Raw genomic sequence first — 72089 nt, 5'->3', positions numbered from 1 at the left:
GGATAATTTTTGCCAACTACCTACTGAAAAAACTCTAAGATTAGTTATCATCTAATTATTACAATAACTTGAATACTTTACTAGGAATGTTTCAGGGAAATAAATTTATTCTTATTATATTAATTGATAAAAACTAGTTATTTTCTTAAAATGTGTGCATTAATATTAAATGATGTATAATATGAGATGAAAGGAGTGACTTCCACACAGCAATAAATAGCTTACTTTCCTGCATCATAGATTTTATTCTTCTGTTCATGAAAAAAAAATGGAATCTCAAAGTGTTCCAAGTCATAGAACGCATATGTTGAAAACAAAAATACAAGTTGAAGCCATTAATATCATGAGTTCGAAAACTTAAAAGAAATAGACTACCACATTTTGTACCACTAGTCTATATAGTGTAAAATTTGAACAAAAGGGTTTATATTTCTTAACGTATATATTAAACCAAACCCAAAATTAGACCAACGAGCCAAACACAAATACCAGGCTACAACAAATCCCTATACATTTATGTACTAACACTATTCTTTGGAGTTTGGACTTGGTAAAATGAGAGAGGAAACAAAAGCATGGTAAAGACTTACTAAATAAATGGAAGTGAAACTTAAGCGTCCACATCATAAATCATAATGAAAATAAAAATAGTTGCAAAAGGAATAAAATGATGGAGTTAAGATAGAGACTAAGCATAAGAAGAGGACCACTGAAACACTTAGATCATAAAGATCCAAATCAAGGGTCAAAGAATTAGCAGCAAGGTCATTGGAGGGATAAGGTAATACCTGAGGTGAGCACATGGGTGTCCATGTTTGATGTGAAGTGAGAATGGGAGACAAAGATTAAACATATAGGGTCCTTGTGTGTTTCACATTAGTCCCTTGTTAAATGAATCGCATATATGACATAAAGTTAAAGAGAAACATTCAAACAATTACTTTTATCCCAAAACAACTCAATTAAGTTCACGTATAGTGTGAGTATATGAAGGTATTAATATTCAATTCTTATCTTTGGGCTACTATTTTATGCAATTTTTTTATACTTTTAGAGAGGTATATAAAATAAAAAATGAAGACCATTATCAATCTTTGAGAAAGAGAGAGAGAGAGAGAGAGTAATCATATATAGAGTTGTTAGATTTTTGTAACTTTTTTGCATAGAATTTTTATCTAAAATAAACATTTTTATTGAATAAGGATACTTTGTACTTTTGAAGCATATCAACATTTTTTCCATGTCTTTGTTCAAATAACCTTTACTTGAGCCATTGTTCTTATGTCCCCCACTCTATGTTTTTGGCACATGCATTGTTGTTGCAATACCGTTCTTAAAATGTCGACAAAAGCTGTAGCCTAGCAGTAAAGCTCATTCTTATGCTGTCATGGTTTAATAATCTAACAATTAAATAGAGCTATGGTAAAGATTAATTCTTAACTCATGCTTGATCGCTTAAGATTAAATTTGAAGAAATATTTGTTTTAACTTTTTGAATAAAATATTATTATCTCAAAACAAATTCAACCGAATAAATATTAAGCCAAACAATTTAAATCATGTTAAATTGGGAAACAATTGTAGTATACTTTTTAAAAAGAGTTTGATACTGTTTGAAAAAAATTAACAGAGATAGATTTTGTTAATATGATTCATATAAACCAGAGTATAAATACATATTTGTTTCAGTTTGTTTAGAAATAATAATAATTATTTATTTTCATCAATATAATATTTTTTTTAAAAAGTAAGCAATTATCTTTTATAAACATGATCGTTGCCAAGTATGTATTACATTGTTATTATGATTACATTAAAAAATGGTTAAATTAAAAATTTGGCCTAATATTTAACACTTTCTTCAATTTAGTATTTAAAAATTGTACAATTTGGTCCAAGTAAACATTTACAAATTAGACCTTGTTGTTTGAAATCTTTTAATGATGTTAATTAGTATTGATAATGTATCTTGATAAGAGTTTGAATTTATACCCTTGGTCAATGACTAGACACTTCATGAATCACCTTTATCTTCAACCTATTAAAACCCTAGTAGATGTTATCAACAAAGATTATACAATAATAGATAGAGGTTATATAATAACATTGGTTATCAATAGTATTGCAACACAATGAGCCATAATGAAAGATATAATCTTAATATAGGTATTGAAGTAAGTCATTTGAGCACAAATTATATTTTGATATATTTTATAACTTATATTTATATATTTAAATTTTATTTTATAAATATTTAAACTAATTATGTTATTAATTATTGCAGTTTAGTTGAAAGTTGTTATTAGTGTATTATGAAGATATTCTGGATAAAAATTAGATATTTTTAGTCCTTGACAGTACTATGTGAAGTTGAGTTTAAATTTTGAATTTAAAATTTAAACTTAAATATGAAGATTTGGAGCAATTCTGATTATGGATAAAATTGATTTGAAAAGATAAAACTCAACTGACTAGAAACTCAAGACATAACCTATATAAAAAGACCTTTTGCTCCACACATGAGACACTTCAACTTCTCTACACACATTCTTAGTTTTAACTAAACTCATTTTTTAGAGTTATTAGAGACCATTGGCAAGGATAACGAGCTTCCTCTTGGAGTCCAAGCAAGTGATTGAGTGCCCTTTGAAGATCGATAACTCTCTTCATCTTTTACCTTTCTGAATTTCTTTTGTTTGAGTTTTCCTTTGTAGTTATGAGTTTATTTATCACGTTCTTCGTGGTTTATTTTGTTATGAATAATTAAACTCTTAGTTAGGGCTATGAAGGATTTTACTACAAACTTTATGTGATTTTTACTTTAATGTTGGTATTGATTTTTCTTTAATGTTTGGTTTTTATTCTATTTGATTATATTGTGTATGTTAAGATTTGATCACCCTTAGCATATCATAGTTAGTTACATTGTAGGCAATCGTACCACGTGTAATTAACGAGACTATAGGATAAAACGAGACAATGGGCTATGTTAATCACACTTAATTATTTTCTTTTAACCATTATTAAATTAACAAACTCATAAGGTCTTTGTACTTTCTCGACCAATTACCTTGCATGATCATTGGGAGTATTTGCTCAAGAAAAAAAATATTGACATTAAATAATTATTGAGCGTTAATAGAACTAATTATGAGTGATTGACAAATATTTGAATACCAATATCATGATTAAATTAATTAGAACACAAAAAAGTGTAATAGGTGAACCCATAAGTCTTAAACCCATCTCATTTGATCTCTCTTATATATTGTATTACTGTTCTTTTAATTTATTGATAACATTAAGCTATGTTTTTATTTTGTTATAATCCTATTACGTTTAAATAATCGAATCAAGCTATTCTTAGTACTTAAAAATAATATATGTAGGACGATAACTTGAGAATTTTTTTCGAAAACTCTTTATTACTTTTTGATGGGTGCATTTGCTCATGACTAAGAACTACTACATATGATTACGGAGTTAAAATACGAATATACACGTCATGGTTAGACGTTTTCTAAGAAGTTCAAACTATAAGATAAGAATATATATATATATATATATATATATATATATATATTCATAGCACATATTCTTCAAAATTGATGCTGAAGTATTAATTTAAAAATAATTTTTCTATTGTTATAAGCAGTATAAAGTTTTTTTTTTCAATAGTCAAATAAACCTATGTCACAGCATACAAGAGAATTGATTGAACGACAACAAACAAATGTTGGTTGCCGATTGAAGGAACAAAATTTGGATCTACAAGTTGTTTATCAGTTTGGTTGACAATAATATATGCATTACTTATTATCATTATGCTTATTTAGGGAGTGAATATGCCACAAAAATTGTTGAAAGAATAGTTGATGATGAGTTTAATGTATTAGCAAGTAAGAGTAGTTATTGTGGAGAAGGGAAAGTTTACTTGAGTTGAAATGTAATATTTGATATTTATATAACTACTAATTAATGTGATTAATGAATGAATGAATTATTTATTTATTATTACATATTAGTGTGGTTGTTTTGTATTTATTTTTTTTTAACTGAAATGAAGACAATGAAAAATAACAAAAAGTTTCTCATTACTAAAATTAGTTGTCCAACACGATACACCAAGTGATTTGAAGTTGGATTTTTGAGTTATCCAATAGCAAACTAAAACAAGCAATAAATTTTTAAATATCCAAAAGTAAAAAATAATAAACTACAATGAAGTGGTCCCAAAAAATAGAGCATTACATGTGGAACAAAATACTATAATTAAAATATTTTTGTTTCTAAAATAAAAATAAAAAAAGCATTCTTAGTAATGTGGTCCATTGCATTATCAATTATTTTCTTGTTGCATGAAGTGAGACTCTTAACTTGGCAGCAAGTTTTGGACAACCTTTCCCTTTTATTGTACATTTGCTCTCTTTATCTTTAACTTGGGTTTTAAAGGAATTTGTGGAATAGAAACAATAGTAAATATAACAGATGCATCATTTAGTGTAAAAGTTGTTGATACACTTTTCTTTACTCCTTGACTTATGGTAGAGTTGAATGCCATATTTTTTTTTACTCCTAATTGTTGATCTGTGGGTAGAGATGGCATTGTGACATTTTGACGAGCCTTCCTATTATGATGATATATGACATACTTGCTATAGGTTATCGAAGTGTTTTTCCTCTTCAACTTATTGGATTTTAGGAGTTCGTCTTTCTCCCTTTTGCGCACTTTTCTTGGTTTATCAATTGGAGCTCTAACGGTTGAAGGTAAAATTAAGAGTAATTCAATTTCTTATCACATTTGTTATCCATTTATAAGATCAATTTGTGTGAGTCATGTGCATCTTTTAATACCTCATTTAATTTTTTTTTCATTCTTTTAACCTATGCTTCAATATACATTACCTTTGTTGTTGCTAGCATCTTGTCTCTTAGCATAGTTCTATCTTTATAGTATTTTTTTTTCATGTTGGCATAAACATGTCTAATACAAGTTTTATGTTAAAAAAATTAAAAAAAATGTATAACAGTCATATTAAATAAAAAACAAGTCATATTCTTTGATAGAAATAATGTTCATACCTTTTATTGATCTGAAATGAAAACTCATTTCCTCTCATGACCAATATCATTAAACAATTTTTTAAGAAACCACGTAAAAATCTTTGTTCTTACTTTCCATAATAGCAACAACAAGTGAAAAATATTAATCATTAGGGTCACTTCCTATTGTCACCAACGTAGTTCTATTAAAATGAATTTTTAAGAAATATCTATCAAGACCTATAATGGGTTACATACAATAATGTCATGCTTCACTGATTCCAAGCACATGTATATTCTTTGAAAAATTAGTTGTGTTGAACTTGGCATATCAATTAGCAACAATCTGCTTAACATAAGATTAAACCTCTTAATTATTAGAGCATAGTCCCATAACTTGTTGTATTGTGCAACAAAATTGTCCCACAATTTTTCTGTGGCTAACCTTCTAGTCTAATATACCTTTGAAATCAAAACATCTACACAATAATATTGCCTAATGATTTGAATTACTCTATTTACTATTATTTAATTATTGCTCTTCATTGTGTCAACCATTTTGTCATCTAACCATTTGCGCATAGTCATATTGTCAAATAAGTCTTCCCCACATATATGTTTATCTACCAAAGTCTTCAACCTATAGGTTAGTGAACCACTTACTTTTGACATAAATGTAGTTCATTCATAACCTTTCCTTCACACAATCCTACATTTGACCTTAACATATTTTACAAATTTTAGCGCCTAACAATTAAGTAAAGACCATTCTCTAATTTCTTCTTTAAGCTGTGCAATGAAATTGAACTCCATGTTAAGCTTGAATCTGAATTCTTTACTCATCTCATTATTAAAATGATGATACTATGCTTTCTTTGACCCTTCACAAACTTTATTGTCACTATCCAATTCATCAATACTATATTATGAGTCTAACTCCTCCACTTCATTATTATTGTTGCCTTCATGTTCATCTCTTATTTTTTGGACATTAATATACTTTAACCAACCACTATCATCAAATTCTTTCTCATTATCCTAAATTTCATCATCATCTTCCCCACCTTTATCTTCACTTTCTTCTCTCTCTCCTATTAAGATCACACCCTTTGTTTTATTTACCTTGTATACTATATAAACATTTACTTCTTCAGCGCATATGCTAATGGCAGTTTCTGCAATCTTCACTGTACTTGCATCATCCCAAACTTTCATCAATCCTTTCTCTAATCTAATATTAGGTATTTGATAATAGACTTGCATAATTCCTTTATATCCTAACTTCTTCAAAATCTTAGTTATATCTTGTATTGACCATTCTTTAAGATTATAATTTGTTATTGTAATATAATATAACCAAGGGCCATCATATTTAGTTGGCTTAGTTAGCAAATATCCATCATGATGCAAAAACACAGTAAATCCAATTGGAAGCTTTCTTGAACAAATTATTTGTGTAAGAAATTTCTTTAAAAATACTACAACACTCGTTACATACTTGTATGGATATAATTTCATTCTCAAACTAACAAACCCTAACAATAAATATCAAAGTTAGAAAGACATTATTCATCATTACCTACCATTTCACATATGGATCAAAATATGATTACAAATGTTCATAGTGTTAATTATTAAATGTATTTGACAATGAACCCATAACTAAAAATATTGAATGCTGCAAATTGATGTCTTCACCTGTTTTCAAATTTCTAATGAATACAATGCAAATAACCAAGAGCTCTATTATGGTGAAGAAAATAGAGAAATTTTAGTTCATGCAACTTTCCTTGCTTTATTATTATATATTGTCTTTAAATGCCATCATGCTATTGTCAAGTAATATCATCTATAACAATTAACACTGTTGAAAGATTTTAAATGAAAATGACAAATAATATGTAAATGTTTGTTTATATAGAGATCAAATTGTATACTTTTTTAAGTATAGAGGCCAAATTAAAAAGTTTGTTAAGTATAAAAACTAAATTTATAATTTAACTTTAAAAATTTATACATCTTAATTACTTAAAACTAAATATCTTATTTTAAAGAGGATATATTACGGTATCTTGCGAGTTTAAATAATTTAAAATTTATCCTCATTTATGATTTATATTAAAAAAAATTACACATCGATCACATAATTTTCTATTAAAACTAAATGTATGGAACACATTTTTTATTTTTAAAATATTAAACATTTTTATTTAGTAAATTTTATTTTGATTTATTAACATATAATGAGAGGACTCCCGTTAACCAAACCTTAATAGACTTCAATTATTATTCCTTAGGGCCTCCACGAAATAATAGTAGTCTCACCTAACTAACATTATTAATGGATGCAAATGATAACTTGCTTTTTGAAGACAAATATCATCATATCATTGACAGTCATGTCTCACCCATAATCTTCATTTTTCAGTTCCATTTCATGGCAGTATATGTAGGAATTGACACTATTAATAAAAAAATAAAAAAATAGAGGGAAACCATAGCCTTGTAATATGGTATACTACAGGTTGGGCCATTATTGTCTTGGCATGACCAGGCACAGCCGAAACTTAGCATTCCAATCAAACCTCAAAAGTTAGCTATGAGTTGATGTCACTTCATATGATTCATGTACATGGTGCACCCATTTAAGTCACATTCATTTTCATCAGGGTGCATGTCCTCCTAATTAACCCAGCCATGTTGCTATATATGCTGGTTGGTCAGGTTCACATCATCACCAATGGTCCATATTAATTTTCTTCTGCCTTTATATTTCCGTTGTCCTTTCAAATAGATATGTCCAACCCAGTTCAACTGGTCCCCCCCACTTCCTATGTGTGTGATGCTTAGGTTAATCCCCCCTATATCTATATCTTTCTTTTCATATATACAGGCAATAGTGTTGGAGCTATTTTATATAAGTTGGTAGCCCAAGTTTCAAAATCAGAACTACATCTGCATGGAAATTATGTTCCCTTTTGTTTTCTTTATATATAAATAACATATTTTATGAGTGAGATTTGAAGTCATTGAGTCCTAAACTTTCTTATTATTAAAGTGAAGCACTGACTGGAATTAGACCGAAAAACTTACTGTTATCACCAAGCAAGATTGCAGGACTGAATTATAGTTTGGTGAATGAAATGACTACTTGATGTTATTAGTAATAGCATGTTTACTATATTAATGGTATAAGACCCTGTCGTAATAGACTATTGTAATGTAAATTATTGCGATTCGTTGTGATCAGCAGCTACAATGAACTCTATATGCGAGTTTAATTAGTTTTTCTAATTAATAAAAAAAATTGTTTGATAATAGTAAATTATTTTATTTGAGAAACATGAGCTTAACCTATTCAAATATTGTCCATGAAATTTTTCTACCGATCCATGTGATAGCTCGTACGTGGTTAAACCGCAATTAATAAAACAAATACTTGGCATGTTTGATTTCATGGGTTTGATTCTCTTTTCTCTTTATTTTTAATCTTTATGTGGTCACCTACCAAGTAACCCATACAAAAGTTCATATAATAATTGCTAAAATATATTTTATACAAAAATTTGTATAGCAAGTATATTCGTAGGAAAAATGATATAAATAATGTTAACTATGCTTTGAGAAATAATTAATGATATAGCAAGTCCATTGAGTTGTGAGCTAATAAAAAAATTGATGTTTATGCATATTAATTTGAATTAATTTATTTTGAAAAAAATATTATTTTTTAATTTATTTTGAAGAAATATATATTCTTAAAATTTTTTGAAATAATTTTTAAAAATTGATTCTTTAGAAAAAAAACGTTTCCAATGATGTATAAAAATCTGTGTAAAAAGATAAATAAATAGCACTATTTTATTGCAACTGAAGTTTTTTTACACTGAAATGTTGACCATTGATTTCTTCAATTTTTTTCTCTCAAAATACCACTATCATTGTACTTAAAGTTTAACAGTGGAAACTAGAATACATTTTGAATGTAACACATTAACTGCTTTCAAATATTTTTATTTATTATGTTTGAAATTACAGTTTTATTCATTCAATGAGCGATTTATTGTTAAATATGTTTTCTTACTCTTAACCATAAATATAATAAAAAATTGCAGTCCCACAAAAGTAATTAAGAACTTTATGTTCAGGGAACCTACGACATCTCTAAAAGAGATGCAGGGTTTCATCCTTTCAGTCCTCTCTATTATTTTCCCTTTTCGGATTGAACAAAAAAACCCTTGGACCGGGGTCCTACAAAGTTTATTTATTTATGGACTCTTTTTTCTGTAGGGTGAACCTATGTATAATTAACCAAAAAATGCAAAAAAAAAAAAAAAAGATGAAGTATTCTCATAATGTTATTATATTCAGTAAATAATTTTTTATTAATTTTATAATATAAAATTTGATATAATAGCATATAGATTTTTAACTAATTAGTTGTAATATGATCTGAAAGTATAACTAATAATATTATAGAATTTCCTTCTCCATAGTTTGCTTTTCCATAAGTATGATTTGGGTGCTCTATTAACTGGAAATTTCTTCACTTATACCTGATTAGTGCATAAGCAGAAAATAAAAAGCTTCTCGAAGGAGTACTCAAAAGTACTTTCTTAAAGTGTACGTATGTGGGTGTTGGATCATATAAAATATTGCTTCATAGTCCGACCTTATTAAGATGGCATGGTAGCTAGTGGAATAATTGGGTCTAGAAAATGCTATTCAATGTTATAGTTTCGATAGGTCAACAATTGAATAAATGTTTCAATACAAAATACAGAAAATTTTAAAAAATTTCTAATTAGACCAACCTTCATACTTCAGATGCTTCCATTTTGCTGATTTATTGGGCACATTGTTCTATAATTAGTTGAAATTGAACTTTTAAAATTATATATATATATATATATATATATATATATATAATATAAGGATAAGATCCATTAACATTGGAAGTAAGTCTTTTAAATTTTTTTTTTCTAATAAATAAGGTGAGAGATTCAACAAAACAAAACTCAATTTACAGCTTTAAGGTTAATAGATCCTATCTCATATTCATATATATATTATAAAAGAAAATGATAGTATTTTTTTTTACTAACATATATTTTTAATTTTTAAAAAGAGAAAATTCTTTTTAAAAATGCAAATAAACATGTTTTAAATTTCTGCTTAATTTTTCATTAATTACTTCTCTTCTCTTTAAAAAGTAGTCAAGATAGGAATCTCGATCTTTTAAGACTTGTATTTCAATTGTGAAGAATCTCAACTTTAGAGTTGCTTAAAAAATACAAGCTTAAGAATTCTCAACCATTAAATTAAAATTCATTTGGTGAAATTAAATTTTTAGTCATGAAAGATCGATATCTATCTAAACAGAGTCATAAGAATATAGTAGTTTTCTATTTTCGAGGACATTGAACAAACATTTTTTTCATTCAACAAACTTTATTTTTAGCTAAATGCACAAATAAAATAATAAAGGGAAAAATGCATTATAATAAAAATAAAATTATTTGTTATATTAAAATATATAATTATTTCATATTTATTATTAAAATATTCGAAAATATTAAAAATATTAAATAATCTATAACTAAAATTCTCAAAACAACTTTTCCTAAAACAGTTCTTAAAAAACTCATAACACTTGTTTTCACGCTATATTCACTTCATGCATCATGATTCTATTACCATAAAAATTAAATAAACACGTTATCTATTGATTAGAGTTTTTATTATTGAATTGTGTATTATGGTTTATGATTTTTATTATTAGTTAGATGTAAAAACTATTATATACTAATGAAGTATGATAAAATGTGGACTAAAGTATAAGCAAGTAAATAAAAAAGAAAATAAAATGTTGAGTGTGAAGATCTCATACGTAGGAAAAAAAACAAAAACAAAACAAAGAACAGAAATTAATGAAGGTATAAATGAAGTATTGGATCAACTTTCTATATTCTTCACAAAGCAAAATGTCAACTCAGTTATTTCTTATATATATAAAAAAAATCATCCAATCAAAGATTGAAGTGATGACACGTACCTTTTCAGAAGAATAATATACTCTCTTAGAATAATTGCAGCAAAATAGATAATTTCTTAGTAATAAAAGAAATGTGTTTCTTTTTGAAATAACATATAAAAGACTCATTGTGATTTATCATTTTTATATTTTAAACGTATCTATATTATTTAGCCATAAACATGTGGCCTAAGTGTATAAATGATCATCAACAATCTAATTAAACATTTTTTTTTGCTTTATTCAAAATTTTCTTCTTTCGACTTATTTGAAATTTATCCAAATTTTCTATTGCACATTTTTACCTTTTTACATATTTAAGGAAAGAAACGTTAAAATGATTAGTACATAACGTGTGACGTACTGAAAAAGAAAAAGTACATAACGTGTAAATATTAAATCGAAGAATTTCAGTACGAAGTCCACTTTTCTCTGCTCTCCACCACATAAATGGTCCTACCCTCTACTTTCTTCTCCTTCACTAATCCTTTTTCATCAGCAATGGTCAAGAAATTTATAATCATGACCCTCCAATCAAGGTGGAATTCACGGTTGCAAGAAATATATATATTTTTGTTCACGTCAATTTTATAATTGATTTTAATTAAACATTTCAGAATATATATATATATATATATATATTACACTTTTATATTTTAATAGAAAAATTTATTTTTAATTACTTACAATTAACCCCAAAAATTAATACTAACATTTTCTTCCGATTTTTTTTTAATGTATGCTACCCTGATCGCACGGATTTCGTTGAGTAACTTTTTTTTTAAACAAAATTGAACTTTTGACCAGTGGTTGAATTCCATGTCTACAAGCAATCGTACTTAGAAATAGTTTTGACATACTTTTTACATTTCGCCGAATAATAAATTAATATGTAAAATAAAACAGATATGTATTTATTAGTAATTTAAGAGATTATATTACAGAATATTTTAATTTAAATTAAATATAAATATTTTCGTTTTTCTATTTTTTAATTTCAAAACAGTTAAATTGTAATTATTCATGTATAATATAAATTGTAGGCATTGTCACACCGATTCACAACAATACATTACTTTATTAAATATATCTTTTAAGACGTGATAAGAAAGATCAACTACAGAACAACCTATAAATGTATATCTTGTTCATATGGATCTAGGGGTTTATTTGATAGACAACATAAAATAACTTCTTTTATCTTAATATTAAATAATACCTTACGTTATCATAATAAGAATTAAATATAAAAATATAAAGTATTCCTACTGTTATCCTAATTTATTTTAAAATAATCCTTGTATTCCATTATTGTTTATCTTATATATCAATCAAGCCCATAATTTCTTTGATAACTAATTAAAATAACTTAGGTCAATTAACAAAATTTTTATGCATGTATATCGTTTGTTTCTTTAAAAACTTTTCATAAAATATGTAAGTAGATGTGTTTGGATTAAAATTTATAAATCATAATTTATTTTATTATAAAAGTATTTTCTTTTTCACTTCTACTCAAATAAAATTATGTTTTCATATTTAAAATTATGTTTAATATTTTTTATTGTATTCACAAACAAGTATTAATAAATTAATAAATAATTAAATTTTATTTAAAATTATAATATTTAATATATTAAATAATTTTTATTTTTTTATTTATTTTATCTAGACAATAAGTATCTTTTATAATGAAAATAATCCTCTTTGTATTTAATGTAATTATATTTTTCAGAACTTAAACTCAAAATTATTAATTAATTCGTTAAGTCAAATTAATTTCATATCAATTTATTCTCAAAACAATTTTATATCAATTTATTCACATTTTTATTATTTAATTTTATCATTTCAAACTCTTTAATTTTTATAAAAACTTACTTATATGTGAATGCTTATTATGTATTACTAAATACACGTCAAAAATACTAAATTAAGTTTATATACATACATAGGATCCAATTTTTCAAACACTTCTCTTTGGTGTAAACTAAATTGCCCATCCCAAATCTTAAAAGTTGATACATACTGATTTAATCTAGTGTTGCTATACGTACCTGGTTTTCTTTTTATTTTTATAGCTATCAACTTTGATCAAAGAAAGGGATGTGCGGAAATTAAATAATGTAAATTTTTGTAATAATTAAAAAAATTATTAAAAACTTTTACCCCTCAAATTAAGTAAGAAACTCTCATTTATGGTCTTTTTGGGTAATTTTGATGTTTTCCACAATGAACCAGCAATCTAATGTACAAGTAATAATACGAAGAGGAATCATATATAAAGTTGTAGTTATATGTAAGCACAATAGAAAATTGAACATATAAGCATTATTTTTATAATTATATTATTTTATATTTTCCCTTTTATTTAAAAAAATATTTTTCTCTCTTCTAAAATATTGATATGAATGATATTTTGATGCATTTCAAAACATATAATGACATGTTTGAATTGACATAAATATATTTCAACGTTAAAAGTTATTATTTTTATATTAAAATGTAGTTTAATGTGATTTTATCAATTTTTAAATATACCCTGTCTATTAATGATGTGAATAATTGTGAATTTTGATTAAAGTTTTTTTTTTCCATTTCTTTAAAGCTTATGAATGAATTTTTTTAAGGGTCTTTTTTTAAAAAACTTTTAAGATGGAAAATAACTAAATTTAAATATAATATTATTAACTTTAAAGATTTAGAGGATGAAATGATATTTTAAATGCTTATATGTTAAATACTATCAGGTTATTTCACTTGAAATCTTCGTTTTGTGTTTTTAAATTTGATAATGGCTAAAGATTTGAAACAATGCTAAAAGTCATGAGAAGAGAAAATTAACTTTAGGAGACTTGTTACATTCAACCAAATTAAATTATAATATTAATCTCTTAAAATAAGAGAGTAGTAATCTTTAAAATGAAAGGAAGGAAAGTATATTTTAAGTTAGTTTGAAAAAAAAAATTTATATTGGTTGATTTTGCAACCATTTTAAAAATAGATTATTTAATAATTTTGTAGTTTTCTTTAAAGAAAGAGATGATAATTAATTATTACGAATTTGTTGCTGATCAATGGTTAAGATGTAGACAAAAATACGAGAGCCCTAATGAAACTCTTCTTAATTAGCATAGATCAGCAGTCAATATTGATGGAGAAAGAAAGAGAATGGTAAAAAAAAAAAAAGCCAAGAAATAGAGCTATAACAAAAACATGACTTTACTTAAACATGCTCGTCTTAAACTATATTATTTTTATTAATACGGTTATGATATGAATACAATATAGGTAGATTTTGAGAAAGTGGCATGACATAATACATAATTAAATATACTTATATTTGAGGTAGACATGAACATTTTTTATGTTCTCTACAATGATATCATGTTCGTGCTCTGTATTTAGGTATATATTATGATCATGATTTGAGAAGATGATGATGATTAGGATCCCACTGTGTATTTCCACACCTTTTTCCTATGGAAGCGTGTGGGTCTAGAGCAATATTTTAGTAACGCACAGTTTCTGCGAAAGATAGGGTAAGCCACACGCACTTCATGTTAAGTCAAAACAAAAACCAAACTAGTTCATTCTCATACTCATCCATCGGTATCATTAAATAGGTAACATGAAATTCATCTTCGTCGTTGAAAACGAAAAATAGAAGTATTTTTAAAATTTGGGTCTTCTCCATACCTTAAAAAGAAACAACTATTTATCATGTCAAATGGGTATTTCTCCTATTTTAAATTTAAAAAACTTTAATCTAACATAAAAGAAATTATCTAACTTAAAAATATTGAATATGACAAATATTTTTTTTTAAGAAGGGTACTCGTTTTCCTTATCATTCCACCTAAAATAACATCACTTAATGACACTTATCCAAATTAAAAGCGCATTAGATTTATTTACCCAAAAAAAAAGTGTACTAGATTTTCGCAGGCATACATTATTCCTGTCCACCAACCTCTTACCCCTTAACCGACATCTTCTCCCATTGGTCTTTCTCGTCACCCCACATCACAGCCGGTAATGTTATCACCATCAAACACCTCCAATATATATGTCACAACCCTCACTAGCTTTACCACAATGCAACCTTCCTTCTTCATTCGTCGTCTTCTTTTTCTTCTTCCCTTAAGACATTCTCTTTCTTAAAACGCGATTTTCTCTCTCTAGAAAAATCCAAGTTCAGCATCCATGGGTTTTCCCGTAGGGTACCCGGAAGTGATTGTCCCGCGCGTGTTTCTCCACCTCGTGACCCTCTTGGCCTTTCTCCGCTCCCTTGTCTCCTCCCTCTTCCGCCTCCTTCGACTCTCCGACCTCCTCGACACCGACGTCGCCGCAGCCTCATGGCCGGAGACCCACGCGCCGCGGCCTCACGCGCCCACACTCTCGGCGCTGCTCATCAGGGAGTTCCTCCCCGTGGCGACGTACGGCGTCGTGGCCGGAGATTCCCCGGCGGCGGCGTGCGCGGTGTGTCTGAGTGAGTTTTGGGCGGAGGAAGAAATAAGATGTATGGCGAATTGCAAGCACATTTTCCACCGAGCGTGTGTGGACCGTTGGATCGATCACGATCAGAAAACGTGTCCTCTTTGTAGAACTCCGTTTGTGCCTCATCATAAGGTCCATGACTATAACCAACGCCTTTGGGCTGCTTCTGGTGTTTCTCACTTCTACGAAGATGATTACACTGCTTCCTTCTGATTTCTTTTTTCCTTTCTTTTTTTTTAAAATTTTTTTCCTCATATATATAAATATATATCTTTTTTGAGGGAGAATTTATGGTGGTGGGGATAGTGTAGTCAATGAAATGTATATAATTAATTAAAGCAAAAAATTTATCAATAAAAATTGAGGATTTTTTGGATTGATGTACAATTTTTTTTTCTACTTTAATTTTTTTTTTGTGTTTTATGCCTTTCGTATTTTGCTATACTTGGAAATGGAAAATGAGGATGTGAGGGAGTTGTTTTGAATTGTACCATTTCTTTCTGACTTGTTTCTATTATTATTGGGTTCGCTTTACCAACGGGATGCGATGGATTTCTCTGGCGACCCTCCTTGATTCGTGATTTGTTATTCTGAAATTTGGATAATGTTTTATTCAGTAATTGGAAGGATTTAACAATGAAGTGGATTAAATCTTTTTAATTTGTTTTTTATGAAGATACTCGATAGCGAGGTTCTTGTTGTAGTGTTAGTGATACTGGCGAAAATAATATTTTAGTCTTCCTAAATCCTACCCCGGGCTTTAACATTTTAAGTATTTTTTATATATATATTTTTAGTATAACGAGTATTTTAAATGATATTTTAAGGACATTTATTAAGTTTATAACTATACGTATAGACAACTGTTAATCATTGTAGCTTTTTTAAATAGCACGAGTCAAATATATATTCTAGTTAATTACTTATATACTTTTTTTGGGTCAAATTTTCTATTATGGATAGTTGTGATGTTGTTACTGATCATGACAACATCTTCTCCTTCTAAAATTTTGCTCTCTTTGATGCTTACATAACGTTGGTTTTGAGGGATCAGATCTAGCGATTATTCGCTGTAGTTGTAGATAGCTATTTGATATGTAGTTTAGTTGTGATAATAAAAATAATTGATTGATATTAATTGTAATAAAGATAATAATCATGATAATAGGAATAACTATTAAGTATCTTTTAATAAAGATGAGTTAAATGGTTTATTTTACAGTTAAAAATAAAAACTAAAGCTTTGTTTTACGATGTTATCACTTTTAAATTTTGAAAACTTATAAAAAAAAAAAAAAAACTAGTTTCTAGTTTTATAATTATTAATTTTAATTATTTCGTCTTTAAATTTTAACACTAAAATTTAATTTTAAAATTATTGAACTCACTTTTTACTCTCAATACAAATGAACGAGTGAGACCACTGTCAAGAGATGACTTTGATATTTGTGGTAATAAAAACAATATTAATAGAAGTTATAAACATAGTAGTAGTAATTGTGTAATAATAATAATGAATAGACTAATGAGTTCTTTTCTTTTTTTTTTTACTATAAATACTGAAAAAATACATACTAAGGTGGTCCAAAAATAAATATTAATATAGTATAAATAGATTTGTATCTTGAACTCTTGATGCGTGTAATCTAGTAAGTCAAAGAAAGAAAGTAACAAAGCGAGAAATTTAAGGTGAACGAAGATTGGAGAACCACTTTTTTTTAAGAACGGCAATGATTGAAAATGGGACAAAAACATTTTATATATATTCTTATTTCTCTCTTCTTTAACCACTTTCTTTTTGTTTTTCGTCGGTCAAAATGTATCAGAAATGTAATGAATTCACACTATACGGTGGGTGACGTGTGCATCATCCAACTTCAACAATGGTGACTGTATACGTGCAGCCTGCAGGCATTGACTTGTAGGTCAACTATTGACCATTCTTCGTCTAATTGCAAATCCTTTTGCTTTCACATACCAACCTCATAACCCATGTTTTGGCTATTAAACTAACATTAATGAATTGGTTCAGGATTTGACATGTGAGTATGAAGTGCGACCTATCATGGATTAATCTTCTCTCGAAATTAATTTTGTTTGAATCAGATATATTTTTTAATTGTTTATTATATTCAAACTCAAGATTATAAATTAAGTTACTTGTTACTTATGAATTAATTATACAGTAAACTTTTATTTAACTATCATAGCATGGAGAGATGGGAAATGAATGAAGTGAAACGTAGGAACCATGAAACAATTGAATGTTTTAATATGTTTAAAATCTTTTAAAACCATATAACCGTGAAATGAACATAGGGTTGATTTTTAAAGAAACAATTATAAATTTTCTGATAATATATTTTTATGATTTTTTATTTTTAAATAAAAATAATTGCATATACTTGTGTTTTAAGATATGAAATATATTTCATTTAACACGTATTTTGCAATATCATTAACTATTAAAAAATATAATAAAAGAATATAACAACATATTTTTTAATTAAAAAAGTTGAATTGTTTCTTATTTTAATTTTCTCTCTTAAAAAGCTCAAACAATGAGATTAGTTTTACCCATTAAAGCAAAAGATCTTTTGTATTTTTTTTTATTTCTTTTATTTTTCTCCTTCCAATTTTATTTCTCATCCCAAACAAACATACTAATAATGTTAATTTTAGAGATATTAATTCAAGCCTCAAATGTCTTAAAATGAATGATAAGATGCAATTGCTTTTATTAAATTAATCTGACGCCTAACATTGGCCTTTTTCATGTTAAAATTAGTGACTTGGATATCTTCTAATCTCAATAGTGTTGTTAAAATAAGTTTATTTAACTTATTACAAATTAAATTTATAGATAAAATAAGTTAACCTAATTTAGTTTTATAGGAAATAAAAAAATTTAACTCAACCCTACTCACTGAGGAGATGGATTGTTAAAATAAGTTAATTTAATTTCTTTGAATGAATTTTTTACGAGGTAATTTAAAAATAAAATAATGTAAGCTCATTTATTTTTGTGATAAATAAAAAAAAATGTGAACTCAACCCTACTCACTAACGAGATGGATTGTCTTACTAAATATAAAAAAATAAAAAATTCAAAACTATTTAAAAAAATACGATTTAAAAAAATATCTTTATTACTTGATAAAAAGGTAACATAATATAATAAAATTTTTAAAAAATAAAAAATAACCCTGCAGCTTAGGCTATAAGGTTTTTATGTAAAATTAATTTTAATGTAAACAAAATAGGTATATATTCTTTAGCTATAAGGTTTGTTACTATATTGTTTACCTTCAAATAATTCTTGCTAACAAGTTATATGGCTTGTGTGATATAAGTTCCGTTTCTTGTCGGGTCGATTAATGCATGTGAGTCTCTAGGGTATATAAAATAACCTAAAAAGAGTTATCACAATAAATGTTTAATTTTTTAAAATATAGACGGTATTATATTCACTTTTGGTGCCAACCCTAATTTTCTAAACGTTAGCTAGCGAAAGGTGTTTTTTTACGACTTTGAATTTTGTTGTCACTAATGGTAAACACATAATTTTGTTTAGATATTTATTTATTTATTTTATATTGTAAAAAAAAATTATTCTTGAGAAAACAAGAAAAAAAGGAAAAAATATTCTACAAATCTTAACAAGATTTTTCCTTTTTTTTGTATTTTGGTTGTTTAACAATATTTTCAGAATGGAGCCAGTTTAATGGGCTACACGATCAACCATTCTAAGCCCAATTTTGGCTTTTGGGTGCTTCAGCATGAAAAAAAGGGCTCCCTCTATGATCCGATTAAATGAAAAGGGCTTGAGTTGTAATTATTTGGTTTCAGATTGCTGCATTTATATATGAACATACTTTGTTTTAAGTATTATAATATGCATGACTCTTTAAGACATGTTGTGAGGCTTGACACTATTATAGCTTGATAAATATAGTTTAGGGAATGGCATTGTGGTGCCAAGGAAACTTTATACATTTTTCTTTCCACTCTATTGTCACTAATGCTTTTTTTCACCCCCCACATACAACACTCTATCTTAGGTGTGATCATTGTGCAATTTTGAAAGAAAATCGTTTCTTCAATATACATTTCCTCTTTATACTGCGTGATGTTGAATCTATATATTATATAAAATCAGTAAATAGGAGATTGAAAACATAAATTAGAATAGAGAAGTGAATTTTCTGATATGGGTGCTTAAATGAAGGAGAAGAAATTGCTCTATATTTTATTACTATGAACAATATGAAATATATGCAAAAAGATGGATAAAAAAAAGTTATCTAAAAAGTTAGCACATAAAAGAGAGGATGTGAATCTCCACAAAATAAAGATTGATCCTCCTTTCTACCTAACCATACAACAAATTCTTCCTTAAAATAAGGATTAACGTACATTGTTATCTAACAAGTACATCAACAACAACTAAAGGTAAAAATAAAACAAATAAAAATTATCTAATAAGATCTTAAAGTATTTAGAAAAATCTTAATTTCTAACATTATCTTATATAAATTTGTTTAGGAGAAAATGCAAGATCCCGGACATTATTCATTTCATCTTTATATTAAGTGAAAGCAAGAGTCCAAACTTAATTAAGTCCCTCAAAATATTTCCCCTTGACAATTTTCAGATGTACAATTATTGCATGAATAAGTGCATGGAAAAGGATCAACGAGGATCGGAAGTTGATATAGAAACTTGTGAATCTTAATATTATTTATACAATATAAATCATATTTTTCCTTAGCAATCTTTTCTATAACAACATAAAGTAGAATCACGTAATAGTATTGTTCAAAGGAAAATGTTCAAGATGTTTTGCAGAAGAAAGTTTATTTTGACTAACCTATATATGTCTATATAATATTAAATCTATCCAACTTGTGGACAAATATCAATATTTTGTGAAAAAAATAATCCTTATCTTCTTTTACTTTTTCACTTTTTCTCTTTTACATTACATGATTTACGAAGTCCGTCTCACCTAATAAAAAAAAATGTAATTATTGTTATAAAATTGCAAACTTCTTTATGCTATTCTGCACTGGGGTTGTTTCCGAGTGTTATTTATACAAACAAATTTTTACAACAAATTCTATGAACTCACTTTTCTCTCTTTCCATTCTTTCCATCACGTTATTTATCTTATTTTATCCTCTTTTTTTTCTTATCTCTCTTTTATTTATAATTTTATTGTATACCTAAACTGCTCTTTTATTTTGCAGTACATAAGAATAGAATTTTGATTGCACTAGTTATATGGTATGGTGAAATTTTGCTCTAGCAAGGCCTTCCGGGGAAATGGAAGCATACCTAAACTCAAGCAAATTTTATTGCAATTTCTTGTTGTACTAAGTACTGTCTCTTCAACCCGATCCAGTTTCTAAAAAAATTAGTGAGTCTATGCCCATTATGTTCCTTAGATCAGACTTCATAATAAAGTAGAACACAACCTCGTTTGACTTCTTAATAAACACCACATGTGAACCTAAATGTCAGAAATACCATTGTTGACCTTGAAAATTCCATGTTCTGACATTATTCTTCAAGAATTAAGGAAATTATGAAGCCCAATATTGGTAAACTAAACTTTAAATTCCCTTGTTTTGAAGTTTGAGCTCACTAGTCACTACCAACCCACCACACTCTTTCTTACCTTTGCTTGAATATTAAGTAACTCTCTCACTGATCTTAAACATTGTATCACATAAAACATGAAAGAAAAAGTGAAGGAAAACTACTAACTCTCAAATACCAAATACCACCCTCTCCAAAAGAGAATCTTGAAATGTCAATCACAAGAGGAATATGTCAAATAGTTGCAGTTTCATTGCTTTTGGGATCATTGCATGTGTATTCCTTGGAATGTGAAGATGATCGCTGCAAAACTGGGTTGTGCAACAGCAATGGTGCTTGCATTTGCAACCTCCCTAATTCTTCCACCATCTTAGAGGGTGATCGATCTTTTCTCGGGTAAAAAACACATCAAATCTCGAAACTTAATTCAACTATTCATTCTTCCAACCATTCATACTCGGTTTCTAAAAGCAATAAATGTCATTTCTCAATTCTCATTATTTTCATCATTTCTTAAAAACATTTTTCTCTTTTTAAAAATGAAAGATAATACAAATTGTATTATATTTTATTTTTAAAAAGAGAAAACTGTTTTTAATACAAACAAACTCTTACTTTTTGAAAAATAAATGATTTTTTTTCCAATTTTGCTTTCCATAATCATATTATATATCATGTCCTGAATCCTATATTAGTATTAGTGTTTTTAATTCAAGGATCTTGCTAACTAGACTCTTAAGAACATTGGTTAAAGAATTAATAACTACAAAGTTTTTTTAAAAATCATGACGGAATTGCACTGGAAATCACAAGGGAATAAGTAACAATTTTCCATTTTTGATTCCTTATCCAGTGTTCTAAAGGGACTTGACAGCATTCTCTGTTATTCAATATTGTTTTCGTCAACTTTCTGAATGAGATTGTGTCTTGAGGCTATAGGGGTAAGTTTTGTGATGAAGAAATGATCATGTGTGATGGGACAAACTCCTTCTGGTGTGAAAATGGGGCAAATTGCGAGGAGATTGTTCAAGGAGAAAAGTACTACTGCAAATGTCGCCGCGGATTTGCTGGAGAACATTGTGAGCAGTCTGGAGCACCCTGTGGTCAGACTTTCTGTTTCCATAATGCTGAATGCTTGGCTGAAGCAGGTGATGTTTGTCAGTGTCCACTTGAATGGAAAGGCAGTGCTGATTGCTCTCTTCCAACCACATCAGCAGGTTCTCTCCTTTTTTCCTTTCACAAGTCACAACACAGTTTTGATGCTGTTGAGATGAGGATTATATGATATATGCCTAAACTCTTAACTTCTTGTTTTTCTAAAAGCATGTTTAACCATTTGAAATAACTTGAATAGTAACTCTTGCAAGTCTTGCCAAAGCATTCCTTTATTTATTTGGATCCAGTAATTTATTTTATTTATACACTCATACAAACATGCAAGAGTTTTTAAATTATGTTTATGGCATTGAACAAAAGTACACTTTGGCTTTGAACAATCTTAACCACATAAACTCATGATTATAAGTATTTGAGCTAAATTGCATTTTGAAAGAACGAGGCACAAAACCACTGAAATAGAGAACTTGTAGACTTACCAATGAGATTCTACGCAGATTTTTACTCAAATTCAACTGGCACCGAATTGCCCAAAGTAAGCAGCAGCAGTGACAGCAATGTGAGTATGATACAAGTTTTCGTCAGATCAAATTGTTCTTAAATAAATCATGGCATTAGACTTATAAATACTTTTTCTGGCAGAGTGAAATTCATATAAAATTCATTAATAGCTTGTTTGGTTTAGCTTAAATCTAAAGAAATAACCGTTTATTTTTCAAAAAGTTGAAAAAATGTGATTATTTCTCCAAAATAAGCAAAACCAAACATGCACTGTTAATATTTTCCATTGTCCTTATCCCATTTTGCAATTTGATGACCATGTGGCATTGTCAAGTACAGAGAACACTGGTTGTCTTGGCAGTTTCTTCAGTGGGAGCAGCTGCTGCTGGTGCCATTTATGGAAAGAAACTATTCAGCAAGAAAAAGAAAGATGCAATTAAGTTCCAGCAATTATCTGAAATGCAGGATATTTTAGATGATGATGAAGATGATGAAAGCCACAACATTGTACCTGAGAGGGTGCATGGTGATATCTCACACATTTAGTTGGCAAATCCTTTTCAGCATATGAACATTTTAGGATTCGTAGCCCAAGTAGTGTTTTTTTGTCTAGTTTTCATAAGGTCTCATTCGGACTAGAGTTTTATTTTGTAATATTGAGTACTAACTATTATATGATTGTGCTTAATGAAAAAATGGCATACAAGCACATTAGCTGCCGTGGATCTTAGACCAGAAAAGGCAGGGTTTAAATTGTCTTGTCCTAAAGATCGTTAATTGACACTTTCCATTCGAGGAAATTTGGTTCAAATTACAATCTGAAATAAAATAAAGACGAACATTAGTAAGAGAAAATATTAACATTCAAAGTCCAAAGAAGTGGAGTGAATCTGTATGAAAGGAGATTGAAAAGAAAAATTTGCTACCTAGTGACATTTTGGTAAACATATACAGATAATTATCTGAATTAAGTATCCTTAAATTCATCTAAAGTTTTATTTGGTAAACATCCCTTTTCATGGAGATTGTTTGACGTTCAGAAATTGAGTAATTACGATGAGTAAAATTATTTGTATTTTAGGTTTATACAATAAATTTTTTTGGGGTTAAACTTCTATGGTATTTCTACCATTATTCATAAGAAAAAAATTAGACTCACAAGGCTATTACAAATTCATTTATCTTTAATAAATGCTTTGTGGTTGGAAGTAAAATTTTTTAGCCGGAATTGTAAAGTTTAGGGGCAAACTATTTACCTTAAAAGACAAACGGAGGAAGGTTGTAGAAATTGTTATTGCCATGTATCACAATTAACATCTTTTTGGAGTGAAATTATCAAATATTCTTAACATAAACTCATCAAAGGAATATAACTGGGGAGAATAAATTTGACACATTTGCTTTTTTTCTATTAAGATTTCTTGTCTAAAGATTTTTTATGTTACTGCATATAAATAAAAAGAATTATGAAAACAAACGATGTTGCTATATAAGTCGAAAAAAATTGCATGAATTTGATCAGAATTTCATAGTTTGACAGAATAAAAAAGAATCCTTTAATAATAATAAAAACATTAAAGTCATATATTTCATGTATATTTTTCTTGTTTATATATATTTTAGTTTAAAATTTAAACATATACAAACTATGTTCACTATTTCTTTGACACAAAGTTCGGGGTCATGAATCTTTATCACAATTTTTTTATAAATTATTTGATCTATGTGAAAAACTCATTGTATGTGGCTCTTTGCTACTTTAATTTATTAAATTTCCTTCCTTACATTGATTATAAGCATTTTTCTAATAACAAAAGTTGAGACGGAGGGAAAGAAAGTAATATAAAAATTTATATTAAGTGAAAAAAAACAAAATAACATAAGAAATATGAATATGATAACTTCAAGTATCATCCTTATTTTAAATTATCAAAATCGTTTTTTTTTTTTGGCTGTTATGTTTTCATCTCAAAAGGTGGAATAAGGTAAAAATACATCATAAAAATGGATTCTAACTTTTAATAAGTCTAACTAATCAAGTGTTGACATTAAGGAAGCTCTTTTTTTTTTAAAGATTACAAAGGAAAACAAATCATGTGTTGGGCATCCGAGTTACTGCATATGACTAAAGTATCATTTCATTTTTTGAAGTTCTTCCTCTTTTGGTCTTAAAAAAAATAATGATGGTTTTAGGTTTAATTTCAGTAAATTTTTATAAAAGAACAAAATTAATATAAAAAATAATAATAAGTTAAGTTTAAAGAAACTTCTACATAAATTATTATAAAAATAATATAAAATAAAAATTATTTTTACAAATTAACAATTATATATAATATTTAAATTTTATAAAAGTAAATTAACTTCTAAAAGTAAAAAAATATAAGTTATTTTTAACTTATGAGAGAATTTTTTTTCATTTTATAAGTTATTTTCTAACTCTAATAAATATTAATTATTGAGAAATTAATCTAAATTAAGCATAAAATTTTTTATAAGTTAAAAATAATATTTTTTTTCAAGTTTTAGAGAATTCAAATAAAAAATTTAAAAAATAGAAAAATATAATTTAAATTTTATTTAGTAAAAGATTTTGATTTATTTTATTAAATTTTTTACTCTTTTAAGTATTTATTAAGAAGTTTATTCAAAATTTATAAATTTTATAAGTAATTTAAATATTAAAAACTATAAAACATTTAAAATTATAAAAATATTTCAAAAATTTAAATTATTAAAATTAAAAATGGCATATTTTATTTTTTAAAAATTATTAGAAAATTAATTATTTGTAATAAAAAATGTTATAAAATAATTTATTTGTAATTTTGTTCTCTCTCTAATATGTTGATATATTTTTTTGTGTTTGACATGAGAAAATTGTTTTTGTTCCCAATATTCCAAACCACGAAGATTAATGGTCCAATGCCTTGTAAGCAAGTCAACCGAACAAGAGTCAACACAGTCCTAAGCAAGTAAAAAGCATCATCGTATCATAGATTTTGTGTCAATTATGAGATAATACTCTAGTATTTAACTACTGAACTCATAATTCTCACTTTCTCTCTCTCTCTCTCTAAGTTGTCTTAACCGCATCTTCACTGACAAAGATTTCCTATTATTATTTGATTAATCCTCTAATACCCATTTGCGTCACTCACTCTTCACCATCTCCATGATCTGAGAATCGCCTCAAAATCACAATAACAGTGATAGAAAAATGGCTTTCAATTTGATTTCCTGGCTTCATCCCATTTCGGTTCTCAGTGTTTTGGTACTCTTTTTTTATTCCTTTGGCCTTTTCTCTGCAAATGATGAAGTGGGCACAGTTGAAGGTGAAACCTTTACTGTTTCAAGCTTCAGCTACCCTGAGACTAGGCTCAGGCCCTTTGATTTGCGCTATATCAGAGGTGTGTTATCCAATTTATTGAGAATAATCTCTCTCTCTCTCTCTATATATATATCTATCTATCTCTATGTCTTCCTTTGATCTCGTCTTGTTGAGTCTCCAGGATTATACAATTGGTCTGTTATATATATATATATATATAGGGTAAGGTGAGAATTAAGAATTAAACCAACCCTCTTAAGGGAAATCTAGGATAGAGGCAACAACGTAACGCTATTTTTTTTTATCATGGAGTTGGTTTTATTAACTTTGTGTGAGTAATATGCTCTCTGTTAATCGTTCTGATTGAAATTGCAAAGTGCATAAACAGATCATATGGCAATGTTTTATCAGTGTAGCCTTATAACATAACACTGGAGGAACCATAATCTTATTTGATTGGCTGTTTGTCATTTGTCCTCTAATTTGTGATCCTTTGAATTTGTTGCATTTAACTACTATCCTTATATGAGCAAGACATGGATAATAATAATCAGCTTTCGTGCCATTTACTTTTGCTAAGTTTCAGGTGGATTCAGTGGTGAAATAGTATTAGTGAAGAAGCTAATTGTTATGCTTTGGTGATTCAATTAGTTATATGGTCATGTTCTGTTGTTTTGAGAAACTATTGAAGATTTTATTTTGAAAATAAAAAAACCCTTTTTTCTGATATTTACGGACTTAATAACTTATGGATGATCTTACTTGTCTCTTCATGTTTTCCATTGCTCCAGTTGACTTGCCGCCATGGTTTTCTGCAATGTCTGTAGCATTGAACTCTGATGTAGACCTTGTAAGTATACCCATATTTCTTTGCAGATAGGATCACCTTAGAATGATAGCATTTATATGATGGCTTTTGCCTTTGAATTATTTCATAGTCTTCTATCTTGATATCTCTTGTTTATGTAACTTTTAAATTGTCACTGTTGGTGGTGCAACACAAGAAGTCCACGTCAGTGATGTCATCTTTTGTTTTAATTGGCTCCTGGTTTATTTACTTTCCTCATTTGTTCATACTTCATATATACATTGTTTTCAGGATGTCTCAAAAATTGAGAGAGTTCCAATGAGCACATTGCCGATAATATGCTTTAGAGATGGAAGTCCTCCACTGCCGGATGCCTTAAACACCTCTCTTAAAGATTCAGCCATCTCAGGTAGGGGACCATCTTAATAAATTAAACTGAAGTTAATTATACTGTCTTTTAAAATTGAAGTTCAAGAACATAAATTCTGTCTTAAATTTTTCTCTAGGAAATATTTATAAATCATTTTATGAAGTAAAATAAAAAGTGCATTTTAGTATATTCTATAATCTATTAACACGATTGAACTGTTGGAGCTCCACCAAATTCCCAGTATTTATTAAATTGGTGTCAAAATTTTTAAAGGAGCAGGTTCTTGTCTTGATTCACCTTAGAATGATAGCATCTATGTGATAAAAAGAAACAATCACATTTGGAGCTCTACTGTGATTGTTTCTTTGGTTATCAACATATCATGTAATAGACGATACAGAACTCATGAATGTGCAATGTTTCTTCATTGCCCATTGTTATACTCTGTTTTGAATCACATTGACACTACAAATTCATGGATTCAAACCTTATATCCCTTTCCTTCCCTTCCTTTTGTATGTTATGGACAACTCATTAAAAAACTGACAACTAGACAAGAAGGTATTGCCATTTAAGGGAAATATTTTTCCCACTGAATTGTCATTATTCAACAGGGACAAGAAAGGGAGACAGAAGGTTTTAGTTCCCGATTCACTTGTTCTCCCCCTCATTCTCTATCTCCTCTCTTGACATGAAAGAAGAGACAATTTGTTTTGAATTTATAGTGCCTTTGTCTTATTATGATTGCTCTTTATTCCCTATTTCTTTTAGGGATAAATGGTCTAGATGTGGAGCAGTGCTTTCCTATGCAGAAAAATATTACCATGAAACTGTCAAACAATCAGGTATTGTTATAGTTCTTTTTATTTGAAGCAGTATTTTTCATTTGTTTTTACTGGTATGCGCTTCCTTCTTGTGCAGTCTCTCCTTATGCTTACATAGAAATACCTGACTTAATATTGAAATTCCTTTTGTCAAGGATCAACTCCCTTAAAAGCTTAACCTGCTAGGTGAACACACAAAATTAGTTTTATATCTTTGACATGCCCCTCATGCTAGATCCCATTGGACTTGAAGTGAAGACAATGTACAGACCCACTCTTCCTTTTGCTAAAGTTGAAATTTAATTATGATGAATAGGAGCAACTCAACTAAAACTTCAGACCACTTGGTCATATTGGCTTTGATATCATGGAAGCTTTGGGCCTAACTTTTTTCAACATTTATTTGAAGTCTTAAAAGCTAGTCTAAAGTTAGATTTAAAAATAATACCTTCAGAAGTAGAACTAAAATTGTTTCATAATTTTATGATATTTTTTGTTTAAAAGTGACTTTTTCAAAAATGGAAATAAATTGAAAAAAGAAAGACTAAAAACTTGTCCCTATCTTCATCTAAAGGGGGGAGACCATATTGCACGGATAGGGGGATGGGAGAGACACAATAGAAGATTTGTGATGGAGTAGTGACATGGTTTTTGTTGGTAGAGCAGTTTGCATGACTTATGAGCTTCGGTTTGACAGCTCACATGCACCATTGTGCATGATGTTGCCAGTGTCATGGTCTGACGTGAAGTAGTCCAACATAATGGATTTGGCTATTTGGTAATGTCATGGTCTGATGTGCAGAGCGTGCAGTAGTTGTTTGACGCAGTGGCTTCTGTAGAGGAGCAGAAAGTTCTTCCAATTAACTTCTGTAGAAGCTCCTTGTATTTTCTCTTTTTTTTTTTTTTCTTCATTTGGAGAATTTACTTATATTTTTTGAACTTCTATGAAGAGAAGCCTTAAAAAGGATAGGCCAAAGACTACCCATGTCAAGGACCAACCCTCCTAAATGTCTAAGTATTAGATGATGACACAAGATTAGTTTTTCTTTTTCATCCAAAACCTGTATTACTAGTGGAGAAGGGTTAGTTCACAAGTGATTTTTCTTTTGTTCTTTTTATGATATCTTAGACAGTAAACATAACAGATTATTGTTCAGATATCTCCAGGTGTTTGGTATATTGGTCTTTTCAATGGCATTGGACCTACAAGGACACAATCAAAGATGGTAAGGTTTATTATGCAAATATTACTTTTATCCAATAGAAATTTGAAATTTAAAGTACGTTTCATTACTTATTGGAAGAGTTTGTTATCCTTTATGTGTTGTATTTTAAATACATTCCTATGCTGAAGGGGAGCTATTATGTTGGTGCAGTTACGACCTTTTTACATTAATGTGCATAACTAAATAGAATTGTTCTTTTTGAATCCTGATTTTGGTGATTTGTCATTACTTTTACCCTTCCATTCTAAATTTTTTTGACAACTTTTATAGTTCTAATAAATAATATTGTGATTGAAATCTTCTAAAATAATAATATTATTAATAAATACACAATTCAGTCCATGATTGAAGTTTTCTGCAAATGATACTAAATGTTAGCTAACTGTTTGGCCAAAAAAAATTGTCAATTTTTTTTGGTTGTCATTATAATAGAATTTTCTGCCAATAACTTCTTTTCTTCTAATGAATCTTCTTTGGGATAGGATAATTTCCATGCTTCAATGTTGATGTATACTCATGATTTTTTCGTAAGGGGGTTTCTTAGATACACAGAGGACTTGGCAACCAAATTTAATTATGTCATTCAGATGAAAGATTTTTCAGTAAACCTTGTGTAACTCATCATTTCTATATAGTAATCTACTTTATTTATTTTAATGCTAATGGAAAAATTCAGATTTCAAAAACATAAAAAATGGGTTTTAAAGCAAAGAGAGTAGATTACTATATGTAAAAGTGGAGAAGTACACTGGCTGTACAGTATTTCAATCTAGGATATGAGATTGGATACAATCTGTAATATCCTTGACAGTTCCATTTGACTCATTCTATCTCTCGCAGGAAGGTCTTGATGCAGTAGCCATATATTGATGAACAAACACTCACTTCTCTGTCTCTGCAGATTATTCGAGGTCCATCGTACTCTTTCATTGCCAATGTAAGTGTGGAAGCGTGCACAATCTCAATAAGGAGGGGGGATTTCTGTAACAGTACAGTTTATCCACTTTCATGCACAGCATCTAATATCAATAATGCTTTGGAGGCTACTGTGAACAAGTCAACGTTGGAAAATCCAATGACCTGCAAAAGTAATTTTGAAACTCTGTGTGTTCATGAAGGTGTACCAACCTTCTTCTCCTTGGAGATAATGAATGTGGCAGAAGAATTTACCATTACTGCAACAAATGTCAGATTCAATGTTACATCATCAAATAACATTTCTGGTGCAAATGATTTTAGTTTAGTTTGTTTTGTTCGCCATGGTGCAATGCCTTCAGCAACTTTACATGATTATTCTGTTGATTTAAATAAAAAACCCCTTGTTATTCATTCACCATTAATTGGTCGTTGGTACCTTAGTATAGTTCTAGTCAATCTTACAAAGACTCATGATAACAATGTAAGAGTTTGCTATTCAGTGGAATCTCAAGTGCTTCAGTGCCTACCTGGGAAAGCTGGACCAAATTGTACGATGGATAGCTACTTGCTTCAGGTATTATTCTTTGCACAATGTGTCTCTGCCTCTATTGTCTTTTCATGCTGTCACCTTAAGTGCTTTCTTTATAAATATGATAATGGACTCTAAATTGTGTTGGTCTTATATTCCTTGGACTAACCAAACTCCATTTAAGGTTTACTAATTTTATTGGTAGAATCAGGATATGATCAAATGTCATATCTCATGCAGTACAAATGTAAAAAAAATAAAAATATTAATATCAACTTTCTGTTAGCAAATTATCGCTCTGATAACATCTAATATATACGATCATCGAGATGAATGTAGCATGCAGGAATAGGAATGTGTTTATCACTGTCACAGTGAAAGCATTATTATACATGTGCTGCTTGTCCCTTAGCAGTTTGCTTATTGGCTTCTAAATCTTTACAGGTGCCTGAGATTTAAAATCTTTTATGCCTTATGCTGAAAAAATGGGCTTTTGTTAAGGATACTAATATTGCTCAGAAATTAAATTATAGATGTTTTTAACTAAGGAAGTGCTATCCAACAGGATACTGAAATAGTATTTCTCTTAGTTTGTTGACGTTGAGTTTTAGTTTAAGAACACTTATTGGTAGAATCAGTTCTATATCTTGATGCTTGAAAATATTTACACTGGAATAAATTATTGACAAGATGAGAATGATTGCCTGCAGACATTTCTAAGAAAAGGTTCAACCCCTTTTGAATCATATTATTTACCAGTTGGTGGAGGAGCATCTTATGATTCTGCCAATTTCCCTCTCGAGTCACTTATAAGAAACTCATCATACATTGGAGAACCTGATAACATTTGGACTTACTTTCTTTTGGATATTCCTCGTGGTGCAGCTGGAGGAAATCTTCACATACAGCTATCATCAGATGTGAAGATCAGTTATGAAGTTTATGCTAGATTTGGTGGATTACCATCACTTGATATCTGGGACTATTATTATGCTAACAAGACAAATAGAAGTGACCCATCTATGTTTTTCACGCTATATGATTCAAGTGATGAGAAGGTTAATTTTTATATTATGTATGCTAGAGAAGGAACTTGGGGTTTTGGTGTAAGACATCTTAATACCAGCAGTGATTCTGCAAAAGGGCAAACTATCATGTCTCTTTCACTTGAACGATGCCCAAAACGATGTTCTTCTCATGGAGAATGCAAATTTTCTTTTGATGCCAGTGAATTGACATCATACAGGTCTATCTTATGCTCTTAGCTTGTTCTTAATTTATCAGTTGTGTTTATCATTTTTTTTCTTTAAGCCCTTGAAAATTCTTGGTAATGATTGGCTCATTAAAAAAAAATCAGATGCCATATTGTGGAGTTTCCAGATTGCATGTTTTGCATTTGTTCCTCAATTTATCAAGGAATTTACCATTTTAAATGTTTACCTTTTGGTCTCAGCTTCTGCTCTTGTGATCGAAACCATGGGGGCTTTGACTGTAGCATTGAAATTGTAACACATCAAGGTGACAGTTCACTTTTTATATCCATAAAGTTGGTTCACTTTTCCTATTTGGTGTGCAAATTTCATAATCCAGTTATTGAAAATTTGAATAGGGCATGTCCGGCAATCAATTTTTCTTATTATATCAAATGCTGCAGCCATACTTCCTGCCTATTGGGCTCTTCGGCAGAAGGTGGTTCCTTCCCTTTACAATTGTTACTCTTGGTAACTCTTATTATCTCATTAAATAGATTTTTTTTGTTGACATAGAACCCATAATTTCCCTTTTTCCATGGTACAAAACCCATAAATAATTTCCTTTATGCAGGCATTAGCAGAATGGGTTTTATACACATCCAGTGGAATTTCAAGTGGACTATATCATGCATGTGATGTAGGTACCTGGTGTGCATTGAACTATAATGTCTTACAGGTTAAAACTCTGCCTCCAGGATTCCCTTTTACTCTTTCTGATAATATATAAAGAGAAATTTTTGGAACTAGAAAATGTTATGCCACTGGCATAGGTATTCCAAACTTAAATAAACCTCTGTAATTTGACTATCTAATGGAATTTGTGTCCTAATGCAATGAAATATGCGATGGAAGCATAAGCCTTGGCATCAATCATATTTAACATGTATATTACATGCTTAGATGAGAAGCAAAAGTTTGATTTCCTCAAGGATAGTGTGACCATAAATACACTGACAAAAAATGGTTATATTTATTCTTTTGACAATTTACAATGGCTTTACATATCAATGTTTCAGTTCATGGACTTCTGGCTCTCTTTCGTGGCTGTGATTAGCACTTTTCTTTATCTAGCTACCATTGATGAAGTGTTTAAGAGAGCAATCCACACAGCTATTGCTATCCTTACTGCCCTTATGGCTGCTACAAAAGCAACCAGGTAACATGAACTAGTAGACTGACAATTTACACACACACACACACCCCATTAAAGGTTGAAGTTTTTTCATATTTATCTTTGCTGAGTTATCCAGGTCTTCCAATGTTGTTCTTGTGATTGTGATTGGTGCTCTTGGTCTCCTTATTGGATGGTTGATAGAGATCTCAACAAAATATAGGTCCCTTTCCTTTCCAATAGGAGTCTCTCTTAATATCTCTCACTGGTATGTTCTCTGTTCTTTGATAGTAAATTTGTTTTGAGTACACTGTAATATTGGTTTACTGGAAACATAGTTGCAATTAGTGTCACAATGCGTTATTTTCATTTTTTCTTATTTTTCATGCAGTCACTGCCTATTCATGATTTTCCATTGTAATACTTGGTGAAGATATTACCATTTTAGGAATATCAATTGAAAGAGTGATTAACGATGTCTCTCATCCAAAATCTTTACTCCTCCTCAGTTTGTTTTCATGTTGTGCTTTGGATCATCGATATCTGTTTCAGGGCTCATATTTGTGCAATTGTTTTTATGTAAATTGCCAACATGATAATAGAGCATTTATGTCATGATGTTACTGTTGGATCAAGTCCCACTAGATCCATTTCTTAAAGAGTACTTCGGTATAATTCCTGAGGTCCATTATTTCCTTATATTCAGTTCATGGTCAGGATCCAGTGCATGAATAATATGGAACTGATTGGAAGAAAGGGAAGAGAACTCAACATACGGTAGTCCTTAATAGGACAATTCAGCTTGACAACCAAGCAATCTTAAATTACTAAAAAGATCCCCAGGTAATTTAAAAAACACAAATAACTCCAAAATACTGAATATCTCTGTTAGAGATGCAATAAAGCCGTTCAGTTGCCTTCCTTTCCAGTTGAAGCTTTTTAAGGGAATTTGTTCTTGACATGGTATCGAAGTCTTTATGACAAAGTGATAGAGTTTAACCCTTTCCATCCCTATTCTTCTAAATAAGAGCTGACTTTCAACACATGATAAAAATGGGATTGTGTAATATTCATGCTTCAAGCCCAAAGGGCTCTTGTGTGACAGACCATTTTAGGGATGTAATGTAATAAAGCGATTCATGAGTTTTCATCTAAGAACCTAAACTTTTACTAGAGAAGGTCCTTGACCTTACCCAATATGAAGATCCCAATTAGCACAAATAGATCCCATAATTCCTAATCCTCATCATATTTTTATTCTTATGCCAAAGTCCATCACATAGGCTACCGGTTGTCTTGGAGATTGGTGCTTAAAGATCTGAAAAGTAGGTAATTATTCCTTGGAAGTAGCTTTTTTTCTTTTAAGGAACATGGAAGATGATCATAAGGGTTGAAGATGATTCTTTAACAGATTCCTCCATGACCATCTTAAATCTCATTTGGGTTAATCCTATTAGTTATCTTGGAGGTGGTAATATTCATATACTGTATTCATTGCTTGATCACAGATTTATACTTTTATGTTAAACTTGCATGTGCTTGAAGATTAACTCATGATTGCTGATGAAGTTGTGTCTAAATGTAACAAAATCAGGGTTACTGATGATTTCTCCCTGCAGTTTCCAAACTGTAAAGAGGTGGCTCTATAATGTTGTCAAGACACTTCTGAGACGGTACCGCTGGCCTTTTGCCTTGGTTGGTTTTGCTGCATTGGCCATGGCAGCAATAAGCTGGACACTTGAAACCAGTGAAACCTACTGGTTTTGGCATAGGTATTACAATACTACTACTACTCTTCTATTCTCTTTGTTTTTTTCTCTCTCTTTCTGTTCTCTATATCTCATGTTTGCTCTCTCTGAAATGTTTACAGCTTTTGGCACATTACAATATACACATCTTCCTTCTTCTTCCTTTGTTCTAAAGTAAATAATGTGGATAGTGACAATCAGCTTTCTACAAATGGAAACTATGAAATGACTCGTCAGGATTCACTTCCAAGAAGTGGTTAGGAAAAAAAATTGAATAAGTGGGTGTAAAAAGGGGAGGGAGTTTGATTGGATTTTAATATTTTTTGTTTGAGGTGAGTTCATGTGAAGGTGCACAATAATGTGAAGCTACCTTTATTGAATAGGAGGAATAGATATGGCTCCTGACTTGAGTAAGATATCATCCTAGCAGTGAATTCTGAGGCCAATAACAATGATCAAGCAAAGCTTTCTCTTGTAAATTCTTTTCAGCTTAATGTTTGTTTCTTCCATTCTTTATAGGGTACTTTTGCTAAGATTGTCTCTAGGATAAAATAATCAATCTATGGATTACTTTTTGACATAAGGTAAAAGGGGTTTTGTTTATGTAATTATGATTTAGAAGATAACTTTACCTTTGAACTGTATCATATTAAGGGATCTTCTGGTATAAAAGCTCAATATTAAATATTTTTTTTCATATAATTTGATATATTAAATTTATAATTATTTAATAATTACTTTCATTTGTAAGTTATCTAAAACGATTTTTGTTCGTTTATGTGCTATTAATATATTGGGAATATTACACACAAGGTTAGAGTAAGTATAGCGGTAATTATGACATAGAGAGAAAATAAACTTTAAGATGCAATTGTTTTTACAATACTACTTAGAAGAAATGTCAGGACACACTATTTAAAACGCTCTTACTTATTAGTTAGTTTAAATTTATTAAAACTTACAAAAATATGAAAGAGAGAGAGTAAAAAAGAAAGAGTCTTATATAATTTTTTTATGTTTTTAAAGGAACTAAGAATATGTTAGAAAATATATATTAAAGAGTGTATTGCTAATATCTCTTGGTGTTAATTATCAAATTTTAAGAAAAGAAAAATATTAACAACATACTTTGTAAAGTATTCTTACGAAATATGAGTAAAATCATTAAATTAAGAGTAAGGCTTATATTTTTTATAATTTTTAATAAATTTTAATAAATAATTAAAAATGTATTAAATAATATTAAAGATAGTTTCTTTAACACTTTTTCAGAATAGAAAAGTGATATCGCAGGGTGAGAAAAGTTAAGATATCATACAGATAACAAAAATATTTTAATATGACAAAACATATATCTAGATAAATAAAATAAGTTCTCTCAAAATATCATACATTTTTCCTATAAGACTAAATACACACAATCAAGGAAAACAAATTAGTTTACACTAAGTCTTCTAGTCCTATATTCTTAAAGGACAAGTTTCACAGAAATATGGAGTCTACCAACCACCATATGCAAGTGTGAATTCTCAACTTTTGACCTTATCAAATGCTCAAATTGCTTGATCGGTATATATAAGGTCGATTAGGATCAGTGAACATTGTCCCAACTTACATTCTTTGATTCAAGTGTTTTCTCCTGAGATGTATGAGGCAATCTTTTTATAAACCTTGTGGATGATCCAAAGGATCTCAGCACATTTCTTCATATTAGGCCTGCTTTGTCTACAAGGAGCTAAACTTTGTAAGGCTAGTTCAAGTATATATCTTTTCTAGGGGCATATAATTTGGTGCAGTGATTTCTAGTTTTGGAATTTGGATCCAAAACTTAGATGGCATCTCCCTCATCAAACTTCTTCATAGCCTGCAATTACAGCATAAAGGCTACATTAGAGAATCAATCTATCTTCCCTGCTATACTTTTGAACAAAATGGATTAGAAAGGTGCCATCATGATTCATGAAGAGGATGAGCTAAACTTTTTAACATTAATCGATTATACTAGAAGATATTATTTTCCATAATATATGATGGAAAGTATGGAAGAAGGTAGAATGAAGGAAGAGAACACACCCATTTATACCACCGAAGGGATTTTCAATGATTCCTTGATTAAGTTTAATAAAAGCACATTGAAGACTTTTAATACTTTCCCCTTCAGCACGTAGAGCTTAAGCTTGAACAACCAAAAATATTTAATTTTCAGCAATTTGAAAGCCATAATTAAAATCATTGACACTTCTTGTGGGTCCTCATTTTCCACTTCAAAACTACAATCAGTGTTCATCCAATTAGTTTTTCCTTTGAAAAAGCTCCCTTGAACAAGCAGGTACACATGGATCAACCCATTGGAAGTATAAAATATAAGTCGCCTAGAACCCCCAAGCATGGCAAAAGTCACACAATAGAAAATAAAAGCACTACAACGAATGAAAATCCTAAATTCCCTTTACTTTGTAATTTGGGCCCCTCCAAAATCTTCGTCCAGAATTTGAGCTCAGGTGGATAAATTGAATTCAGGCGAGCACTATCACGTCACACAAGCTCTATTAGAGTTGTGTATGCCACCTACAAGAATATCTATAACAACGTCTTTAATTATGCTATATTAATTACCACTTAAATTATTTTTACTTTAATTATATTATAGTAATTACCAGTTAAATTATTTTTTACTTATATATATATAGAATTTATTGACATTATATGTAAGTTTAAAAGACTTAAACTAAATTTTAATCGTATAAATCAAATAATCTAACGATTAAAAAATTATTTAAAAAAAAAAAAATAACTTTTTAACCGTTAGATTATTTGATTTATACGATTAAGATTTAGTGTAAATTTTCTAGTATTATATATATATATATATATATATATATAAATTATAATAGTATAAATTTATAAAAAAATTATTTAATTTAAGTATTTCATTTAACTTATATCTAATTATTAGTAAAGTAATAAATTATAATATAATAAAGTTTTTAAATTTATACTAATACGATATATAAAAGCCTAATTAAAATACTAAATTCTTGAATTTCTTAGAAATCAAATCTCTTCCAGGGTTTTATGCTGTAAAGTCTACCACATTCAGAAAAGTTTCTCATATCTATGCTCAAATGTTATGATTGTGACTAAATTAAATGTGAGCACCATAAACGGAGTGCTCCCAATATCAATTGATAAACTTTCTTTCTCACAGATATTATGACTCTATTAATACACCTACTATACTAATAAAAGCGTTAAGAGTACCTTTATAATTCAACTTCTGGTCCATTAACTTGAGGTAGATACAATGATCCTGTTAATTTTAAATGTCAATCACTAAACCTTAGATAGAAGCTTCGATAAGAGCTTTACTTTCAGAATGCATGGAATCCAAACCACTGCACAGGAAGGTCTAGTTGATAGTCTTTAACAAATATTTCTACGTGATATCCTCTCTGATTTTTTTTTATTATCTTTATAATAATTATGTCTCATTTATTTTATTTTATTTCACATCAATATGTTGATATAGGTTATATATGGACCCGCGTTCCATACCCCATGCAACACAGCTTTATAAAATGTATTTAAGTGTTTATACTACAAATTTAACAACAAAATTTATTAAAATAGGAGGAAAAAAGAGTTATTGAGAGTCATAAGACATTTTTATAAGTTCTATCAAACTGATCCATGATCTAATAATTAAGAAACAATTATGCTTGAACAGGAGAAAACATTTATTTGACTTAAAAATAATTAATGAGAAGTTCGTCATCGTCATTTGTTTTTATCTAAGGTGTAATTAAGAAAAACGTTTGTAGTTAGAAAATAGACCAACCAAATCCACAGGGAGTTGAGCAACTTTCTTATTAGGTTATCCTCACAAAACAAAAGCTACTTACTAAAATAATTGTTTAAATTAGTATAAGTGAAGACAAAGTTATTAAATTATGTCAAACTTGTTTACATTTTGCAACTCCCTAAGTCATGTTTGAGTTGTAATTACGACATAACTCAGCAATGTGTTCTCCAAGGAAATTCTGTAATTGAATTCGATTAATTTAAATTAAACATATTCTTGTAAACAGATAAATGAAATTAAAATAATCCTTCATTGCAAATTAATTCCTTTTAAGATAAAATTTCCAGCATTAATTATTTTAAAACTAAATTCAACTGAAATTATAACGAAACGGATCCTTAACCTGTGTTGGGAACAAAATTTAAAACAGATTTTGCAAGCACTATTTGCTATATTATGCATTCACAAATGTTTTTTTTTTTTCCTATGAGGTTTACAAAATGAAGAAGGTATATATAGTATTGTGTATTGACATCAGACAATTAAAGGAAAAAATGTTCAAAACGATAGTATGAAATGAATACCCATATTCAAATTCAATCAATTCTATTAAAGGCTGAAGCAGTGTTAATTAAGTTAGCAATTTTTTGGGATATTTTGAAAAATTTTCTTTGGTCATTTTTTTTAGTATGAAAGATGTTGAGCAGGCCAGCTAGTATATTAAAAGAATAATAGAAGTTCAGTTAAATATTTCAAATTTATATTATCATAAAGAAAATTCTCCAACTCTGATCATTTTTGGTAATCTATATATTACTTTAAGGGACTTTTTTTAATTGAATAAATATAAATTATTAGACAAGGTAGATTACAATAATGATAAAATATTTATTTTAAACATTTAACATGATTGTATTTATTAAAATTTGACCTCAAAATTAATATGAATAAACTATTTAACATGTGTTTATAATTTGTCAATGTGTTAGTATTTAAATATCTATATAAGTTTCATTTTAATATTACATACAAAATGCAAAACGATTGATAAAACAAAAAGAGATTTGAATTAAACAACAAACTTTTTAGTAACATAAAATCAAGAAAAAGAAGTTATTCTATTCGTTTGAATTCAACACCACTTGTTGTAGTCTTCACCTTGTTCAGCAGCCCTGACCCAAAAGATAAGCTAGAAACAGTTTGAATTGACTTTTGTGGTAATTTCGTTAGCTGCAAAGAAAGGAAGAAAATAAAAACCGAAACAGCAAAAATGACAAAGTACTTTACCAGTTCACTTATCCTAATACAATTGGAGAGAATGGGTATAAAAGTCATAACAGGATTGAAATATTACTTAATGAAAAAAGAAGATATGAAAAACGAGTTCCATAAACTCAGAAAAGACTAACAATACATAGTACATGATTGAGTCGCAGGGCTTTTTTTAAGTTAAATACAATTGAAGTAATTGATAAAAGGAAAAATAAAAGAACACAACATAAGCATAACTCAACTAGGCCAGTTTTATACATTGTTATATCATTATTTAAAGATTAAATTACTAATCTTTAGATAGTTATTTAAATTACTAACGACTGATTAGTTTAAGTAATATATGTTTGATTTTTCATAAACAAGATCTTAAACTTATGTATAAAAAACGTTTTTGTTAGAATAATAGTTTTACCATATTATAAATATTTTTAACTCAAACTAAATTACTTTTTATGAAAGATATTTGTATTTTAAACTAAAAAAAATCAATTAAATATTACTACATTTTTTTTCGTCCTGTAATTCAACATCTACTTATATTAAATTAGATACATATAATAAACATTACCTAATAAAATTGCTTTCTACATTTTTTATTTTTCCCAAAATATTCTAACAAACATTAATACTTTTAACATTTATTAATGCATTTTATTTGTGTTGAATTTGATGAGTTGCCGACAAGTTTAATATACCATTTTTAGAAAATAATTATTTTTAAAATTAAAAATATTTACTCATAATAAATTAATATAGGCTCAAAATGTGAAAAAAAATAAAGTATAAATTTGAAAATAATGATATAAATAAATGAAAATATTCAAAATTTATTATAATTCAACTCGTAAATTTGTTTGTTTAATCATATAAACAAACTCTAACTTACACTAAATTTATTTAAATTATTTATATACAAATTTTATGTACTTAACACTATTATCTTGTAAATAATTGTTATACTTATGAATTATTAAAGTGATGTAAATTTATTTATATATCTACTAAGATAATTATAATAATATTTATAACAATATTATACCTGCCGCTTACCTAACTCTAATTTTTCGGAGTCTTATTTTAAATAAATAACCACCAACATTTTTAAAATAAAATTCTCACATCTACATAATCAAAATTTCAAATTTTTTAATTTTAAGTTTATCTCAATTATTACTAAAATACATTATTTATTGCAATTAAAATTTATAAAACTAAGAAACAAATCTACTGAAGAATTTGATAACATAAAAATAATAAAAGTTATAACTGATTTAAATTTAAATTTTATATTTTTAAAGTAATACAATTTTTGTTTAATTCATTCAAATAAATAGATCAAATTTCAACACCTAATTTTGTTTCTTGTTTACAAATCAAACTTAAATTTCAGTAGTCAAATCAACTCCTGGACTTCACCCCCATGTCCACAAAGTACTTTTGGTGGCTGCCTTAGTGTAATCTCATACAAATAAAAAAAGCAGAGAATAAAACAAACAAAAAATACACGAAGCAGAGTAAGATACACAGAACCGTAGTCCATAACCATAGCCATAGCCACCTTCCTTTAAACCAATTCCTCAACTGTTTCCCACCCTTCTATTCATCTCTTCTTTCCAAAAAGGTAAGCTTTTTGCTTGCCACTTTTGTTTTCTCAGTTTTCATTGAGTGTAACTGGTCATCCCTTAGAGTTTTGGCCACCCTTTTGTGCCTTGCAAATAAGGGTTTTATGCTTTGAATTTGTTTTATGATTTTTTATTTTGACCCTTTTTTTGTTCTGTCTAAAGGGTTGTTTTTTAAGGATGTTTTGGTGATGTGGGTCTAGGTGTTTGCTCTGTTGTGCTGTGTCTGGTGGTGTTTGATTGTTTCTCTGGCCCTCTTCTTCTTTCTGTACTGTTGATTCTTTGGATTGTTTTCTGATTGTAAAGTTTAATTTTTTATAAACTTTATATGCCAGTTCCAGTAATCTTTAACCGGGATGTTGATGGTTTTGGTTGAAAACTTGAAATATAGTAATAATAGACATGAACTCTGGTACTCTTGTCAAGGAGTTATATATGTTACTCTATTGCAACTATTATAATCTGTAAGCTATATGGCCTTGTTATGTACCTGGAAATAATTTCCATGAAAAGCTTCTGTATTGTATGATATAATCATTTCTCAAAATGGAGGGCTTAGCTTCCCATAACCCTGTTTTTATGTACTTTGTGTTTGTTTGCATAATTGAAAGTTTCCATTGATGTAATGGTGGCTTTGTGAAATATAAGTTCGTTTCTTATGTCAATTAATTCTAAATACTATTTTTTGACTCATGAAAGCAGAATAGGTGCATAAAGTCTAGTGGCCTTTGATCTGATCCTTTCTAGAGAATGAAACTATCAATGGTAGTTTTGAAACTATCAATGGTAGTTTTGATTAAATAGCAGAAGAATTACTGGAAAATGGGAGGTTGCTGTTGTTCTGCCAGAAAACCTCATCTGCAAGGAACACCAGTGTATTACTATGTAAGTAGTTTTCTATCCTCTCTTTTCCTTTATGTTACCCATGGTAGCAGATAAGAATCTATTTAGTTATCTCACTCCAGCAATTTTGTTTCCGACATCCTCACCTTTTGTATTCTTTTGATCAATAGCATTAGCAATCAGTTTATTTCATAGTGAAGAACCACTTGTTGAAGGAAAATTCAAACTATTCCATAGTCAACTTTCTGTTAAAAGCCTGAAAATGGATGCTATCAGCAATACACCCGATTAACATGTGACTTCTGCTTTATATTGTTTACAAAAATTACTATTTTGGATGAAGAGATTCACCTAGTTGAAAGATCAATCAGTTTCCTGTTTAGTAATCTAGTAACATGGATTTATTGATCTTTTTGGATTTCAACATATTCTAAAATAGTGCCAGATTCCTGGCAAAAAGGAGGGATAGTGAATGTTACACTCAGTTATTGTTGAATCAAATTAGACACCTGACAGAGAAATGGTGAATTCACATTTATGATGCTCAAAGTGAATTTTTAAAAGCTGCTACTTGGATGGAATGTAGGATGTATGGGCGGATGCAAAATAATGGAATTTGTTAAAGCTCAAATGGAAGTTTTCTCCTCTTTTTTTAATGAATTTATATTTTACTGTACGGTTGTGTCACCTCAGTTTTGGTGAATAAATGGAAATAAAGTCAAATAAAAATCCATAAATACCTTCATATTCAATTGATATTTTCTGCACTTGGACATGGCTTTTGAGGACTGTATGCTGAAAAGAATGAGCATCTCAGAATTTCGTTATCATGTTTCAATTTGCAAAGATTTCGTAAAAGCTTACACAAAATTGTTCTATATGCTATGCAATCTAAATCTTCCTGAAATACCTATCATTTGCCCCTTCTTTCTTTTAGCTTAAGGCATGGCTCTCTGGTGGATGTCAAATGAGAAGGTGGCTGAACTGTATTGTGAAATGAATTGTTTTCATTGTTTTATTCAATTTGAAATACTTCCAAAACAGTAATCTGGTCTAGCTATTTGTTTATTGTTTTAGATTATGGTTTATAATTATTTGTTAATTGTTATGATCCTGTGGTTTGAAACTTTACAAAATTCTGTTTTCAGTGCCCACCAACTTTTGAAGAGCGGGAGTCTTTAACATTTAATGATGGCACAACTCCTTCACTGAATGCTGGATTTCTAGTTGGTTTGAACCTGGAAGTATCCAATCCTGATACTTTCCGGCCCCCACCTGTGCCTCTACCTTATGATACCATCCTGGGAGGTTCTGCATCAACAGATTCTGAATCTGGCAGAGAAACAGTTAGTAGTTTTGAAGCTTTAATTACACATGAAGATAGTGAAGAGTCAGATTGTAAAGCCCAAGTAAATTCTGCACCTATATCTCCAAGAAAGGCAGAACTATCAAAATCAAATGAATTTCAAGTATTAGTGACAGAGGAAGAGGATGTCTGTCCAATTTGTCTGGAAGGTACAATTGCTTCTGTAGTTATAACTTATAAGTTAATTTTTCTTATGTTGTTTCAGCCGTGGGAATCAGTAGGAACAGGTTCTCTCTCACTCTTTCTCATACTGAAAACAATAATTTGATATATATATTTTTTACTTTTAATTGCAGAATATGATGTTGAGAATCCTAGAAATTTGACAAAATGCGAACACCATTTTCACCTATGTTGCATTCTTGAGTGGATGGAAAGAAGTGACTCCTGTCCTATATGTGACCAGGTTTGGCTTTTGCATTGACCGTGGTCGTTTAGCATAAATCCTAAACTATTACATGAATAGAAGGGTCTTAGATTTGTTTGCCTTAAATGCCATAATCATGCTAACTGCACTTTTCTGTGGTTGCTCACCAAATATAGGGATTGAAAAAACTGTTTTCCCCCTACTTTATTTTCTTGGCAAACTAACTTTAGCAATCCCAATAAGATGCTGAAAATTGGTTATTGTTGACAATATAGTACCATCTGACTTATTTTTTTTATCTTTTAAATCAGTTATGAGCTTTAGTGAAATACTCTTTTTCCTTTGATGTTACAGGAGATGATATTTTGACCAGACAATGAATTAGTTTGATTGTTTTAAAATCAAAGCATATTAAATGCATGGAAGATAGATGAAGTTCATTGTATGATTACTGGTTAGATGATTATAGCTACAGATTCATTTTCATTCCGCGATGCATAGACAAAGTTATAATTTTAGTAGGCCCACTCATTGGGTATCTGTGAGAAGATGAATGAGGCTTTGACAGAATGCTACACCTTATAGCCTGTCCCTTTGAATGCAGCTCCTTTGGTCAGAATTTGCCATTTAGTATTAGTGAAATGATGCTCCATTTCTCTATATGCCGACATTCATGTTCACAGATGGATTCTTTCCATTTTCTTGTTAAAGTTTCTCAATACTTTTTTTTTTCTGCTTTTGAGGGAGGGGTGTTATGCATAATTCAGTATTTTTGTTGTATTTGTAATGAGTAGTGAACAAGTATAGAATAAGACCCTTTTTCTATTAAATTTTATTTTCCATTAATACTTCTTAACTCCAATTATCAATATCACTAGTAAGGAATAACCTGTTCTTTTCCTCTCCAAATCCTTCCTTGCTATTTTCTGAATCTTTTAGACTTCCAACTCTCTTTTTTCCTCTAGTCTTTTGCAGTAATGTTCTATTTCATTTTTCACACCACCAATTTTGTTAGGCCTACAATTCATGTTACAGGCAGTGCATGAGGTCAATTTCAATGGCATTTAGGAGGGCGATTTTTAAGGCAGTTAAGCATTCCAATAACATAATGAAAATTCATTAAGCTGTCCTTGAAAGAGTTCATCTTGTGTATCATGTAATTTAACTATATATACTATCATATTAAAACATAGTACATGCAAAAAAAGAAAAAAAGAATTAGTACATAGCACAAAGGGAAATTTAGCTAGTAGCAATGAGACATGTCAATCATTGGCAGTATCAAAATACTCTCCAATTGTTTTTTCTTTGACATTTAAGGTTTTGTATAGGAATTAAATATATTATTAGCATTCTAAATTTCATAAAAATTATTACTTAACCTTCTGATGTTCTCTTTATCTATATTAGTTAATATCTTACATATTCATTATCTTCTATTAAATAAGCATGAATTATTAAGGATAAAATTGTAAAAAAGAAAAGTATTAGTTGTTCATTCATTTAAAGAGAGAGAAAAAAAAACAAAGGATGTAGCTATGAGCCTATGACATGAGTCATTTGGTGAGTTTTTGCCCTTTGATTCTCAAAATTATCGATGTGATTATTTATTTAAACTAATTACGACTTAAAGTTGAATTAAATAAAGAAAATTATTGAATTCAAATTTACACTAAAGTCGTGGACATCTTTGAAAAAAATGCTATTTTCAATGATTAAAATATATGGCATGTCTGTTTCAGCTTAATAATCCGTATTGATTAATATGGATAATCGTGTCTGGATTCAGTTGCGTGTTGATTTCACCTGATTAATGCATTTTATAAAGAGTCACAATTTCAGAGTGTTGCAGATAAGGCGAGAAAGGAACCCCCAAAGTCTCTTATTTCAACTTGAATTGAAACTCAGAAAAGAAACAAATAATAATTTGATAGCACTTTATTGTATTTAATGTTACTTCTACTTTTTAAAACAAATTAGATACTTGCAAGGCTAAGTAATCGGCAATCCATAAAGACCCTACTAGCAATCCACGTTGATTTGCGAGTTATAATAAAAAAATGTATTTTAAAAATAATATAATTCTAGCATTTTTTTTTTTTATTGATAAAATAGGCAATTCTTAATGGCCAATAGGCTGTTTTCACCAATCTAGTTCTACTGTTCTAGTCACATATAATTTCATATTTACATGATTATTATCTTCTCATAAAATAAGTTATTTATCATTTTTCTAAACACTGATTCTTTTCATGTTTTCGTGTGAAAAATAAAGTGATGTAATTATTATTATTATTATTATAGCAGCTAATTTTAAGTCTAATTTATCTTTCTGAACTGTATTACACGCTGAATTGATGAAATAAGATTAATAGATAAGATTTTTTGTTTTTTATTGAACAATTTTTTTTGCTATTTTTATTTAACAATTTTAATCTTCAATGAACTTTTTGGTAAGATTCAAACCTAGATGAAGTTTTTACCGTGTGCTAGAGAAATAAGAATGGTTAATTATTGTAAGATTTTCAACAATAATTAAATTTGTAAAGTGGTATTATCAATAGTATTTACAACATAAAACTTTAATATTTAATAATGTTAATCATATTACATTCTCCTATTATATACTCATCCTCATCATGAACAATTAAATAAGAAATTAATTTATAATTACAAAAATATAAACTAATAATTTTTACATTACATTTTATATTTACTATTTTTAAACATAACATATCATAAAATCTAACATCCTTTATTTATGAAATGGCATTTATTACAAAAAAATTTCACTATATATTCCAACTTTAATTTAAAGAATAATATTCAAATAATTTATAACCAATTACATATTATTACAAATAAATAAGTTATCAACAAATTAATATATAAATCCTTCTTTTTCACATATAAAATATTTTATCTGCAAATAATAAATAATTCTTAATACGAAAAATCAAATAAAATAATTAAACATGTAATACTTGGAATACATATTATTCATTTTTCTAAATAATTAAATTATTTATTATAAAATAAACTTCTAAATTATATTATGCCAATAAAAAAAAAGTACGTAAATACAAAATATAATCTGATTCTAATTTTTTTTTCCCACCACTTTGGTTAGTTCCTATCACAAATGTTGTTACATATTTATAGGCTCCTAAATTTAGACAAAAGAATATATCTATATTTTTATTCTGAAAATTAAAAATCACATAAAAATCATTCCTATTTGAACGATATTGGAGTCATCTTTGAGATAAATAATATTAAAATTGGTCCTAACCTAGATGATATAAAATCATTCTAATTATGAACACACAAGTTTCTGACATGACACATGTCATCCACAGGTGAGTGTTATCCTATGTAAACTAACACACTGTAAAGTTGCTACGTCACGATAAGTGTCAGCATTAGAGTAGACGATATTTAAAATTTTTTAATATAAAATAGTAAAATAAGGGATAACACTGTTAACACTGGTCACTCTACATAGAAATCAACCCTAATCAACCAAAAAAGCCGGGTAAAGACTTGCACTTTTGTTTATTTTTATGAAATGATTGATGATGGTGTATCTTCTTCACCCATGCCATGCAGCGAGATAAACAAGCAAGTTCACTATTCCCCGCCTTGTCTTGCCACTCTAAGCCCATATCTATTTTCGAAAATAAAAGATAATATATTATTATGGGTATTAGAACGACGCCGTTGTGGGTACTTCTGTTCCTCTCCATATGAAACCGCATCTATACGTGATCTTAGTGTAACTACATTTTTGTCTCTAAAAACATTATTTTACAATTTTATCTCTTTGTTATTTGAAGATGGCCTACGTTTTGATTATTTGAAATTAATAAAACTGTCAACGGTTTGAGAATAAAAGGATTTTATTTATAAGATTTATAATGCACAAATGTTGTTGTGTAGTGTCATTCTATCTTTGGCCAATGCAAAGGTAAAAAAGAGAGCAGAAAACAGTAAATAACGGTAACTATGCTGAAAATTAAGTAATTTCATTGTCAGTTAGTGAATGGAGGAGACTTAGTCACCTCAAATGTTCTCTTGGTCTAGATGATTTCATTCTAAGGCAAGCCTAAATTAAAGCCTATAAAACTCTTGCATGTGTGTCTGTAGCCAAAGAAACAATTTTGTTCAAACAGAAAAGAAAAAGAAGCAAATAAAAAAGCGTTGACAAAGACCTATTTTCTTGTTGTGTGCATGCAACTGATCCGTTCTAACACCTGAAAATCAAAGAAAATCTGTCAAAATAGGTAAAGGAAGAAATAAACAGGATGCAGGGGAGAGCAGTAGCTCATCCTCTGCAGAAAATTCTCCTAGGAAAGGCACAGCAAGAGTAGAGACAAGATTGTTCAATGGTCCCGATTCCTTGGGCGAAGCAGAGCTTCATCATGCTCCTGAGGGTCTAATTGACACTAATGTTGGAGACTACAGTGGAATAAATGGCATTGAAGATTTGAAAAATGTGTTCTCTGTGGAGTCTATAAAGCTTTGGGCAATTGCTGGTCCTATTGCTTTTAATATTCTATGCAACTATGCTGTCAATTCCTTTACAAATATCTTTGTTGGCCATCTTGGAGACTTGGAACTCTCTTCAGTTTCAATCTCTCTCTCTGTCATTTCAAATTTCTCATTTGGCTTCTTGGTTAGCTTCTAACTTCTATGAATTTTTGGGGCAATAATTTCAAATTTCAAATTAATTGCATCATTTTAAGCATTCAGAAGTGAAAATATTTTATTGGTGAAGTAATTATTATTACATAAAAAAAAAACAAATAAGTGTTTAATATTTTCTTTTTCAATAAAAGCTTACTACTTTTATATGTTTAAAATCAGCTTTAATGTTAACAAAACCTTATTTCAATTATAAAATCAACCAATTCTGCACGTATTTTGGACAAAAACATCTAAGTTGAACTTGTTATCAAATATTTATATTGAATTATCCGAACATTTCCTCCAATATTTTAAAATTGAATTCAGTGTTTTGACTTAATTTATCTAATCTTTTTCATTTCTGGAAGATTTTTCTGTAGTTAATGTACAATGTGGTAGCAACCTGCTTTGATCTTGAAAGTTCACTTCTATACAAATTGATCCTTAAAAAGTGTCAAATTCTTAACAAGTTACCCTTCCAACTTATCTATCAACTTATAAATAATTTCATACCACAAAGAACCTAGTATAGACGTGCACTTCCAAGGTCCAAAGCAACACAAATTTCAGGACCAAACAAATTATATTAACTTGTTTTTATAAGTTTAAAAATTGAGGCCTTAAATTTTTGCATCAACTTTGCAGCTTGGCATGGCAAGTGCACTAGAGACTTTATGTGGACAAGCATTTGGTGCTGGACAAGTAGAAATGCTAGGGGTTTACATGCAACGCTCTTGGATAATCTTATTTGGAGCATGTATCTGCCTCTTGCCAATTTACATTTATTCTGAGCCAATCTTGATACTACTTGGCCAAGAACATCAAATTGCAGAGTTAGCTGGAAAATTTACTATTCAATCTATACCTCAGATGTTTTCTCTAGCAGTCAATTTTCCAACCCAAAAATTCTTGCAGGCACAATGCAAAGTGGGATTTTTGGCATGGCTGGGTTTCGTAGCCCTTATTATCCATATTATAATTCTATATATTTTGATGAAAGTGTTTGCTTTGGGAACATCTGGTGCTGCTGCAGCTTATTGCATGTCAGCTTGGATAATTGCTTTGGCTCAAACTGTTTATGTTGTTGGTTGGTGCAAGGATGGATGGAGAGGCTTGTCATGGTTAGCCTTCAAGGATCTTTGGGCCTTTGTGAAGTTATCTGTTGCTTCAGCTGTCATGCTTTGCCTAGAGGTTTGGTATTTTATGATCTTGATTGTTCTCACTGGACACCTTGACAATCCAATTATTGCTGTTGGTTCACTTTCAATATGGTAAGAGCATACCTAAACTATATGCATTCCTCCTTTTCTTCAAATAACGACCCCTTATAATTGCTACAAACAACTAAAAAATATATTGAATACGTCTATTTTATCTATAAAAATGGGTTAAATCTCACTCTACTTAGCCTAGCCTATTACGTAGCCTATTTTATTTTTTTTTCTAAAACCCTTTAGTAGGTTTATTTTGACCTTAAGTTCCAATGTAAAAAAAAATGATGAATTAAGGTAAGAGATAGGGTTATGTTAAACCTATTAATAATTATTATATTATTTATAATATTTATTAAATTATTTTATTTAAATAAATTAAAAATATTTTAAATATAAAATTGTTTTAAAAATAAAAATATTTATTTAATATATTAAAATTTTATAAAAAATAATATAAAATATAATTATTGAAAAATATTATAAAATTAAATTAAATTTAGCATTTACATTTGTTTAATTTTTTTAATTAAATTTAATATGGTATGTTAATAATTTATTATTTTAATTAAGGATTAGTAATAAATATTTTTAACTATACAATAATTAAATTATAAAATAAGTTATTAAAATAATAATAATTAATTTAAATAAAAATAAATGTACAACTATTAAATTTTGATAATTATTTTAATAAATTTAATCAATTTAGTATTTTTTTATTTTTTTAATGAGTTTTAATAATATGAATTTTATATATATATATATATATATATATATATATATATATATATGTGTGTGTGTGTGTGTGTGTGTGTGTGTGTGTTAGAGCTAGAAGCTTTTTTACCCTAAATAAAATAGGTTAAAACTCAACTCTACTTTTTAAGGAGTTCAAAAGTTGATCAAAAACCATTTTTCTAACTGTTAGCATTTTGAAGCATGTTTAGGAAGCTGAGTTTCTGGCTGATGTTCAACACATGCTTATTGGTTTTCTTACCTTTGTCATTGATGTGAATTTAATCATGCAATCCCTTCTTTTCTTTCCATAAACTCTTCTCCAATTAATTATGATTCTTTTGCATCCTGAGAGGGAATTTACCAGATGAACTAAAATGTTGCATATACTTTCAGATAAGCTACATGATTTGGAACAATATTGACAATGTTATTTGCCTCTAATGTTATCTTAAATACCCATAGTTTACTGATTTGATACTTGTTTTGTTTTACCTCTCTCAGCATGAATGTGAATGGATGGGAAGGCATGTTATTTATAGGGATCAATGCAGCTATTAGGTAAAATTATTAAGTTATGGCTTATTTTTGTTTCCCCACCTCACAGGTTTTTTTATAACTTATAAATGAGTTTTGTTTTGGTGCCTTTTTCTCAGTGTGAGGGTTTCCAATGAGCTTGGATCAGGACACCCAAAAGCAGCTAAATATTCTGTCATTGTCACAATTGTGCAGTCCCTCTTCATTGGGTTACTTTGTGCAGTCATTGTTTTATGTACAAAAGATCATTTTGGTATCATTTTCACTGACAGTGTAGATATGATAAGGGCAGTTTCAAAATTAGCTGGTCTTCTTGGTATAACGATGATTCTGAATAGTATTCAGCCAGTTATATCAGGTATAAGGAGACCAAAACAAATCATGATATAAATGCTTATGCAACAAGGAAATCATGAAATGCTGCTGTATTCTTGCAGGTGTTGCTGTGGGAGGAGGTTGGCAAGCTTTAGTTGCTTACATCAATCTATTTTGTTATTATGTCATGGGACTCCCTCTTGGCTTTCTTTTTGGTTACAAGTGGGGTTACAGAGTGGAGGTAAAGTACACCATTATCACTTAAGTATCCATACTAGCCAATTTCATAACCAAATTGATGAAGCATATAATGGAGAATTAGAGATTAAATTTACTGGTGTTACCAAATTTCAGGTCCAAATTAATTAATGCCTGTTAAAGCGAAGAACTAAATTTGTACTTTTACAATATTATTAAGGGCCAAACCGATCAATAGTAAACAATTTTAAGGATTAAATTAAATTTTACTCTGCTTTTATGTAAAAAATTGTAGTAAAAAGTGATATGTAAATTTTTCACACTTATTTGTACCCTCTTGCCAAACACCCCCTTGATTGAAAGTGATTTTTCAGGGTATTTGGATTGGAATGATCTGTGGGACAGCTTTGCAAACTGCCATCTTGTTGTACATTGTCTACAAAACAAACTGGAATAAAGAGGTGAGAATTAGTGCTTTTCTGGGCTAATCATGAAGTTAATATTTCATCAACTAAAACAATTGACTGAAAAACTGAAATTAATCATATTGAATGCTACTACTTATGGCAAGAAAAACAAAAGCTTATAACCACCAAAGCTCAAGCAAATACAAATATATATTGGATCCCCTCCATTACATAGCTAATAAATCTGAAATTTTCAGGTTGAAGAAGCATCAGAACGGATGAAAAAATGGACTGGACACGAATTGGAAATTAATACAGTGTATAATTAAGAAAATTCGAGCTTTTTCATAGTTTGTTTTATACTTATTATTTTGTGACATACATGTGAATGACTTAACCATGATGAAACTTATTTATTTCTTTTTTTTTTCTTTCTTTTTTGTTTGTTTGTTTGAATTAAGGACAACTTCGCAGCCATCAGAGAAAGATTAATCTCTCCTGTGATAGAATGAACTAAAGTGGACTTCAAATCTCTCAACAGTGTTTTTACAGAGTCAGCCGTTGATCCTTATGCTTGGAGCATCTTATTATCCACAAATTATACTAAACTTTATTGGTCAATATTTCTTTTCTAAAGTGAGGGTATGATTATGTATCTGTAAATATTCATCCATTTATACTGTCCTTAGATTTACCTATCTCAATAAACTAATTTTGTAGTTTTGTACTTTTTTATTTTTTATTTTTGTCATGTGGTGCGGATAAGCCCACGAAATTTTACAATTTTGCAATGCATTCTAAAATTAATAAAATATACTTTTCATTTTTTACTTTTATTTAATATATCAACTTGGTATTTTTTTTAGCAATCCCCATCAGTTTTAATTTCTAATTTTTAAAAACATAATGTGACTCATCTATATTTATTATTCACGTTTTGTTTTTGATATAAAAGTTTTTATTTTTGCTAGTTTTTCAGAATCTCGTTATCATCTCCACATTTTGAGCCGTGTAAATATTACATATACTTATTTGTTTTGGATTCCTCTATTTAGAAAACAACATTGTCATGTTTTAAATAAGTGAAAGTTTTACCATAGCTAAAGGTTAGTGTTTTAATTTAATTTTGCTTCTCTTTTTATTTCAATTTTATCTTTTATTTTTCAATTATCTCTAGTATTTTCTAGTTCTACGTTTATCTTTTTGTTAACTTCTGGTTGACTAAAGTTCTAGAAAGCACCAACTTGACCCACAGAAAGGGATGAACTTGTGCAGATTTAGTTCTTTTAAATTGAAAATGTAAAAAATTATTTATTATTAATTTAAATTAAAATATTCTATAAATATAATTAATTTTAAATTAACCTTAGTTAATTGTTACTTTAGAAGAATTAAATCAGACTTTGTTTTATTTTGTATCGGGACATGTAATCTTCTAAATTTATTATTTTAAAATATTTTTATGATATTAGATTGTCATTTACAGTTTTATTGTTTTTAACTTTGTTACAATTCATATGCTCTCCCATTAGGACAGAAAATAGACATTTAGTTATATTATTTTAAAAACAAAAATAAATTTATTTATACAAATATGTAAAGAATGACAAAAAAAAATTATACAAAATTCGTTTAAGTAAATTTAGTTTACTTAAACAAATTTTACGTATTTTTTATTAGAGGACATGGAGGAAGTTAAGGAGAGAGAGTGGATAATATAGGGGTAGAAGTAAAGGAGTTGAGTATGAGAAGAAGAAAAGAGAGATAAGTACCAGGGTAGAAAGGAGAAGAAGAAAATTAGATATGAGTAAAAGAAAAAGGAGTTAAATAGAGAGAGAGGAGGATGATTGGATATGAAAACTCGAAGAGAATATAAAATTAGAGAAAAAGTTAAAAAATTTATTTAAATGAACTTTGTATGATATTTTTGTTATTTTTTATATTTTTGTTTAAGTAAATCTATTTTTACTGAAGTAAAAATGAAAATAGACATTTAATTCCTGAAAAGCATCAATATTATTTTGCTACCATAATTTAAATTTTTTCTCATGTAAAATATTATTTTCTCTTCGTTAGTCAAAATTTCCTCCTTCACTATCTACCTACACTTCTTTAATATTTTAATTCACACTTAATTCTCTTTATTATTATTTTGTTTTTTTACTAAAATAAATAAAACGTTCAATCCAAAACTTAAAATTTAAGGTTGAATTGTAATAAAATTATGGTATTTAATTTAGATTTTAAATTTAAGGCTTTTACATAATAAACTTTGAGTTTATCTAATTTAATTAATTTATAGTTTGATATTTTTTTATTTTCCAAATATATTTTTTGTTTTGAATTTTATTAATTAAGCTTTTAATAAATATGTTATTGTTAGAATATAAAATTAAAAATATAAATCATATTAAAACATAAGAATGATGCTACAATAAATTTCTGAGGTAAAATTATAATATATTATATATTTTTTTATATAAAATTAATGTTATTATCATTATATATGCATACTTATACATACATGAATTTTTAATGTCAAATTTATAAAATTTAAACTCAACTTATTAACATAATTGAGTTTAAAATTATATTTAAAATAAATAAATAAATTTAACCAAAGATTCAGTAAGTTAGATAAATAATTTTAATTTTATAAATAATAAATTTAATTTAAAATAACTTTTACTTTATATATATATATATATATATATATATATATATATTCACTTAAATAAAAGCAATATATGATTTTTTATGTTGCTCTTATTTAGTAAATATATATTTTTAAGTAATAATTATTTTAAATAAAAAAGAATATATATTGTGTGTTAGTCTATTCAACTTGTATGAATTTAGGATTAAATAAATTAAATAAAAAAATTATTTTTTTCAACTCTAATGTTTAAAAACATGTTTAATTTTTATTTAAAAAAACTATTTTTAAAACATAAATTAAACATACTCAGTCTTTTTTTTTTAGTTCAGTCCATTAAATAGACATATTTTGCTTACTTTACATGGAGTAGAAACCAAGACATCGTTGGCATGATATAATACAAATCGGAACCTTTTGTTTAAACACTCGTAAAAGGATAAATATGTAATAAGATAAAAAAAAATAGAGAACACATTTTTTTAAATTAATACCTTAAATAAATATAGAGAATAAAAATATATTTTAACCTTGAAAAATTAAATGAAAAAATAATTAGTGCTAAAATACATCCAAATCTAAATAGCAATATATTTTAAGAAAAGAAATAAATGACCAATTTCATCTCTTAATGTTTTATGTATTTGTTAAACAAGTTTTAAAATCAAAGAAATAACGTATTAGACTCAATGAATAATGTTATTGTTTGCGATCAAATGCATCTCTTGAACAGTATTAAAATAAGTTTTTAAATTAAGTTTTTAAAATATTATTTCACAAAAATTATTTTTAATTACTAAAGTTATCATAATTTAATTGTTTGAATTTAAATAATGTATAATAGAAATAAAGAGAAATTAATAAAAAAAAATCAAAAGGTAAAAAAATATATTTAAGATGAACTTAGGACTTGTGATTTTACCTTTACACCTCTTTATTACTTTTAGTTTAATTCAAATATTAGTTTTTGTATGATCATCAATTACTTATATTAATATTATTAATACTCAATGATCATGCAAAATAAAAAGATAAGGAAAACATAAAGAACTAATAAATTTGTTAATTTAATAATGATTGAAAGAAAAAAAACTAAGTTTGTTCTACTTAATTTATTATCTCATTTTATCTTATAGTTCCATTAATTATATGTAGTACAGTCGCATACAATACAATCATTTATGGTAAGTTAAGAGTGACAAATTCTAAACATATAAATACAAGTTCAATTGGATTAAAAAAAAATTACAATTGTCATTAAATAGAAAAATCACAAAGTATGTAGAGAGTCTATCATAATCATAACTATGAATTTAACCAGTCATAATGAAATAGAAAGAGAAAACAATTATAAATAAACTCATAGTTATTTGAAAGTAATGCAAACTAAAATAATTCTAAGGAAAAAAGGTGACAAGAGTTCTTGTCTTCAAAAAGCATTCTTGATCACTTGCTCAATCTCTAGAAAGATATTCTACATATTTATTAATGATCTTTACTCTCAAACAACTCTAATAGTTGTCAAAAGTTAGTTAAGAATGAGTTTTCAAGTGTCAAAATGTGTTTCTCAAAGGTGTAAGACTTCTTTATATAAAGTTTAGAATATACCAAAAGATAATGATTTAGCCTCCAAAAAAATATGTTTTAACCTTCTAAGAGATATATTTTATATGTAACAAAAGATTTGACTTATCATTAGAAAAGATATGATTTTTTATTTGCTAAATTTAAAGTTTATATTCGTATTTAAAATTCATATTCGCTCTTGCATATTCTTGAGAATCTTCAAATCAGTTATACCAAGGGATAAGCACGGTCATGCACAAAGCACTCTCAAACTAGCTGTTAAGTAAAGTCATGTTTTCTTATGTGCATAGCCCTACTTTCCATTTAATTTTCTCTAATTATGACTAAAATGCTTTCTTAGTATAAAGTCTTCCTCAAACAAGGATTAAGCATATAAAAATAAATCATAAAAATACTGAGTTCTCTCATTATCATTTTTTGTTACTCGTTAATAAAATTATATATGACACATTATCTGTTACCTTCATGACCTTTTTCTTTTGTCAAATCAAGATATCAGCCTTTGTAACTTAGTTATCTTTACCAATTAAAATATTAGTCTTAGCCAAAAGTCAATGTTAACCCACAAAAATTAACATTATTGAATATTTCAATGTATTTTTATTTATTTTATTTGATTTAAAAGGTCTGGTTCAAACCATTTTAAACATATTTTAAACTTTATAGGTTAGTATATAATAATTAAAATAATAATGTTGGTTAATAAGTGAAAAATAAAATTTTTTATTTCTTAAAAAATAATGAGACAAAAAATAAATATAATAAAAACTTTATATTTTCAATTCTTTAACTAGCATTTTAAAGATAATGATGATTTTATTTTGTAAATTTTTCTTTAAAATATCATGAAAAATTTGTAGAAAAACACATTAAATATAGTCCAAATTTATTGTTACAAGAAAAACTTCCATAGGTAATTATTTCTAAGAAAAAATACAGATAACTTTTTTAGCAAATTTTACTATGCATAAATTTGTAAATATGTGAAAAAAAAAAAGATAAATAACAAACAAATCTATAGGTAAATCTCAAAGAAACTTTTCAAGCAAATATACACATAAATTTTCTAAAAAACAATTGAAAAAATAAAAAAGTTAAAAAAAAATTATAAGTAATTTTGAAAGTAATTTTTTTTCTTTCAAATTTTTTTTACATAAAACCACAAGTAACTTTCTTGCAAATATATCAATAGAAAACTTTCTTAAGAAAAGAAGAAAACTTTGTAAAGAAATCTATAAAAATAAAGTACTTTAAAACTATTTTTACATACAACTTTATAAAAGAAATTGTAACTCATCAAATTATTATAAATTTAAAAATAATTCATAAACACAGATAAAATATTTAAAATAGATTCCTAAAATTTCTATAAAAATTTTATAAAACATTAAACAACTAAAATTTTAAAACAAAGGACTTTTTTTTTCATGTATAGTACAAAATTCTTGAATAAATAAAAAAATAAGTATAATTATATGTTATATTAAATAAAATATTTACCATTATCATGATCATTACAATATTAAATATCATTATAATTATCACCATTATCTTTGCTTCTATGATAGGTGATTCCACATAGTTAAACACAAAAATCTTGAATACTGTATTAAAGTATTAAAGTTGCTACTTAGTTTGTAGTATCACTTAACTTCATTTTTTTTCTAAATTTTTAAACTCTTTTTTTATTTCTAATTTTCATGTTGTTCTCTTATCTTTGTAGTAACTCATTCAGAATTTTAATTTGACTTTTAATTGCATTAACATTTTCTAAATTTGTTGGTTGACCTTAAGATGCAAATAAAGTCTTGCTTATAGATCCAAGACTAAAAAAATTTTCTTTCTTCTTTTCACTAATTGAGTCTACCCAATATATCAATATCAAGTGGAATGTTGATTAATTATTCTTTTACCACTTTCATTATCATCTCTCAAAGATGAAAGTTGAGAAGATAATTCAAGTTTCTTTTATTCAATTTTTCTTGTATCAAATTGGAATAAAAATGAATTAAGTTATTAAATAAATTTTTTAAAAATTCTAAATTCAACTATATCTTGTCAATTAGATATTTATTTTAAATAAACAAAACTAATATTGTTAGCTTAAGGTAACAACTAGTTTTAATGACCAAAGAAACTAAAGCATTTGAAAAATTTATGTTATACAAGTTAGGGGACTTCACTAAATCAAGGTCTACATGATATTTTGAATAATTTTTTTTTTAAAAGCATTTAATTATAATGTCAACAAAATGCATTGATCAATTAATAGAGTAATTGAATAAACAAATTTTAAATAATTTAGGCACACCAAACACAAACAACTATTATCATCCATCCATGAAACATAAAATCAATAAACACATAATCAACTCAAGAAAGTGTTAAATAGTTTTAGCTTTAACCTAAAGTGACATTGCAAATTATAGAAAAAGGTCAAATTAAACCACAATCAAATCATTCGTCCAAGTAAAATAATATTAAAAATGAGCAATATCATCTTCCAAGTAAAAAAACAACATAAATTATAGTAACATGAGACTTACATAAATAGATATAAACTCTCCCATACTATAATCTTTTCTTCTATGAATATAAAAGTAAACTCAATTAGTGATATATAAATAAAATGAATATAATAGTACAATAATCATAATACTTTCTTCTAATACAAAGAGTGAGTAATTAATCTTCCAATATAAAGAGAAAAGCACCAACTATAAACTCATGATTATTTTATAATTTTATTTTTAAAAAAACTTGAGGACTCCTAATATTCCTGAAGCTGTGTCCAAATAGGCTCTCAATCCAACTTACTTTGTTACCTAAATATTTTCAAACTTTTTGCATTGTCTCAGTCATCTTTTGAGTTATTATTCTTTAAATTACGTCATATCACATCTTTATATGGGGAAGAATTTTCTCACATTAATATAAGTCTAAAAATTCTTACACTTGATCTAAGTTTTTCATTTAACTTACATCTAATGATCAGTGGAGTAATAAATTATAACTCGTTATATGTAAGTTAAATAAAAAGCCCATATCGAGTGTAAAAATTTTTAGACTTACACTAGTATACACATGTGTGTGTATAGATATATTTACTTATTTATTTGTTGATATTGCTTATGTAGATATATTATATACAAGGTTGTAATCTAAGCTACACAATCCTTGGTTGGTTTCAAAATTAAATTTCAATTTTTTATGGTTCTATTTATTATTAATTTTTTGTGGATTAAAGCTTCTAAATGTTACTCTTGCTTAATTTGGAGAGGTTTTTGAGTTTAATTTGTTTAATTAGTGTCTCAATCATCTTTTGAGTTACTATTCTTTAAATTACGTCATATCACATCTTTATATTAAGGCAATCATGTAAATTTTGACTATAATAATTTTAACAAAATAAGAAAAAATTATTATCTAATTAAAACAAATTAAACTCAAAAACTTATCCAAATTAAGCAAGAGTAACATTTAGAAGCTTTAATCCACAAAAAATCAATAATAAATAGAACCATAAAAAATTAAAATTTAATTTTGAAATCAACCAAGGATTGTGTATATATACACGTGTGTATACTAGTGTAAATCTAAAAAATCTTACACTTGATATGAGCTTTTTATTTAACTTACATCTAACAGGTTATAATTTATTACTTTACTGATCATTAGATATAAGTTAAATGAAAAGCTCAAATCAAGTGTAAGAATTTTTAGACTTATACTAATGTGAGAAGATTTTTCCCCATATATGTATGTATTCAAATTTTTTGCTAAAAACTTGTATGAGTTATCCAAATAAATTTCTTTCAAAAGTAAGTTTAAGATCTTGTACTACTACAAATAAATAGTTCCGAATCATATGTATTAATGTTTTGATGGGGTGGTCTAACTTTCAAATCCACTAAAGAAGATGTTTTGCCTTATTATTCATTATTTGTCTACACAGAGTTATTCATGTATCATGCAAATTGAAAACAACTATTCATATAATCAATCAAAAATAAAATTCTTTAATTTTTGTCACTGTATAAGAAGATGCATTAAACTTAAGAAAGATTGTAAATTATAGTAATGACCTAGATTATGGACCAATTATTAACGTGGTCAACAATATTTCAAGGTTAGTTTTAAAAAAAATTAAATATTTTTTCAACTTTAAAAATATCAAATCAAATATTCTATTAATTTTTAGAAAACTTCTTCTATGATGGTTGAAGTTCCTCAATCTTACTTTGTATAATTGAAGCAATATTTTTAATAATCATTCTATGGTTGAAGCAATAAAACCTATATGTGAAAATTAAAAAATAATAAACATTTAAAATTTAAATAAAAAATTAATAATAATAATAATAATAATAATAATAATAATATCAAAAGTTAACAATAGTTTAAACTCATCCATCACCATCCAGAAATATCATAATTTTTTTTATTATTGTTCACATGAATGAAGTAAAAAAGTAATATAAATAAAATTTAATAGAATTCATCAATACATGAAATGCAATATCACAGTAATATCACTCAATTCAAATCAATTAAAAAAATAACCACTATCAAATACTAGTCATGTCCCTTGTGATCTTCATATTAACCTTCATGTTAAAAGTCTTCATCTTTATTATCTCTTTAATCACTTACTAAATCATTAGTATCATTTTCTTCATCATCTTCATTATCAATGAAATATCTTTCTTGCATATTTGTTAAATCTACATCTTTACCTTTCACTTCATCATCTTGTAGATGATTAATTGGATCACCCTTTACTGTTACATTAGTATGTGATTCTTAAGCTTGATAAGTAACTTTTAAACTTCATGTATCACCAATAGCTCTCTTTGACTTTATCTTCATCATTACTATCAATCAATCATATCTTTTTGTTGTCTAAGATAAAATGAATATTAAACTTGAGTTGCATCTTTTGACAAAATAAAAGATCAAATTCTTCATATTTTTTTCTATTTTTTGATTCTACAATCACATATTGTTTATAGATCATTATCCTACAGATTGTTTGAATCTCTCATTGTATCTTAGCCTAATTAGTGTGAAAAATGAGATTCTGAGTTAAAATAAAACACTCATAAGTTAAAATATATGGATGAATAATATAACTAAACTTTATTTTAATTTAACAAAGAATTAATTACAATTAAACCATGATTCGAAATTAATATAAATATTACTTCAATGGCCTATCTAGTTTGAAAATTTTAAATATTATTAATACACCCTCTAATATATAATTTCCAACATCTATTTGATATTGAGTAAAATTCAAATAGATTATACTCAAATAGATTATGCTAAATAAAAAGAAACACCAAATTGAGAATAAAACCTACATCATTTTATGATCTATATGTATTAGAGAATAATAAAAAAGTATAATGAAGAATAGTGTATTAAAAATATATATTTATTTTTATCTTATCTTTAAATGCACCCACTTTTACATGCATTTGGAAAGAGCTTCTTTCTTTTCTTTGTTCTTTTCATGTGTCTAAAAGAAATGTGAAAAAGTGAGATAAGATAGATATTTTTTAGAATTATATCTAACAACTTAAATATTTACTATATTTTAAATTATCTCTCGTCAAGGATAGTAAGGAGTTTTATATACATTGCATATCTAAAAAAAATACGTAGTCTACATCTTATAATTCAGAGATAGTTGATAAGTCTGTAATTAAACCTTATTTTACAGATCATATATTCATATTTGACCTTTAGTTTATTTAGATTTTACACTAATTTATATATTAATTGTGCAGTTTGGTATAAAGAGGTCGCAAGTGAATGTTGGGTGCATTTTGGGCCCAAACTAATGGAAGATTAAAGTTTCACAACAGTCAGCACGCCTAGACCCTTTTAACAAGCACGGGGTGCTTCGGGCCCATACACGGTCGTGCTTAAGGCCTTGCACGGCCGTGCTCATCTGCGAGAAGCCCAATTATCAATAGTCTTTAGGGTTTTCAAACCCTATTAAAAGAAGATCTCAGACATCGTAAAAGGAACTGTTTTTTATCTTGGCTTTGGCTCTAGAATACATCTGATCTCGTCTCTCTTGCAAAGGATTCTTGGCATATGCTTAGTGAGACTTGGAGTTTCAAGCGATCGTACTTGAAGACCGGGAACACATCTCTTACTTTAATTTGATATTTCTTTTGATTATGACTTTATTTATGGTTATTTTAGTTCTTTTCTTTAGCATGAGTAACTAAGTCCATAACTAAGACTATGGAAACTATTGGTCATGAATTTATGGAGTTTTGATGTTTGAATCTAAATTTGATTTCCGTTTCGTGATTAGATTTTATCCTATTGTGCTTCTTTCTTAATCCTAATTAATTATATTGTTAGACGACCGTACCTCAGTTAATTAATAGATCTATAGGGTAAAACGAAACAAAAGATTAGGCGGAACAAACCAATCTTTCTCTTCTAATCGTTATTAAATTAACAAGTTCATAAGTTCCTTAAGTTTTCTTAAATTGATGTCTAGCATGATCATTAGGGATGTTAATTTAGAGGAAAAAAATATTAATATTGCATGACCATTGGGTATTAATAATATTCGTATGAATGATTAGTAATCACAAGGAAATCGGATTTAGAGTTAAATAGAAAAATAACATAAAGGATCGAATGAGAAAACCCATATGCCCTAGGTTCCTCTCCGATAAGTTTAACCAATACGTACATTGTATTTCTTGTTCGTAGTTTTATAATTGATTTTATAAATTTTTGTTTTTAATTAATCTCGTACCTTTGAAACTTAAATAATTGAATTAAAAAATTCTTAGTAATTAAAAAATAATTTTTGTGGAACGATATTTTAAGAATTTAATTTAAGAACCCTTCATTACTTCTCGATGACTACACTTGCCTTCCAAACAATAGTGAAGTAAATGAACCATATCATTTGATATTGATGGGAGAAAAAGAACCCAAAAACAATGCCAAGCACTATTAATTAAAAGAAGTAAAATGTACAAGGTTACCTGAAGACACCGATGAGGCAGTGACAGGGTGAACCTTCGTAAGTCATGTTGCAGCTAACAAATTTTGCTGTCAAAGTATCAAAAACTCGAAAAAACACTAGATGCGGTTGATAGATCCATGTCCACATCTTCTAAAAGGGTGTTTCTGCAGATATATTGCAACATAGACTTAAAAGCCTTTGATTTTAAATCACTATGCCCTTTGGAAATTTTTGCATGTTGCTCATCCATGTGATTGGGCACTTCCTTCTCTCATATTCCCTTCCAATAAAATTGATAATAACACTGGCCTTAGCCGTAACAACTTTAACCGCACTTTCAATGTTGATGACCATATCGTATTTTATGGTGCAATGCAGCAATAATGCCACTAACAGATGATATTCCATCAATAACCTTGCAGAAGTGACCTATTCTCAAAACAAAGCCATGTTGACATATATTTCATTGTGCATTCTCTCCTCTTTATGGCTGTGAATGTCTTCCTTCACGAGCATCTTCTGTGAATTTCTGTTTCAATGATTGGCCATGCATGACTCACATTTCTTGACAACACTTCGCTTTTCAGCAACGAAGTTCTTTCATCAACCACCGTAGGTGAGGGATTAGAAAGCTCCAAGCCTCCGACACCATCTTAGAATTAAGATATAGTGTAGCAAATGAGCCATAACATCTGGTATTAATGGGAGAAATATATATACATGGGAAATTATCTTTTTACACGGTATAAAAATTATTACACCTAATTTGAGTTTTTTATTTTACTTAAATTTAATGGTCAGTAAAGTAATAAATTATAATCTGTTAGATTTAAGTCAAATAAAAAACTCAGATTATGTATAAGAATTTTTATACTTATAACAATAAGACTCTATATATATAATTTAATAATTTTTTATAAAATATAAAATTGATTGATATAATCGTTAAATTATCTTATACTATTTTTTTTATCATTTATATTAAATTTTATGAAATTTGAACCGTAAAATTATTATCTAAAATTTAATATTTTTATTTATATTTTAAATATATTATTTGTTAAAATAAAATAATATAATTAAATACTTAATAATTTTATATTTTAATAAAATTAATTTAATTAATAAGAATTTTTGAACATGTTCCCTATACACATAAATTAAGATATTATTAGTGTTGAAAAAAGTCCATACTAATTCCAAAAAATTAACATTGAAAGTATTAATATTTCTTTAAAATTTTATTTAATTTAAAAGGTGAATCTCAAAATTGTTTTTTAAAAGTCTTTTTAAGTTTAATAGGTTGGCATATAATAATAATAATAATAATAATAATAATAATAATAATAATATTTTAAAAAATATTAGTTATTAAATTAAGGTTTAAATATAATTTTAATTTTTATAAATATAGCATGTTTGGTAATAAGTTTTTATATAATTTTTATTAAGATTTAGTCTCTAAAATATTAAGATGTTATGATTTAATTTCTATCATCAATTTTTTTTGTTAAATGTTAAATTAGTTAAAGGAAAGTCATTCAATACTTAAACATCTTTTAATTGTTAAAATATTTTAGATTTAATTATATTTTTTTTATCCCTACCAATGTAATATATTTTTTGATAAATCTTTATAAAATATTTTATTAAGATTTTGTCTGCATCATTAACTCTTTTTCTATTTAATGTTGAGTTGAGTCATGACTCTCATGTATTGCCATATTATTTAAATTTTTAAAATTTTATTATTTAAAATTATAAAATTTTGACATGTTTTAAATATTCATAAAAAAATTCATCTAAAATTCTAATCACCTTTTCTTTAGTATCTTCTCCTTTTCTGTCTCTTTCATTTGTGAAATTGTATTCCCTCTCATTGTATTATTTTATTTTTTATCCATTTTTTTAATTACATTCTAAATTTTAGAGATTAAAATTATTACTAAATAATTAATCATATTTTGATCATACTTGTTAAGTTGTAATGTGATTTAATTATATAATATTAATATTTAATTACTTTTAAATTGGATGCATTTATTAAGAAGATTTTAATTAGATTTGAAGTATCAAAATATTTTAATTTCAAATTTTTAGCATATTTGATTCATGTTTATTATTATTAGATCATACCTAATTAGAATTAATATAAATAATTTATTTTTCTTCTTTTTTTAGTACATTTGAATTATATTTTGAATTACTTTAAATTTTCTTTATTATTTTCCGATTCAAGCTTTTACTTTTTTAGTATTCGTTTTCTTTTTTGTTCTTATTGTTTGTTTTCTCTTTCTATGTTTTATTTCTCTAAGTTTGTGGATGTAAATATGAAAGACTAAACACTTAAATGTTGATTCTTTAATTTATATTCAATAATTAAAGTTTAAAATTTTGTCCTTAATTAAATTTGAATATGATTTACCTCTTATCCTTAATCATATTATTAGGTTTTATATGATTTTTTTTCTAATGGTTTTATTTTTGAATGTGCATACATGCTTCATGATATTTGAATTCTAATATAACTTTTAATACATAATTAACAAAAATTTTAAATCACATAAATACTTAATTATACATATTTGATTAAATTGAATGTTTTATTTGCATTGTGTTGACTTCGTATATGAATTTGAATAAAATTTGATTAATAAATTAATAAATATTTTATTTAACATAAATTTAATAAATATTTTATATGCTATTTACAGTAAAAATTTCTTTTAATCTAGTTATTACTTATTGCTTAATCAATCATCTTAGATTAAATTAAAAGTGAAAACGTATTTAATAATTTGTAATATGTGATAATTCTTATATTAAATTGAATGAAGAATTAATCTATAAGTCATCATTGTTAATTTGTCTATTTTATTTTGTGTTTTTAATAATAATCAATCAACCTTTAATCTCTTCTTTTTAATTATTGTTAATTCAAATTTAGTGTGTATGTATTATATTTAATTTAGTTATCATTGTTTTAACAAACATGACCTAAATTGACTTACCTAATATTACATTATTTTTGAATAATTATTTTGACCCAATGTAAGTTTGATCACTTTTCATTTATAAAAATTCTCCATCACTTTGTATAAAATTCAAATTTCCTATAAATACTTATGCTTGTATTTATAAAAATTTTCTATGAATCTTATATAAACTTCTATTTTCTTATAAATATTTGTGTTTATGTTTATTAAATTTATAATACTTAATCTATTATTTTGAGTATTGTCAATCAAATTATGAGTAATTGCATATTTTTAGTTTCATATAGAAAATATGTTTTATCTATTAGAAATTGCAAAGTTTATAATTTCCATCCATTTTTTTACAAAATTTGTATTAATTCTTAAACTCCTTGTTTTTAGTTAATTATAATAAATTTATTTTTAACATTAGAGTATTTTTACTCTTCTTTATCTATCACAATATCATATATTACATTAACAAATTTTTAAGAAAATATTATATATATGTAAATTACACTTTTATTGAAATATTCATGATAATTTATCTAATATTTATTAGTATATTATATTCGATTGATTTTATAATAATGTAAAATTCTTAACTTGTACGTCTTTTGATATTTATAACATATTTTGATATTTCATATTTATAAAATTATTTTTTTAATTATTAATTTATTTATATATTTATTTTAAAATTAAATATCTATGCATTGCACAAGCTACTAAATTAGTTAAGGTAAAATGACACTCTTTAATTAAAATATTCATATTAGTTAAAATAATTATAGCATATTTGAATTAATTAAAATGCATAATAATTTTCTTGTGCATTATATGGATATTGTTAACTTAAATAATTAAAATAAATAATTAAAAATATATTATACGAGTACTCTTAAATTTATAATTTTAATAAATTTAAAAATGAGTAAATATTATAATTATTAATAATAGATATTTTATTATATTAAATAACATAAAAATAAATTTTATAAATATTAAATCAATATTGAATTAAAAAATAAATACAAAATATTAAAAAAACTACTTAGAATAATGGAAAAAACTTACCTTAAAAATTGTTTTATTTGAAAACATTCCTAAAATACTGATGTTTATAGAAACGTCTTTGTTTAATAATTAATACTAACAAATTATATTCAAAGGTTGATTAGAATGTATGGTAAGTTATATCAATAGTTAATTTTTAAAATTAATAATTTATACATAAAATAATACATACTCTTATAATATTTTAAAATGCAAATATTTTACTTGTAATTAAATTTTAATATATACAATTATATTATATATTTAGAGAAAGTTCAATGATACTATCTAATTCAAATTAAATTAATTTTAATAAAAAAATACCTATAATTTTAAAAGACTCAAATAACAAGTAATTTAAAAATAATATAAATAATTAATATTTATTTTTCACATAAATAAGAGCAACAATAAATGTTATTAATAGGTATCCCTTTTTTCAAGAATATCCTAGTTATGAGGATTATACACTCATAATTATTTTTAATTTCTAAATTTTTAAAAAAGCCCTAATAACAATCCACTGTTCACCTACTATAAAACTCAACCCAGCCTTTCATCCACAGTTAAATAATAACTGTGGTTAATAAATCTTCTTCTAATATTCATATCTTAAAAAATAATGGTATCATATTGTTTTTTGTCTTCATTCAATAAAAATATTTTATTTTATTTTTAAAGTAAAATATTCAAATTCCTCATTTTTCTCTTTTCAAGGAAACTGACATTAGCATTAAAAGAAAATAAAAAAGGAGAGATTTAGGGCTAAAAAAAAATACAAATAACATTAGCATTTGGCAAGTTAAGAGACAAGTTGGTGGTGGCAAACCAAAAGTTAAATGAGGTCACAATAGGTTTGGTTATGGAAGCACTCTCTCTAGTTTCTCTCTATTGATACTGGTATGTCTTCCTTTCTTTTTCTCTATTTTTTTTACTTCCAATAAAAAATTGATTTTATTGATTTTTACTTCTCATGAAAATTACAAATCTAATCGGTTTGAAAAACATATCTATATATTATTTTATTTTCTGAAAGTATTTTCATTTTTTTATTTTCTGAAATTCTTTTCATTTTCAGATTTTCAAAAACCCTCTTAGATTTTGAAGAAGAGGGTCTGCATCTGTTCAAAACTTGAACTTTAGCCCCTCTTTCATTCTCCAAAAACACCATCTGCAATTTTAGATTTTTAGCCACTGAAACAAAGCGCGGGACTCCCAAAATTCTCTCCTCCTATTTTTCTCTCTTTCTCTCTCTTAGTAGTTTAGATATAGAGAGAGAAAGCACAGCGCTTTCTTTCTCCAAAAGCTACGACCCATGATTCTCAATCGGTACCTTTTCTCAATTCTCACCTTAAATGCTTACATACCCAGTTTCGCTTTTTTTATGTCTGCATTTTTTATTCATTTTTCGCTGGCGGTGGGGGAATAAAAATGGAACCTTTAAAATCATGCTTGTGTTTGTTTTTTTTGGATTTTAATTTGACATACGTGGCAGGGTGGTGATGATGGTTGATGGGGCTGTCGTGGATTTTGCTAAAACCCCTTAGAAGAGTTTGAAGTTGAAGCTGGTGCTAGTGTTGTAGTATGTTTTGATCAATTCATTGGTGTGTGGTTTTTGAAAGAGATCCGTGCTTAGAAAATGTTGAATGATGGGCAACCCTTGGATTTGTATAAGCTTTTCATGGTGGTGAAGGAGAAAGGTGGATATGATGCTGTTTGTAAGAACAGGTTGTGGGATTTGGTGGGGGAAGAATATGGTTTGGGTGTGAAGGTTGGTTCTTCTGTGGAGCTGGTTTACAGTAAGCACTTGAGTGCTCTGGAGACATGCCTGAAGAATGCTGCTGACAGTAAGTTTCCTGAGTGTGGTTTAGTGGATGATAGAGTTAAATTTCGCAAGCGTTTGATGGAGGCGCAAGCTGAATTCTTGGTGGATGATTATGGTGCGGAGGAGGTGGATGATGAACTCGAGAGGAGGGGGTATGATTGTCCGGATGGGAGAAAGTTGTGCGGTACTAACAGAGTGAAGGGCGTGAAACCAGAGTCCAATGTGGCTGAACTCGAGAGGGTATATGACTATCTAGACGGGAGGAAGTTGTGTGGTGCTAATAGAGTGAAGGACATGAATCTGGAGTCTAATGGGGCCAAGAGAGTTCGGACTGTAGGACTTGTTGATTTTGATAAGCTGGACCATGGGATAAATGAACCTATTCTTGGAAACTTGTGCAATGACAATGCTGCAATGGAAATACTTGAAGAGGTTGATAGAGGCAAATCATTCACTCTGGATGCATCCAATGCAGAAAACAACATGCCTGGATTGTCAGATGGGGACAAGAGGTGTGATAATGATGGTGATGAAGTCATGAGACTGGATCCATCTAGTGTTGACATGGAGGGCTTTGGTCGTAAGAGGAAGAGAGAGTCCATATCGGAAATGCTAAGCTGGGTTACTAGCATTGCTAAAAATCCTTGTGATCCTGTGGTTGGTTCAATGCCTGAAAAGTCAAAATGGAAGTCTTACAGTAATCAGGAGATCTGGAAGCAGGCTTTGATGTTTCGAGAAGCTGTCTCGGTGAAGAAGGATTTTGAGACAATCAATGAACAACTTAGTTGGCAGGTAATATGAAAACGCCATATGCTCTTTGTTTTTCATGCAGATCATTAATGAAATATGAATTATAGTGTAGGGTTGTAAGTCATTGTTTTGTGCTGAGACCAGACATCATGGAAAAGAAAATCCTTATATATTTTGGATAAATTTATTTCTTGAATTATCTAATTGAATAGATGTCTTGACTCTTGATGTGATTTCTTTGAAACTATTACCATATTTTCTGATGTAGGCCCTTTCACCATTATCATTATAATTATAGTATTTATATATAGAAATCATGGATGGCTTATTTCTACATTTTTTCCCTATCATTTACTAATGTGTTGGTATTTGTGGATAATGTCTACTTACTGTTTTCTGGTTTCTGGATGCACCTATCCATATTGTTTGCATTAGGTTTTTTACTACTTTATTATCCCCATTACAAAATTTGGTTTTTCGTTTTGGTCTTTTTATGAAAAATGTTTATAAACAAGTCCTTGAACTAAAAAATATTTTTGAAATGATCCCTACTATTATTCCACGTTACAATGCTGTTATTTTATATTACTATTATTTATTTATTTTGACTCCTATTTGTAAGATATGTTTTCATTATGGCCTTTATATATAATATATCTTTTATTTGATCCTTACATGGTTTTTTTAAAAATTAATCTCTATACATTATGGAATAGAATTAAGGATGAACTTTCACAAATCTCTCCATCAAAAAAGAAAATCAATGATTTTTGTCCTCAAAAATCAACTTACATTCTTTCCTTTTTATGTTTTATAATAAGTAAAATCAAAATACTTGTTTCTCAAACACTACTCGCAACAATTTCTTTTGCCATCTTTTGCAACAATTTTATTTAAATTAAGTTAGTAAATCATCCCTTGTTATTTGCTATGATTCACCATATCCATCAAGCAATGCTACTGCTACCTTTGACCGTCCCCTGTTTACAAGCTCCTTATGCCATCACCATTTGTAGTCAACTCGACCACTCATTTTTGTAAAACATGTCAAATCTTTTCAATCTTTCTTGTCATGATCTTCCCGGTAAGAGAAAATGTGAACTAGCTTTCAAGTGCTAGAGTCATTAATTTTTTTTATTATTTAAAAGTGTATTGGAAGGCTCCTCTTTTGTTTTGTTCTTTTATCACATAATTTAAAATCTATGATTAAATTTGTTTAGACATTTATGTACAATTATCTTGAACTGCTTATTTTTCGTTTTGGTGCATTGTACTCATTCTCTACTTCCACGCTATGTTTCGGTATCAATAAAGACTAATTTAAAATGATTTTTTTATATTGAGACTAAAATGAAAAAATGTGTAAAACATGAGATAACAACAGAGACCAATTCAAAAACAATTTTTTGTTCAGGGATTTGTTTACAATTGTTTTTGATGCAAGGACTAAATAAAAAATATAGGTTCTGTATTCGGACTAAAAGAACATTTAAACCTTTATATTAAAATATCTGTACTTTAAATCAATCATTTGTTGATTTTTTTCCTGTTGAGTTTGAGTGTGGTAATTTTCTTAGTTGTTAGAGTGACTTTTATGCAGTCTTTAATTATGGTATATACTTATTGCTTAAATCTGACCACATTGTCCATCATTTAATTCTTAAATAATTATTTTTTATTTCCTTTTTATATGCAATGCTTCAATTTAATGTTGTTAGGCCATGTTTCATTTCAGAAATCATTATTGATCTTGATATGTAATATAAAAGGAGAATCTAGCATGTAAAATTTTAGCAAATATTGTTGTGCTAAATACTTTGAAAGAGAACTTTGCCACTTACTCAAACAGGATTGATTCTAGTGGAGGATACCTGTGATTAAGAAAAAAATTTGAGAAGGCAAATATATCTTGAAAATAATAATACATCTTGTTTTGGATGTTTTTTTAAAAAGAGACAAAATG

At 27.7% G+C, this 72089-nt stretch overlaps 6 protein-coding genes across 8 annotated transcripts in view; all 6 read left to right on the top strand.

Annotated features, from left to right (window-relative positions):
* The first annotated feature begins 15261 nt into the window (after positions 1-15261).
* LOC113862696 (E3 ubiquitin-protein ligase RHA1B-like) lies at positions 15262-15826 on the top strand. Its single transcript, XM_027495823.1, has one exon. The coding sequence runs from the start codon at positions 15284-15286 to the stop codon at positions 15788-15790; it is 507 nt and encodes a 168-aa protein (XP_027351624.1). The 5' UTR covers positions 15262-15283; the 3' UTR covers positions 15791-15826.
* A 5563-nt stretch (positions 15827-21389) lies between these two features.
* LOC113862490 (delta-like protein C) lies at positions 21390-23389 on the top strand. Its single transcript, XM_027495575.1, has 4 exons — positions 21390-21574; positions 22118-22395; positions 22792-22853; positions 23135-23389. Exons 1-4 carry the CDS (start codon positions 21390-21392, stop codon positions 23339-23341), a joined length of 732 nt encoding a protein of 243 aa, XP_027351376.1. The 3' UTR covers positions 23342-23389.
* A 2549-nt stretch (positions 23390-25938) lies between these two features.
* Positions 25939-35501, top strand: LOC113862694. The gene is made up of 14 exons (XM_027495821.1): positions 25939-26205; positions 26918-26976; positions 27226-27343; positions 28076-28149; positions 29286-29354; positions 30256-30846; positions 31512-32047; positions 32255-32319; positions 32411-32490; positions 32626-32730; positions 33071-33210; positions 33305-33433; positions 34785-34937; positions 35036-35501. Exons 1-14 carry the CDS (start codon positions 26016-26018, stop codon positions 35172-35174), a joined length of 2448 nt encoding a protein of 815 aa, XP_027351622.1. The 5' UTR covers positions 25939-26015; the 3' UTR covers positions 35175-35501.
* A 5953-nt stretch (positions 35502-41454) lies between these two features.
* On the top strand, positions 41455-45090 carry LOC113862695 (probable E3 ubiquitin-protein ligase RHB1A). The gene is made up of 5 exons (XM_027495822.1): positions 41455-41611; positions 42312-42494; positions 43601-43967; positions 44115-44224; positions 44540-45090. Exons 2-5 carry the CDS (start codon positions 42432-42434, stop codon positions 44552-44554), a joined length of 555 nt encoding a protein of 184 aa, XP_027351623.1. The 5' UTR covers positions 41455-41611; positions 42312-42431; the 3' UTR covers positions 44555-45090.
* Positions 45091-47531: 2441 nt separating this feature from the next.
* Positions 47532-52603, top strand: LOC113862489 (protein DETOXIFICATION 34). Its single transcript, XM_027495573.1, has 8 exons — positions 47532-47544; positions 48469-48860; positions 49517-50142; positions 51322-51378; positions 51474-51712; positions 51792-51910; positions 52242-52328; positions 52532-52603. Exons 1-8 carry the CDS (start codon positions 47532-47534, stop codon positions 52601-52603), a joined length of 1605 nt encoding a protein of 534 aa, XP_027351374.1.
* Positions 52604-68380: 15777 nt separating this feature from the next.
* LOC113862947 (AT-rich interactive domain-containing protein 1) overlaps positions 68381-72089 on the top strand; it is a 5730-nt gene continuing 2021 nt past the window's right edge. The window contains exons 1-2 of one of the 3 annotated variants that reach the window (XM_027496265.1): positions 68381-68451; positions 69047-70168. In XM_027496265.1, the coding sequence (XP_027352066.1) occupies positions 69191-70168 (978 nt within the window). In that variant the 5' untranslated portion in view covers positions 68381-68451; positions 69047-69190. Of the gene's footprint in view, positions 68452-68594; positions 68881-69046; positions 70169-72089 lie in introns of those variants that run through there. The other 2 variants (XM_027496266.1, XM_027496267.1) reach the window with 2 other exon arrangements.

This window comes from Abrus precatorius, unplaced genomic scaffold, assembly GCF_003935025.1.
Source record: "Abrus precatorius isolate BTA unplaced genomic scaffold, Abrus_2018 Scaffold3, whole genome shotgun sequence".
NCBI classification, from domain to species: Eukaryota; Viridiplantae; Streptophyta; class Magnoliopsida; order Fabales; family Fabaceae; genus Abrus; species Abrus precatorius.
Note: the sequence above shows the minus strand (reverse complement) of the source record. Positions and strands in the feature narration are given on the sequence as shown.

Coding starts and splice junctions, on each gene's coding strand:
- LOC113862694 (XM_027495821.1), top strand. CDS start 26,016: ATGGCTTTCAATTTGATTTCCTGGCTTCATCCCATTTCGGTTCTCAGT. Junction 33,211..33,304: donor GCTGCTACAAAAGCAACCAG/GTAACATGAACT, acceptor TGAGTTATCCAG/GTCTTCCAATGTTGTTCTTG. Junction 34,938..35,035: donor ACCTACTGGTTTTGGCATAG/GTATTACAATAC, acceptor AAATGTTTACAG/CTTTTGGCACATTACAATAT.
- LOC113862490 (XM_027495575.1), top strand. CDS start 21,390: ATGTCAATCACAAGAGGAATATGTCAAATAGTTGCAGTTTCATTGCTT. Junction 21,575..22,117: donor GGTGATCGATCTTTTCTCGG/GTAAAAAACACA, acceptor TTGAGGCTATAG/GGGTAAGTTTTGTGATGAAG. Junction 22,396..22,791: donor TCTTCCAACCACATCAGCAG/GTTCTCTCCTTT, acceptor GATTCTACGCAG/ATTTTTACTCAAATTCAACT.
- LOC113862696 (XM_027495823.1), top strand. CDS start 15,284: ATGGGTTTTCCCGTAGGGTACCCGGAAGTGATTGTCCCGCGCGTGTTT.
- LOC113862695 (XM_027495822.1), top strand. CDS start 42,432: ATGGGAGGTTGCTGTTGTTCTGCCAGAAAACCTCATCTGCAAGGAACA. Junction 42,495..43,600: donor GAACACCAGTGTATTACTAT/GTAAGTAGTTTT, acceptor TTCTGTTTTCAG/TGCCCACCAACTTTTGAAGA. Junction 43,968..44,114: donor CTGTCCAATTTGTCTGGAAG/GTACAATTGCTT, acceptor TTTTAATTGCAG/AATATGATGTTGAGAATCCT.
- LOC113862489 (XM_027495573.1), top strand. Junction 51,713..51,791: donor TATTCAGCCAGTTATATCAG/GTATAAGGAGAC, acceptor GTATTCTTGCAG/GTGTTGCTGTGGGAGGAGGT. Junction 52,329..52,531: donor AAACAAACTGGAATAAAGAG/GTGAGAATTAGT, acceptor TGAAATTTTCAG/GTTGAAGAAGCATCAGAACG.